Source organism: Adiantum capillus-veneris, chromosome 28 (genome assembly GCF_014529385.1).
Source record: "Adiantum capillus-veneris isolate H3 chromosome 28, ASM1452938v2, whole genome shotgun sequence".
NCBI classification, from domain to species: Eukaryota; Viridiplantae; Streptophyta; class Polypodiopsida; order Polypodiales; family Pteridaceae; genus Adiantum; species Adiantum capillus-veneris.
Window position 1 is genome coordinate 95,473,323 of NC_140958.1, and position 72,089 is coordinate 95,545,411.

The 72,089-nt window shown below is 43.8% G+C and overlaps 1 protein-coding gene across 4 annotated transcripts; it reads left to right on the forward strand.

The window, feature by feature from the left end:
• Positions 1 to 6,437: 6,437 nt before the first annotated feature.
• On the forward strand, positions 6,438 to 45,408 carry LOC147420919 (uracil phosphoribosyltransferase-like). 4 transcript variants are annotated; one of them, XM_086505156.1, is made up of 12 exons: positions 6,438 to 7,448; positions 7,536 to 7,614; positions 8,475 to 8,533; positions 8,669 to 8,746; positions 8,841 to 8,922; positions 9,003 to 9,051; positions 43,703 to 43,764; positions 43,923 to 43,990; positions 44,749 to 44,804; positions 44,899 to 44,938; positions 45,034 to 45,117; positions 45,259 to 45,408. In XM_086505156.1, exons 1-12 carry the CDS (start codon positions 7,323 to 7,325, stop codon positions 45,382 to 45,384), a joined length of 909 nt encoding a protein of 302 aa, XP_086361282.1. In that variant the 5' UTR covers positions 6,438 to 7,322; the 3' UTR covers positions 45,385 to 45,408. The 4 variants fall into 4 exon arrangements, with proteins under 4 accessions (XP_086361282.1, XP_086361283.1, XP_086361285.1 ...); XM_086505159.1 differs by having other exon boundaries at positions 6,445 to 7,448; positions 44,899 to 44,946; XM_086505157.1 differs by having other exon boundaries at positions 6,441 to 7,448; positions 45,034 to 45,408.
• The last annotated feature ends 26,681 nt before the right edge of the window (positions 45,409 to 72,089 follow it).

The following is a 72,089-nucleotide window of genomic DNA, read 5'->3' on the forward strand; positions in this document are numbered from 1 at the left end:
AACTTATGTGTTTACTTAGTGTATGCTTTGGCATTTCAAAACCTTAGTTGCTACTCCTCTTAGCCTTTGAAAATAGGCACTTAAGTATCTACACCCACGGCTCGAATTGGTTAAGTATAAAGAGTAGTGGAGTGAGTCTAACATAGCGAAGTTGCATTCAAATGCACTTAAGTATCTACACCCACGGCTCGAATTGGTTAATTATAGAGTAGTGGAGTGAGTCTAACATAGCGAAGTTGCCGAGGGATAGCTCCTTTTGGACTTCTTATGGCTCAATAATGGTAAAGCCGTAGGCAAGTCTAAAAAGACTCCATTATTAAGACCAAAGCTCCCGAGGTGTGCACCATATCCCACATAGTGGGCTCAACAAAACCGATAATAGATCCCAATCCCACTTACCCTAATATAATTAACAAAAAAACCATTAATAGGCTACTTAAGGACCTCTCTTCTTAAGCAAGAAAAGAGACACCAAATGCTCTGATACAAAAGTAATGTAAATGGCCTATGAACTTTGAAAAAACAAAATCTTATCTACTACTCATTCTCAATAACTATATACAAAGCTTAGATATTTACTCGGTCCTCCGTGGATGAGTTATGATGGAATCAATTGAAAATGGCATGCCAATTATTTTAAATCTACTATGGTCTATGATTCGATAGTGTGAATGGTAGTTATGTTGCACGAGCAACAGCAATAGTAGCTAGGTGCCCTAACAACAATAGCAATACCCTAGATAGCTATGTTGCCTCTACAATAATAGTGGCAGTTTTGGCTCTCCAACAAGAGCAATTGTAGTCTGCTTAGCCGATACTTGCTCGCCAATGCCCTAAAGAGCAAAAATATTAATGGTCCCTCTATCCTCACAACAATGGTATTAGTAGCCCACCACCTAATGCACGCCTTCCTAAAGTCAACGATGAAATAGATGTCTCTCTCTCTCTCTCTCTCTCCTTGAAGAAAATTGGATACTTACCTCTTATGGCTTGCACTAGCAATGTTGGCTTGCAGTCAACGACATCGATTGATGTTCCCCTCTTATGGCCACAAATTGACCCTCTCTCTTGAAAGTAAAATTATGCTAGGTTTGGGTTGAAAGCCTCCTTGCAGTCAAGTAAAACTCTTTTGAACGTTTTTGCTTGTGCTTTGTCACTTGTCATGGCTTATGCCAATGTCAAACCACCCACAATTGGCTAAGGTTCTCTTGTTTTGGTTCATGAAAGTGTAATCTTCTTATTATTACAATGGATAAGTATGAAAATAGAATTGATCTAACTATCCAATGTGCTTGTCGTGTTCAGTTCAGTGCATGTTGCCATGCTTGTTGTCATTAAATCTAATATCTAACCAACCCTAATGATTTTCCCATATTAAACTGATCATTTAATGTGGGATAATAAACGGGAACAAGGGTTAGAATATAGACATGTGCTTACGTATCTATCTCAACATGGGGCCAATGGTAAAGGGGCCCAAATGAGAGATGGTCTGTCAAAGAGAAAGGTTAACTAATGGAGCTTAAAAAACCTTAGGGTTATCTTCATTAAAGACCTCCAATGGTTAGTGTTAAAAGTCCTTTGACCTTAGGCAAAGCTAGGGCTGATCTTGAGGTGGGAACCATACCTAAACTTACCTTTGACCTTAGGCAAGCTGGGGTTGAGCTTAAGGTGGGAACCCGCCGACCTAAACTTACCTTTGACCTTAGGCAAGCTAGGGCTGAGCTTGAGGTGGGAACCCAATCTAAAGTTGCCTTTGACCTTAAACAAGCTAGGGCTGAGCTTGAGGTGGGAACTCCACCTAAGGTGCTTGTCATGCTTGATGACTAAGGTACTTGAGTACTTGTCATACTTAATGAGGAAGGTGCTTGAGAAGCTTCCCATGCATGGGGGGTAAGGTGCTTGAGTGAAAGAGAGACCCTACAAACTTAATGAGGAAGGTGCTTGAGAAGCTTCCTATGCATGAAAGTCCCAAAGTTAGGGGAATCTTTGACCTAATCTTCCACCCATCCAAAGGGCACCCCTTTTCTCAAAGGACACATGGGACACATGTCAGACTCTCCCTAAGCTTAACCACATGGTGTGCTTGAATGCTATTGGTTGGGCTAAAGAGGGGTCCAATGAGCTTCTAGTTCCATCCATCAAATATCTAGATATTTTCAAGCTCTCTCTCTCTCTCTCTCTCTCTCTCTCTCTCTCAAGGGTAAGGAGGACACTTGTCAAAAGACTACCCATGTACTTGACTGCATGCTGCATGGGATTGGCTAGGGGGAGAGGGGTCCAATGAGCTTGAAGCATGTGAAAAGCAACAACTCGCCCCAAGCAAGCAAGGGGGGTGCTAGGGGAATATACACCACACACACACTCATTTTGGGAACCATTGTCACTTGAAAAAAGTTGAGGAACTCCACCTCCTTCTCCAAGCTTGTGAGAAGTGAGAGCCTACAGCAACACTCTTGGCTATGGAATGCAAATCCAACCAAGAGCCATGCTTCAATGCTTAAGCTTGACATCTTCTCCATCTTCATTACTATGCTATTATGTATGCTAGCAAGAAGAGTAATGATAAGTGAGGAACTATTTCTTTCTCCTATGGAATGTTTCTTCTTCCTCTTCCCTATCCTCATTCCCCGCTAGCTCTCTCCACCTTCGAAGGTGTTTGAGGCCTTGGGACTGAGGCTTGGGATAGTTAATGCTTTCTACAAAGTTTATGTTATGCTTGTGATGCATGAAGCTTTCCATCTTCATTGCATCACCTAGGTCACAAGGAACACAAAGATTGTATTGTACCAAGTCTCTCTTGATGGGAGAAACTATAATACAAATGCCTATTGGAGGGGGGACTAGCTCCATATGAATCCGGTCCTCAACTATTGTCATGTTCTCTAAACTCTCTCTCTTGCAAAAGTATTGTTCATGCCAAGTTAACTAAGTACCATGTTTATGTTGCTACCATCAATCAAGTTCACCCGCTATGCTCACAAAGTAATCTCACAAAAGTGCTTCACCTAATTTCCTAATTCCGACCTTCCGCTTCAGACTCGACCTCACCACCGCCCGCTTGAGACTCGCGCTCCCTATCCAACCCGCCTGTCGCGCTTCCTTGAAATGATTGTGAGTGCAGTACTATAACACCCCCCCCCCCCCCCCCCCCCCCCCCCGCGTTGATAGGACAGCCCAAAGCCCCCCGCCTCGCCGAAAATTTGCCCCTGCCGTAGATCCCATGAGTGACACCCCGTGTCACTTATAAATGAGGCCTATCTAATACAGCTCTCTAGTCTGGTTACTTGGTGAGCCAAAGGTCCATTTAGGACTCTTTGAGCCCACAATTAACCACGTGGCAGCTATGTAAAAAAAGGAGCAGCGCTCACCACATTGCAAAGATTTGCTTTTTAATCGGTAGCCCCAACTCCTGCTCCCTGCCATCGCACAACAAAGCCGGCAACGCACCACCTGTTGATTGGAGTCCGTGTATCACCTACTACAATAGGCTGCAACTTACAGCATATCTCCGCACTTCCCTTGCCATGCGTGGAGGATAAGGGCTTGAAAGCTAAGCGGTGCAGGAGGCTGCAGTTTGCCGCCCCTCTTCTCTATAAAGGTGGTGGATGACTCGCGGGTGGTGGAAGCAGGCCTCCAAGGCCCTCAACTCCAAGAGCAATGGCAACTACATGGGCGTTTATTGTCCAACGTGTCCACCATAGTGGTGCCCGTAGCAGGATCTTTGACGGAATCTCCAAGGAAAAACTATGAGGATTTTTCCCGTTTGCCCATGCCCTCGCCACCATCTCCACGCTATTGAGTTGGGCCAACCACAATCCCGACACACTCGCTACCGCTATCTGATTCCATATGTCACCCTTCCCCTTCAAATACTCCCACACCATCTGCACACCATGTTGGGTTGCATCGACCTCAAGATGCCCATTATCATGTGCAATTAGGAAGCACAATACATAACATGGGTTAGTCAGCAAGGAGGCAAGAAGACATAATTGCTAACCAAAGTAGCTTACAATGCATGCACGTGCGCGCTCACACACACACACACACACACACACACACACACACACACAATGTAATACTGATCCGAGGACATAGCACATAAAGTTCCATCTGCGTGTTTTGTGTATGGTAGGGAGGACATGTATTCACAACACTACACGTTCCAATTGCCAAAGCATGACTCCAGTTCGACAACATGGCAAGGTCCGTTATCTGCATCCAATTTCACATGCGCATGCGTTTGCTTGGCGCAACACATAAACGCTACGGGGCAGGGCACGGCTTCCGTTTCTTATAATTTTTTGGAGAGACCACAGTGCCAACTCTCCACCATACTTTTGTATGGAACCTTTGTATGATGTACACTGCATACTTTGCACTTTTAAACGTATGTGACGTTTCAGTGCAAGATGATATGTTTAACTATTCACATTGCTTTTTTGTAGTTTGATTCACATATCGACTTGTAGATTGGACAATCGAAAAGCAGTAGTACAACATTGCAGGTCAGGAAAGCATCTCATTTATTGTTGCACTTTATTCATGCTTTATCTATTTGTTTGTTTTAGAATTTTTCGCATTACTTCCTTTGCTTCGATTTATTTGGATCTCGTTTTCAAAACTATACACTCAATGTGGATCAGCATCTACGTACGTTAGTTACACACGCGATTCTTTGTATACGGTTGCTAGCCAATGCATGTAATATATTACAGTAGTGAATGCATGTGGTGTATCACAATAGTGAATTCACCTTGTGCATCTTTCTTTAGCTTTAAATAATTGATACCATACTAGGTGTCTAACTAATTGATGCCATATTATATATGTCCTTGTTTCTCCCATACTAAGTGTCTCCTAAAATATTACGCTCCAAGCGTCAATAAGCTAGAGAGAAAATTACAACCAACTTGAAACTAGCTTGCCGTCCGTGTGCTAGGTCATGGTTTGAAAATTACTACATTGTATAAAGATTAGAGCATGCAATGTGACAACTTTGCTCACAATCTAGAAATGTCCCTCATGCGCGGTGGCATACCTCACATATATAGTGATAATCGGGGTCAACAGACAAATGAAAAAGACACTCCTGCTGCCCTCACTTCTATATTATTGTTGGGTGCTTTGCCATGAGAGGGGCAGCAACAAGACTTAGCAACATTGCATCTACAATCCATTATCAATTCAAGATACCAACCATGAATCAATAGTATGCCCTCTCTATTCATGAGACTGATGGGCGATAATTGGACATAAAAGAGACAGATATTATAATTATAGACGAGCTATCCATGTTAACCTAAACAACTTTTGACCTTATCGTAAGACAAAATGTCAACGTAACAAGCAGTACATCGACAAATCTCTTTAACAACAAATGTGTTCTCTTGTTTGGTAATATATCCAACTACCCCCAGTTTGTAGTCATGCATCGGAGCTTTGTAACACATGCCATATCACAAGTTCGATGCACTGGCTACATGTAACTTTGTACAAGATGTCATGCTCTATGACTTGCAACCAACGAACCCTAAATTGCTTCAGTTCTTGACCATTATTCGTGAAAGAGAACCAGTCACAAATGAGATCAATTGCACCATGGGTGCATGTATTATAGATGAATTGCGTGTGCAGGACTATTCGCAAATCAGACATCCAACACTATAACAACCTTGCCTTTAATAAGTTGTACAATCAAACTGACATTACAGAAGTTGAAATAAATACAAATGCGGATAATATAAATGTTTCCAATAGTGGCTCCTAGACCCTAAGTTTAACCAGTTAGATTCAATCGCAATTGGCGTACGCGGCATGATCACTTAAAACATCGACTTAACAATTTGTGCGACAGACGGTGCAACATGCATTGTCGATGCCGTAATACAGAACACAGAAGATGAATTAACATGTATCACTTTCCTATTTCATTATACGGGGAATAACTACAAAAGAAGAAAGGCAAAACACACTCGACATCCATCTTCAAAAATGAGAGTCAACGTACTGTGCTACCAACCATTCGATGAAAACTTTCTTTTTGAATACTTTTCGTTTGCAAGAATTTTCATGTAGCATGTATACTAGAAAAAACATTCATAAGTATAGACATAGTAGTACAATCTCACTTCAATATAACCTCGACTCTCACCATCCCTATAATCTCTAATAATTGATGCACTTAACTTTGTCTACTCCCATAAATATTATAGGATTTTTCAAATGTATATCCCTTTCACTCAGTGCCACCCTTGTCAAATTAGTCATGCTCTTGTTCCCTTCGGTGCTAGATGCTAAATGTCAATTTGCATATGCCCTATAATATTCTATAGATGTTATATAGCAAGGCCCACCAAGCGAGACTAGTTTGCCAGGAGTGGTGGCACTTAATATTGAGTTGGCCGTTGTAGCATGAGACTCCCTCCCAAACAGCTTTCAATACTCAAAAAAGGCAGGTCCGTGGTTCTGCGGCCTCTAGTGGAGCTTCGCCTTCATCACATCACATCACGCTCTCTCCTTCATCTTCTTCCTCATCGACCGAATACGTAAAGGTGTGGTGGACGTGCCTCAGCTGTGAAAGGTACACACACACACACGTTCCTCATTGACGGAATACGTAAAGGTGTGGTGGACGTGCCTCAGCCGTGAAACGTTAATGGCTTGAACTTCTTAGAGCTATGGTTACCATGATGCAGCTTAAGCGACATGCATAGTGTGTTCTTTCAGTTGTAGTGTTGACACCTCAGGCTTCGATTGTTCGATCAGGGGTTTGTTGTCAACAAGAAGCTGCTTGTTACCTGCTTTTGGCATATGCTTTGGTACAAGAAATTTTGAAGTTATCAAAAGGTTTTGAACATTGCAGCATGATTGTTGCAGAGCCATGCAGTGGTGATCACACAACATGAGTGGACTTTAGCTTTGTGCGTGTCCTCATGAGGAGTGATACAGGTTATAATATTGCTCTTGAAGCATTACTTATTTGAGCAAGGTAGCTTTAACTGTGGACAATCCTTTCCTTGTAACTACACAATTATTTGAAGAGCAATGAGGGGGCCAAAGCTTGGGCTGCTTTATGCATGTATTGCTATCTAAGATGAATCTGTGGCCAGCAAGGGAAACAGGCTCATTGTGTCTAGAGACCAGTATTTGTACATCAATATAATTCATCAGAGTTAAGGCCTACCTATATGTGTCATTTGACACCTTGAAGGAGCGTAAAGATCAAAACTTTCAACATTTGTTGTTGGAGTGTTGCTGGGCAGCTATCATAAAGTAGCATTTTGGTAAGCGATGCTCTGAGGCAGCGAGGAATCAGGATGCACTGCTTGAACTTTCCTGGTGAACAATCAGAGGCGGGTGACTTTGATGATGAAAGATTTTCATTGAGATGGGTACCCAGATTAGTACATGATGAGAGAAAAGTTGGAGAAGAACTTCTTCTGGTAAGTTTTTGTTCCGTTTAGGGCATATGAATAGAATTTGATTTCGTGTCCATAAGTTTTCTTAATCAAGTGTGGTTGTGGTGATAGGTGTTTGTGCCACCACATCCACTAGTCAAGCATTGGCTATCGGTCCTTCGAAACGAGCTGAGTCCGGTACCTATTTTCAGTATGTTTCCCCCTGTTAACAATGAACGTACATGGACAATGTACTTACATTGTGTTCCTAGCTAGATCTCAAGTTCTCTTTTGCTTGTCTGTTTTGAAAATTGTTTCTGGGTTCTGAACCTTGTGCTCAAAGGGGGGCATTTGTGTTTCTTATTTGATTGCAGAATTGTGTGTTTCCAAAACTATAGCCACTCTCTCTCTCTCTCTCTCTCTCTCTCTCTCTCTCTCTCTCTCTCTCTACCTCTACACACACACACACACACACACACACACACACACACACACACACACACACACACACAGATATATATAGATAACCATGACCAATACTTAGCTTGTCTCAAGATCACCTGTACAAAGGGTGAAAAACGGCACTCATTCCTTTATTTCGGGATGGAAGAAGACATCACCCAAAAGTTCGGGGCGCCCATACGCCTAACCAGTGGCCCATACAACCGGACGTTTAGAAACAAGGAAGGAGGGAGTTAGCAAAACTAACTGATGTTTTTCCACGTGTTGGCTACCTTGTTCATAATTGGGTGGAACGTGGCAGAACTTGAATTTTCTGGTGTTTGGGCATTTCTGGTCCTCATTCCAAGATTGAAATGTGTTCTTAAGATCACTCCACCGGTTTTCTTTTCATGACCGGTTTTCTAGCTTAGTTAAGATTTTGAGCTGATAACCTTTATGCTCCAGTAGTCTTTTGCTCAACACTAATATCATGTTATGATCATTGCCTTCAAAGTTGATGTATTTATACCTTGATATTATAATACAATGATCATCTCGGGATATCTTTCCATAAATGTTATGGGACCTTTAAAACTAATGCTATCTTATTTGTTGGTCTTTTTAATTTAGGAAGTGCCTTGGCTGAACTGGGGAGATTTCTTATTTATGAGGCTGCTCGGGACTGGCTGGTGAGGAGACTAACCTTGTGACTTTTAATACTGTGTAAGTAATATTCTTTGAATTTGTACTTCATTGCAATTTTCCAGTTTCTTTTGCTAATATCAAGAACCTGTCCAATTTGTGAATTGCTACCACATTGACAGCTGACAGTCAAAGGCGAAGTGCAAACACCTTGTGGGGTTGCAAATGTAGAGTTTATCGACCCTAGGGAGCCGATTAGGGTCAGCAGAACTTGTTTGGTTTGAAACTTTCTATCACTTTAGACTAAATTTGATGTGACTCATGTATTTGCTCTTGTTTTGGATGCAAATATAGGTCGTTCCTATCCTGCGTGCTGGACTTGTACTAGTGGAACATGCATCCTCTGTTTTACCGGCAACTCAAACATATCACATTGGTCGGCTTTCTATTTAGTGTTTGACGTTTAGATCGTGCAACTTTTCAGGATTGACTGAAGTGCTCTCTTGTCTGTTACAGGGTTTGTTCGTGATGAGGCCACACTTCAGCCAACGTTATACCTTAACAAGTCAGTTTTCCATTACATGGCTCTTATATATTTTGGAAAGCTTTGATGCAACAGGTTCTACGTCCTATAATTGAAGGCTACTGAGTATGCAAAGCTTTGGTCCAAGTGTGAAGTACTGAAGTTCTTAGTAATAAGTTTTTATGTGATGATAGAAAGCTGTGTGGAAATCATCGTTTTCAATCTTTTTAAGTGGAAAACAAGTTTTGAGTCATGAAATTTTCGGATACTGGCTGGATAATAAATTTGAGTGGACTGCCACCCGTTCCAATCATAGCCTTTTAGAGCTCTCAGGAGCTTCAGAGTGAGAAATGCTGGAAATCAATACCTAAAGAAAAATAGAAAGACCAGTCATGTATTCAAACTTCGTTGAACTAGCATTACCTTGATAAAGCTGAAACAGCCTGGCCGAATTTGACTGGTGGCAAAGTACTTCGGAGTCTTGAATCCTAGAGAACTTGAATCAAGAGACAAAAGGGCTTGCACAAGGAGGGGTAGAATAGAGTGTTTACCCTAACGTAGGTGGCGTAGTGGTATTTGTTTATGTACTTAATCGAAGATTCTCAGAGTGAATATGTGATCTCTTTTTCAAGTGAGTCTCGGATACAACCCTCCTGAGTTATAAAGTGGCCTGCAGGCCTTTCAGAGGCTCTAAAAGCCTTTACACAAAAAGCCATCAGCCCAAATAGGTGCACCAGGAGCACCTAACTTGATGCTTTTTTGTGCAAAAATAGGGCTAAAAAGTGCTCTCAGCTGTTGGCTACATATACTAACCTCACTTTTTTTGAAATCTCTCTGCAAGGTCTTCATGCTCATACACATTTTTCTGCCCTATGGCTACCATGTCACAAGTCATGAGTCTATCATGTTAGCATTATGTTAGCATTGCCATGCCAATAGTTTGCCATGTCATCACTTGGTGACCCCTCGACTCATGCGAGACGGAAAAGCATGAATAGACAACAAAACAAATTAGCCAACAAGTCTCATGCAGAGTGGATTGGCCTTAAAATCACATCATGCACAAATGCATACTACTATCCATCTTGTAACGGGAGGGCACCACGCGCCAACAGAAAAAGAACAGACTGAAGAGACTTTTATCACTTCAAAACAAGTAGACTGAGAGAGATGCACGATACACGAGACACGGAGTGGCAGAGTTCCTCCCTAAGAGAGCATTGGTACCAAACCCTGGTGCCCCTCGTGGTATTTCTTGATATTGCTTCAACCCAGCACAACGGCGGTGTCATGTATTTGCACCTTCATGCGGAAGCATGCCAAATACTGAGCCTTGCCATATATTTGAAGGCCCTTGGCCTTTGAAAAGAAGTACATGAAAATTATCAAGTTTAAAAGCTTTTGTTCTTCAAAATCTGATAGTGCGTGAAAAGCGGAAATACGCACCGTTGCCATTTCGTCAACTATAGCACAAAACACGGACCATCGTACAGTCTGTCGCGTGGCATGTCAGAGCGAAACGCGGAAAGGTTGTACAACTGCCGCCTTGGCATCAAAGGGTTATGCAGGCCGTCTTTTATTATTATGGGCCCCATCAAACGAGAACCATGGTCCATAATTCTTGGATAGTAGAGACTTGCTTGGACAAATAGTATTCTTGTAAAGGTGATGCCAGTCCAATTGTTTAGTGTTCACACTGGTCCCTCAAGGGTATCGGTTTGAAGAAAGACAATGTAAGATAGACATCTAGGAACCTCTGGTTGTAGTCTTCCATGGTTTGTGTGGCTTGAAACTACAAGTCAAATAGGGATGTCATGCGGCTCTAGGAAAAATTATTATTGAAAGCTTGCCAAGTCCTTGGAGCGTGCGGTTTGTTAGCTATAGAACTTTCAGTTATTATGAGTTTAAAGCGTTACGTGTACAAAGTAACATCTCGTAGCATTCTATGTTCTCAAACCTGCTCATGTGTTGGATTGGAGTGGCTCTCTTCCATGCAACAAATACTCCATCGTAGGGCAAGTCGGACCACCCTTGGTCACTTGTATGAGCAGATTGTTCTCAACATGGAGAGCCTTTCCTAGATCTCTCTCCTCTCTCTCATTCTCTGATGTCTTGTCTCTTTCTACCTAAGTAATCTGTCTTCTCCACAGGTGTGCCTTGTTCATGTATGTGGCATTGTAGGTGTTCTAGATCGGAGTCGAGGTGTCCACCGGATCACGAGCGAGTTCTTGTCTTCATTGCATCTTCCGTTGCCACCTTCGACATGGTATTAGAGCCCTAGGTGTCACGACCACCTTGGATGCTCGGATTTGGCTGCTTCAATGCCGTTTTGGACTTGATTGAGAGAGAAGCAGCTTGCTTGGGTAGATCTGGGTATGCGGAGGCTATAAACCCTCGTCTACGACTTCCTTGTCTTTACCCTTGATTACCCCGACCTCTCTTCATCGAGGGGAATTGGATGGAGGTTGCAGGATGTGTAGCAGTGCTGGATTGCTTTGATTTTCCCAGATTGAGTCATGTTGCCATACTTTCCCGCAATGGGATCAAGCATGCGATTGTTGGATCCAGAGGGGGAGCTATTCATTTTTAGCTTCTTCTTCAGAGAGAAGTGTTTGGACAGAAGTAGGATCTTCTTCAACACTTTTGGAGCAGGTTTCTATAACTGTGTTTCCATCGAGGAGATGGATTGGTCGTCTTTCTTGGAATTGTCGACGGAGCTACCTATGCGATGAGTAGCAGGTTGATGATTCAGTTGCACTTTTATACTAGATTGTGGATTGTGGATGACAAAGGGAGATCTCTTTCCTTCTTGATTTTTCATTGTCCATCTAAGGATGAAAGTTATAGGTCCGGCTTCAGTTGACTCTTGTTCATCCGGTATGCAACAGTTTATGTTAGGTGCAGCGGAATGAATGTTTGCGCTTTGCTCAAGATGAGTGCTCCGAACTGTGCTCAAGGTTCCTTTTGTTCTTATGGAAGGGAGAGCCTTTCGTTCTTAATGAGAGAATGCTATGATCACGAACAAAGTGAGTGGACACTGTGCGTGCAAGTGTATGAGACTGAGAGATAGAGAGAGAAGAGAGATACGACACCAGAGACGTTGTAAAACCCTTCTCCGAAGGCCCCACTCTCATCGGCGAGAGTGATCTACTTATGATTGCATAATCTGGTACAAATGGAATGCATGTGACTGATGCAAGTCTAAGCTATGTCGACGATGACGACGGTGATGACGAAGTCGACCTAAGGGCTAAAATCTGCAATCTTTCTACTGCTGTCCAAAAATGCTATGGGCTGAAATCTGCTGTTGGTCCAAAAACACTGATTTTTGGGGCTGTTTCTGAGGGTCTTTATCGCTGAAATTATGCCGGTTTAGAGCTGAAAATTGAGGTTCTTCAAGGCTGAAAACTGATGGTCTTTCCGGCTGATTCTGCTACCTCCTTATGGGCTGAATCTGCTACTCTTCTACTCCTGAAAATCGCTGAAATTCTGCATATGCTGGGATCCAAAAACGCTAGGGAAAGCTTGTCCAAAAACGCTAGCAGTTGGAGAAAACGCCAAGACTGTTGAACTTCCAAAACGCTAGGTCAAGCTGCGATATGCTGGTGGGGATGCTGATGCAAAACGCTAGGTACTGGGGCTTGCTGGCGATAGTGTGCTGGTGCAAAAACGCCAGGCAATGGCTGATGAAGAAACGCTAGGATGGGGGGATTTGCTGCTTGCAGGGAAGCCACCAAGGCTTGGTCTTGCTGAGAAGTTGCCTGTTGAGCTTGGCTCCTATTGCCTCTTCTGCCAAATAGTACTAGCTCTAGTTTGCTTATATACAAACTTACTCAATTTTCCCTACCTACTTTCCAACAAAAGTCACTTAAAAATAATAAGTGAAAAATGTCAAAAATAGGTAAAATAGGCTAAATGCATTGGAAAATTCCCCTGAAGGATTCTGATGGGAATGCTTATGATCATGCTGTGTGCAACCAGAGGATATGCATCTACACTAAGTGACTGGGCATGCACGGTCTACGAATCGACTCACAAAAAGTGTCAGATCACTTCTTATCTAGATTGACTGGACTGACTGAACCATGATCATGCTGTAGCTTGTTCATGGACATGTAGGGTTGGATGTGTCACGTGACATCCCCTCCTTTTCAAAGTGAGGTACTAGTACCGAACTGTATGGCGTCGAGGGAGATCGCCAATAGCATCCGTAGTCCTGGAAGGGACTCTTCGCCGGCCCACTCTGATGCGTGGGTCGTGCGATACTTGAACTTCATAAAGGTCTGCAACGCTTGCTTCTTTGGGCCGTGCCGAAAGCGACACAAAGTCTTCTGTTGCTCCTTCAATGCTTCAACTTCGTCGAGAGTCATGCTTCTTTCTTCTTCAAGAATCTCCATGGCTGAAAATTCCTGACACCATTTTCAACACAAAACCATGAACATACCTATTCCATGTAAAGTGATCGGAAAAAATCCTGTCGTCCTAATAGATTGTGCATGCAATGTAGATGAACAAAGAGACGGAGTGCCAAACCGTTCACCACACACACGCAAACAATGAGATCGAATCGAAGATTGGTTAGAAGAGTTACCATTCTTACAATTCTTACCGTTCTTACCGTTCTGAGGGTTCTGAGAAGTTTGCGAGGTACTTGTGGAAGTCTTGTTCTCCTTAGGCTTTCCCTTCTTGTGCTTCATCTCCTGTGCGAGAGCAATCGCTACCGCCTTGTTGAGATCGATTAGATCGAGCACCTCGACATCGTACTTGATATACTCATCCAATCCATAAAGGAATGCCTCTTTGCGTTCATCATCCGACTTGCGTAATTGGGTACCTAGCTGCAAAACACGATTAGAAAGGGACATAACCGGCATACCATTTTGCTTGAGAGCGCGCCGATCGTCCTTCAATCGTGTGAGGTACTGAGGTGGCATAAACAGCGCCTTGAGCTGGTCTTGGAAATCAGCCCAATTGAAGGAAAGGGGCGTGAATTCGTCGGCTTCCTCTAGGTGCGCGGTTAATTGTGCCTCTTGCCATGCGTGGTACCAATTAATGGCATCACCGACAAGGTACATGGCAAAGGAATGCCTCTTTGCGTTCATCATCCGACTTGCGTAATTGGGTACCTAGCTGCAAAACACGATTAGAAAAAGACATAACCGGCATACCATTTTGCTTGAGAGCGCGCCGATCGTCCTTCAATCGTGTGAGGTACTGAGGTGGCATAAACCGCGCCTTGAGCTTGTCTTGGAAATCAACCCAATTGAAGGAAAGGGGCGTGAATTCGTTGGCTTCCTCTAGGTGCGCGGTTAATTGTGCCTCTTGCCATGCGTGGTACCAATTAATGGCATCACCGACAAGGTACATGGCTGCTGTCAAAACTTTGCTATTTCCTGTCTTCTTAGTTGTCGCAAAATAAGCATTAAATTGATGCAACCAAGAATGAATAACTGTAGCATCCATCTTACCATCATACTTAGCGAAAGTCAACTTCTTTGTGACTGGATGGTTGGAATCCACATCGTGGCTTGCACCACACAAGGAACTCCCATGATCTTTGGTTGGTTCAGACTTCGAGGCAAGCACTTGTCGAACCAATTCTTAAGTGCGTAGTTCTCTTTGAGCCTCATGCTCGATCTCCAAGGCCACTCTTTGAGCTTCACGCTCGGCCTTTCTTTCTGCTTTTCTTTCGTTTCGTTCATCGCGCTTACGTTCTAAAGCAATGTGATTTGCTTCTTGTTGTGCCAACGCAATTCGATTCGCTTCTTGTTGTTGGGCCATCATGTTCATGCGAGTCTCTTCTTGTTTGGCCATCATGTCCATCATCTGCTTTACCATTGTCTCCATAGGGTTTGGTACACTTTGTGGCGTAGATGGCAAAGGGGGAGGGTCGGAAAAATCTCTTATTCTTCGTCGCCTCTCTATGCTCATCACCTGTATGCGAAGTATCCATTCCGCTTCGGGTGACGACCATGCACTATGATCTTTGGTTCTTAAGTTTACGAGGAACTTGGGTTCTTGAGGGTCTTGGGTTCTTGGGTGCTTGAGGTTCTTGAGGTTCTTGAGGGTCTTGAGATTCTTGAGGTTTTCTTTCGCTTGTAAACAGCGTTTGAGAAGGATCTTCTCTTCACATGAGTTCTACTCCTTTCTGCGGGCGCACCCCTTGGCGGCCTTGCGCTCACACCAAGATTGCTTTTTCCCACCTCACGTCGATTGGCCGGCCGCTAAGTGCACGGTCCGCTCTCAATGAGTGAAAAGAGACACAAGGGGAGGCTGGACAAGCCCTTCTTTCATGGGATTCTTGTCACTCTTCAAAAACACGATTAGGAATCGACATGCCCAATCGAACTTGGGTTTGTTCGACCTCAACAAGCAAAAAAAATTCTTGTGATTCTTGTGGTTCCGCGAGGAAACTGGGCATATCTCCGCGAAGTGCCCTAACAAGGCACCGAATGAACAGGATGAAGAAAGGCCAGAAAGTTCCAAAGCAGCTGAGGGACGTGGCAAAAAAGGTAGATAAAAAGCAGAACTGGTACCACATTGCGTGGGGCTTGAATTGAATCAAATGAATGAAAGTACAAACTTTGCCGCTTTTGGGGCAAAGTGAAGGATCGGGAAGCCCTCTTTTTCGTTGATGAACGAGACAAGGCCAACTTCTTTTCACTTGGAATTTGCGGCTCGATTTGGAATTACGCTCGATAGGCCGAGGCCACAGGCGGAGGTAGTTCGAGTGGCACTCGGACGGGATGTTGCCATTACACCGAGTAGTGGCAAACTTCGTTTGCAATGACAAGGGTGTTTAGGGCACGAGGAGTTCTACGTAATTGCCTTGGAGGTTGTGACGTTCTACTCGAAATTCCTTGGTACCACAAAAACAACGCCGTGGTTGACTACCAGGCCGAGAAAGCGACTTTGATAAATGAAGGGCTCAGAGATTGTCCTTGATAAACTTCAGTTTCTTTACTCACTTTTTTGGGAGAGTACTGAACGATGGATGAAGGTCGAATATGTTTTGACGTGAACAAAAGAACGCCAAGATTTTCTGTACACTCATGCCGATTGCTTTTCAAAGGGCCTGCCAGAGGAGTTACCACCCGCTTGTCCTATCTTGATCTGATACTTGGAATCACACCATTGAACCGGCCACCTTACAGTGTGAGCCGAGCCCAGAGATACACCTGTTCGGGACACATTGTCTCAACAGCACAAGTGCAGATGAACCCAGCCAAGATAGAGATTATTCGTGATTGGCCCGATTTGAAGAATGTCCATGAAGTTGAAAGCTTCTTGGGCTTATGATCTTCCTATCGACGGTTCATCAGAAAGTTTGCAGAGGTTGTTTACCCCTTTGCATTTGTCGACATTGAAAGGAGTCTTTTTCTCGTGGGGATCCACAGAAGTGACTGCCTTTCGGGAATTGAAACAGAATTTGACTACAGGACCAGTTTTTGACTTTGCCAGATTTGCAGAAGTCATTTGAAGTATATTGTGATACTTGTGGTCGTAGTCTGAATGTGGCCTTAATGCAAGAAGGCCAATGTCATTGCCTACGAGAGCCGATTGTTCTCAAGGCCGGAATTGACAGCATAGATTTATGAGAAAGAGCTTTTGGCGGTTATCCATGCTCTTACTCAGTGGCGGCATTACCTACTCGGACTGGATTTTACTGTCTTTACAGACCATCAGAGTTTACACTACTCTTGTCATAGAAGCAGCTATTGGAAAAGCAGATGCGGTGGGCAAACATCTTGTCACAGTTTACTCCCGGATTGTCCATGTGCAGGGACGGAAGAAATTGGTGGCAAATGCTATGTCCCAAAAGCCGTTGGTTCCGGCTATTTCCGCAATACATCATAAAAACTTCGAGGATATGGTAGGTCAGTATGCCACAGATACAGATTTTGTAGATGTATTCAGTTGAATATAGAAAGGGAGATAGTAGCGGACTATTCCATTTTGGATGGCTACCTGATGAAGAAAACCATGTTGTGTGTTACATAGCCGTTGAGGGAAAAGTGTCACGTGACACATCCAACCCCATGTGTCCGTGGACAAGCTACAGCATGATCAGGGTTCAGTCAGTCTAGTCAGTCTAGATTAGAAGTGATATGGCACTTTTGTGAGTGTACAGAATCCATCAGATTCCATCAGGGGAATTTTCCAGTGTATTTAGCCTATTTTACCTATTTTTGGTATTTTCACTTATTAATTTAAGTGACTTTCCAACAAAAGTAGGTAGGGCAATTTGGGTAAGAAAATATATAAGCAAACCAAAGCTAGCACTATTTGGTAGAAGAGGCAGCAGGAGCTCCACGCTCAACAGGCACCTTCTCAGCAAACCCCCCAAGAGACCTAGCATTTTTGGAGCAGAGCCATCACCTAGCGTTTTCATCACAGATCAGCCAGCGATTTGCTTTTGCAGATTCCGGCGACAGCAGAACCTCAGAGCAGCCTAGCGTTTTGCATTTTGCAGAGCAACTGGCGACAGCAGCAAAAATTCAGCCCTAGCGATTTTGGTTGCAGATCAGCCCCGGCGTTTTGCAACTTCACCGCGACGGAACAGCAAGGAACATCAGCGTTTTGAGTTTTCAGCAGTTAGCACCCGCAGATCAAGTCGCGAACCTCGCCGATCTCACCTTCCCGCAGTAGTTCCTCGCCGCACGGTCAATTTCCGCAAGGTTTACAGTTTCAGCCCGGAAAACGCAGATTTCAGCATCTGCTTTTTCAGCGCGTCGTCATCGCATCGTCGCATCGTCGCCGTCAACATCATCATTGACATAGAGTCAGAATTCAGCAGATAGAACATTTGCAGATTTCAGCCCATAGCGTTTTTGGACAGCAGTAGCAAGATTGCAGATTTCAGCCATTAGGTCGACTTCGCCATCACCGTCGTCATCGTCAACATAGCCTAGACTTGCATCAGTCTCATGCATTCCATTTGTACCAGATTGTGCAATCATAAGTAGACCACTCTCGCCGACGAGAGTGGGGCCTTCGGAGGAGGGTTTTAAAACGTCTCTCGTGTTGTATCTCTCTTCTCTCTATCTCTCAATCTCATACACTTGCACGCACAATGTCCATTCACTTTGTTTGTGATCATAGCACTTTCCATTAAGAATGGAAGGCTCTCCCTTTCATAAGAACTAAAAGGAACCTTGAGCACAGTTCGGAGCACTCATCTTGAGCAAAGCGCAAACAATCATTCCGTTGCATTGGTATCAGAGCTTTGGCAGCGTTTTGTATCACTCAAGGAAAGAACCACAAGAATCACAAGAATTTTTTTTGCTTGTTGCGGTCGCACGAACCCAAGTTCGCTTGGGCGTGTCGATTCTTAATCGTGTTTTTTGAAGAGTGATAGGAATCCCAAGAAAGAAGGGCTTGTCCAGCCTCCCCTTGTGTCTCTTTTCACTTATTGAGAGTGGACCGTGCACTTAGCGGCTGGCCAATCGATGTGAGGTGGGAAAAAGCAACCTTGGTGTGAGCGTAAGGCCGCCAAGGGGTGCGCCGACAAAAAGGAGTAGAACTCGGGTGAAGAGAAGATCCTTCTCAAACAAGGTTTGCAAGCGAAAGAAAACCGCAAGAACCTCAAGATCCTCAAGAACCCACAAGAACCCACGACTTCAGAATGGTTATCACTCGAAGCGGAATGGATACTTCGCTTGGAGGTGATGAGCATGAGAGAGGCGAAGAAGAATTTTCCCCACCAGGAGGTTTTTTCGACCCTCCCCCTTTTCCATCTACGACAAGGATTACACTAACTCATATGGAGGCTTTCGACAAGAGGATGATGGGTAGGAAGTTAGAAAGCGAAGAAAGAATAGCAGCCATAGAGCGCAAATACCAAGAAAGAATGGCAGCCATAGCGCGTAAGAGTGAGCAAGCACGCTTGGAAGCCAAAGCAAGAGAAACAAAATTTGATTGTGAGAACAAAGAAAGACTAGCAAGATTTGATCGCGAGAACAAAGCAAGAATGCAAGAGTTCTTGCGACTCTTTCCTCAAGTTCAGGCACATGCAAGAGAATCAGGAAAGGGAGACTCTCTCAGTCTCTTCTTCTCCAAGCATGACACACAGGATTTGCATGATTCTGAGAAGCATGATGAATTGAATGACAATGATTTGCATGATGATTTGATTGATAAGCATAATGAATTGAATGACAATGATTTGCATGACAAGCATGATGATTTGATTGACAATGATAAGCCTGATGATTTGGATGATAATGATGAGCATGATGATTTGCATGATCAAGATGTGATTTCTCACAAGCTGATGATTTGCATGATCAAGATGTGATTTTCACAAGCATGATGAGTTGCATGAAGAAGACGTGATTGTTCACAAGGATGATGACTTAGTTGATGCTTTTTCTAGCGAAGCTAACCTCGTTGCAGATTCGATCAATCATGAAGGATCGATCTTGGCTCTTGAGCCTAGGTCTAAAGAACCCCCTAAGGAAGAACCGATCTTGGCTCTCGAGCTTAGGTCCAAAGAACCCTCACAGGAAGTATTATGTGTTCGCATGATTGATACACACGCATTGTCCGAGTGTTTCATTCGTGATCGTTTCCTCTATTTTAGTCAACGTCTTTATGTGATCCCTTTTCTTAGGCATGACATATTGTATGTTGAGCAAGTTTCACTCATGAATGAGCACAAATATATGCGGATTTTTTATGAAAAGCTGAAAAGTATGCATTCATGGAAGTCACATTCCATGTCTCTTCCTTGACATGACACAGTACCCGAAAGAGCACATGAAAGTATGAGCACCAAGCATGGGCATTTCTGTTGTGAATTGCCACAATTGATTGATTTAGATCACCAAGACAAGATTCGATCTCATTGTTTGCGTGTATGTGGTGAATGGTTTGGCACTCCGTCTCTTTATTCATTTATGTTGCATGCAAAGTCTTTAGAGAAGACAATATTTTTTCCACTCACTTTACATGGAATGGGTATATTCATGTTTTTATGTTGGAAGTGGTTTCATGAATTTTCAGCCTCGGAGATTCTTGAAGAAGGTGGACCTACGTCCATAGAAGAAGTGGAAGCATTGAAGGAGACTCAGAAGACTTTGTGTCGCTTTCGGCGCGGCCCAAAGAAGCAATCGTTGCAGACCTTTATGAAGTTCAAGTACCGCATGACCCACACATTAGAGTGGGCCAGTGAAGAGTCCCTTCCAGGATTCCGGATGCTATTGGCGATCTCCCTCGATGCCATACAGTTCGGTACCAGTACCTCACTTTGAAAAGGAGGGGATGTCACGTGACACATCCAACCCTATGTGTCCGTGGACAAGCTACAGCATGATCAGGTTTCAGTCAGTCCAGTCAGTCTAGATTAGAAGTGATCTGGTACTTTTGTGAGTCTATTCGTAGACCGTGCATGCCCAGTCACTTAGTGTAGATGCATATCCTCTGGTTGCACACAACATGATCATCAGTATTCCCACCAGAATCCATCAGGGGAATTTTCCAGTGCATTTAGCCTATTTTACCTATTTTTGGCATTTTTCACTTATTAATTTAAGTGACTTTCGAACAAAAATAGGTAGGGCAATTTGGATAAGAAAATATATAAGCAAACCAAAGCTAGCACTATTTGGCAGAAGAGGTAGCAGGAGCTCCACGCTCAACAGACACCTTCTCAGCAGAACCCCCCCCAAGAGACCTAGCGTTTTTGGAGCAGAGTTATCACCTAGCGTTTTCATCACAGATCAGCCAGCGATTTCCTTTAGCAGATTCCGGCGACAGCAGAACCTCAGAGCAGCCTAGCGTTTTGCCTTTTGCAGAGCAACTGGCGATAGCAGCAGCCCTAGCGTTTTTGGTTGCAGATCAGTCCCGACGTTTTGCAGCTTTACCGCGACGGAACAGCAAGGAACATCAGCGTTTTCAGTTTTCAGCAATTAGCACCCGCAGATCAAGTCTTGAACCTCGTCGATCTCACCTTCCTGCAGCAGTTCCTCGCTGCACGGTCAGTTTCCGCAAGGTTTACAGTTTCAGCCCGGAAAACGCAGATTTCAGCATCTGCGTTTTCAGTGCGTCGTCGTCGCATTGTCGCCATCGACATCGTCATCGACATAGAGTAAGAATTCAGCAGATAGAACATTTGCAGATTTCAGCTCATAGCGTTGTTGGACAGCAGTAGTAAGATTGCAGATTTCAGCCATTAGGTCGACTTCGTCATCACCGTCGTCATCGTCAACATAGCATAGACTTGCATCAGTCTCATGCATTCCATTTGTACCAGATTGTGCAATCATAAGTAGACCACTCTCGCCGACGAGAGTGGGGCCTTCGGAGGAGGGTTTTAAAACGTCTCTGGTGCCGTATCTCTCTTCTCTCTATCTCTCAGTCTCATACACTTGCACACACAGTGTCGATTCACTTTGTTTGTGATCATAGCACTTCCCAGTAAGAACGGAAGGCTCTCCCTTTCATAAGAACTAAAAGGAACCTTGAGTACAGTTCGGAGCACTCATCTTGAGCAAACCGCAAACAATCATTCTGCTGCACCTAACAAAAAGGTTATGACCGAATGCCACTGTCCACCTTTTATGGGTCACCGTGGCATTGCTACCACCTTGAAAGGGGTAGAGCGATATTTCTTTTGGCCGAGACTCAAGAAGGATGTGGACGAGTTTGTGCTTGGTATGCCAGAAGGTCAAGTTTGATAGGCATAAAGCACAGGGATTGTTACAGCCTTTGCCCATACCCACCCGCCCATGGGAAAGTTTTGCAATGGATTTCATTTTTTATCTCCCGAGAACACAGAGTGATCACGATGGTATCTAGACTGTTATTGATAGATTTAGCAAGCAGGCTCATTACATTCCAGTGAAGAAAACAGTCAAGTCAGATCTCTTAGGGAGACTGTTTGTGGCCCAGATTTTCAGATTACATGGCATGCCCAAGACGATTGTCTCCGACAAGGGACCCATATTTATGAGTTTGTTTTGGAAGGCAATTTGGGAGAACATTGGCATGAGGTTGCAGTTCTCGTCATCTTTCCACCCGCAGACTGACGGGCAATCTGGGATTGCCAATTCAGTGGTTTTAGATTTATTGAAGTCTTATATCTCGGATCAAAAGACTCAATGGGAAAAGTATCTACCTTTGGTGAAATTTGTCTACAATAACACGATACACTCTTCGACGGGGAAGGTGCCATTTGAGATTATTGAAGGTGCTGTGAAGGTTCCACCCTTCCTAAGCACGAAAGATAAGATTTTTGAAGCGCGACTTAGACACGGCTTTTGCCAAGGTCCGCGAGGCTTTGCAGAAATCTCAGGAAAGACTGAAAAAGGCAACAGATCGCCGTCGTCGTGATTTCTGTCCGCCTGGGAAAATTGCAGGATGACGTGGCAGCCTGACGTGGCTAGCAGTACGGACATGCCCGCATTTCGCAGAAAAGATGCCACATGGCAGTATGTACGGATCTCCGCGTTTTACGGAAAGCAGAGATAGATTTTTGGCTACGCAATTCTGACTGAAGAATTTACGCTGGAGCTTTTTGAAAGTTGCTTTCTGTTATTAAAGCATAAGAGAAAGAACCTTTGCTTTATTTTTCAAAGCTTTTAATGCTTTTGATTTTCAGCTTTTGGGCTTTGCTTTTAGCATCCCTTTGTAACCTTTAAATACGCGGGTTGGCCTCTAACAACTCAAAGCATCTGGATGCAGAGTTTGAGTGTGAGCGCCTGCCCGCACTCTTGTACTTTGAACTCAGATTAATACAAAAAGGAATACGGAAAGGGGCGCGAGTCTTGGGGCCAATATCTCTAGGCACGGAACTCCGCCGGGCCAGTGTCGAATCAATTGTGAACTGTGAACTGTTTGAAGTGATTATTTGTGGTGTCGTGGTAGATTCTCGACTTGGAGTGTCCAAGTCTGTTAGGTCCGACATAGATCTGACATGCCCTATGGATAGACCCAAGGTACACAACTACGATTGCTACTGACACTGCCACTGCTGGTACACACCGGACCACTGACATGGTCTTCACATGGGTACCATCTCCAACATGCTATGAGAGCATAGATCTAGTGCTACTCTTGCCTAGATTTTAGATTTGGATTTGGATCTCGGATGAGAAACCTTGCCACTGCATGATCACAAGGCCTGTGAGAGGTTGCCTTGAGGAAACGATGTACCATAGAGATGATCTCCCAGCACTGCACGTTGCCCATGAAAAACGTTGGGACTGATTTGCTGAGCAAAAGCATTGGGCTGCCCTGCATCTGCTACAAGCCCCCTGGGGCACCCAAGGGAGGGAGCCCCCCTCTGGGCTCTACTTATATACTCTGAAGGGGTGCAGTCACGTGACACATCCAACCCTATGTGTCCGTGGACAAGCTAGAGCATGATCAGGGTTTAGTCAGTCTAGATTAGAAGTGTTTTGGCACTTTTGTGAGTCTGTTCGCAGACCGTGCATGACCAGTCACTTAGTGTAGATGCATATCCTCTGGTTGCACACAGCATGATCATAAGCATTCCCATCTGAATTCATTAGAATCCTTCAGGGGAATTTTCCAGTGCATTTAGCCTATTATTTTTCCTATTTTTGACATTTTTCACTTATTATTTTTAAGTGACTTTTGTTGGAAAGTGGGTAAGGCAAATTGAGTAAGTTTGTATATAAGCAAACCTAGACTAGTACTATTTGGCAGAAGAGGCAGTAGGAGCCAAGCTCAACAGGCAACTTCTCAAGCAAGACCATTGGTGGACTTTCCTCCAAGCAAAGACATCCCCACACTTGGCGTTTTCCATCTCAGCCTAGCGTTTTGGAGAATCAGCCGCAAAGACCACAGGCCTAGCGTTTTTGATCCTAGACTCACCGCAAGGACCCCTCAGTCCTGGCGTTAGTAAAAGCCCAGATCGCCCTCCCTTCTAGCAGCGTTTTTCAGCAAGGAAGCAGTTTCAGATTCAGTCTAAAGACCATCAGTTTTCAGCCTACAAGAAGTGCAGTTTTCAGCCATAAAGACCCGCAGGAAATCAGCGTTTTTGACAAGCTGAATCAGCGTTTTTCTGCCGCAGCAGAATTCAGCCATTAGCGTTTTTGGACAGCAGTAGAAGGACCTCCGATTTCAGCCCATTAGCGTTTTGGACAGCAGATAAAAGATTGCAGATTTCAGCCCTTAGGTCGGTCTCGCCATCCCCGTCGTCATCGCCGACATAGCCTAGACTTGCATCAGTCACATGCATTCGCATTGTACCAGTTTCTGCAATCAATAGTAGACCACTCTCACCGACGAGAGTGGGGCCTTCAAAGGAGGGTTTTACAACGTCTCTGGTGTCGTGTTTCTCTTTTCTCTCTATCTCTCAGTCTCATACACTTGCACGCACAATGTTCATTCGCTTTGTTTGTGTTCATTGCACTCTCTCATTAAGAACGGAAGGCTCTCCCTTCCATAAGAACAAAAGGAACCTTGAGTACAGTTCGGAGCACTCATCTTGAGCAAAGTTCAAACATTCATTCCGCTGCACCTAACAGGTGCTCATCGAACCCTATGTGCATGTGGATAAGCTATCTCAAATCTAGGGTTCAAGTCAGCTTAGGAAGTGTTCTGGCACCTTTGCGAGCCTGTGTGCAGGCCGTGCATGTCCAGGCACTTAGAGTAGTTGCATATCCTCTGGTTGTACACACAGCATGATCATCAACATGACTTCACTTCCGTTGCACCTTGCATTGGTATCAGAGCCTTGGCAGTGTTCTGTATCACTCAAGGAAAGAACCACAAGAATTTTTTTGCTTGTTGCGGTCGCACGTAACCCAAGTCCACTTGGGCGTGTCGATTCTAATCGTGTTTTTTAAGAGTGATAGGTAACCCAAGAAAGAAGGGCTTGTCCAGCCTCCCCTTGTTCCTCTTTTCTCTCATTGAAAGCGGACCGTGTATTTAGCGGCCGGCCAATCGACGTGAGGTGGGAAAAAGCAACTTTGGTGTGAGTGCAAGACCGCCAAGGGGTGCGCCTGCGGGGAAGAGTCGAGCTCGCGTAAGAGAAAAGCCTTCTCAAACACAGATTGCAAGCTAAAGAACTCAAGAACTCAAGAACCTCAAGAATCCAAGTTCCTCGGAAACTTAAGTACCCAAGATCTCAGTGTACAGTCATCACTTGAAGCGGAATGGATACTTTGCGTAAAGGTGATGAGCATGGAGGAGGTGACGAAGAATTTTTCCCGCAAGAGGATTTTCTGACCCTCCCTCTTTCCCATCTACGCCACGGGTTGTACCAAATCCTATGGAGGTTTTGGTCAAGTCGATGATGGACATGATGCTACAACAAGAGACGCAATGTGCCGCCTTGGATCGCGGCCGCGAAGAAAGAAAGTCAGCCTTGGAGCGTGTGCGTGAGCAAGCGCGCTTGGTGGCTGAAGAAAGAAGGGTAGCCTTGGAGCGTGAGCGTGAGCAAGCGCGCTTGGCGGCCGAAGAAAGAAAGGCAGCTATTGAGCTTGAGCGTGAGCAAGCACGCGAAGCCCAACACATAGCGGCCGAAGACAGATGAGTGGTCTTGGAATTAGAACGTGAGGTGCAGAGAGACCAACGCATGCAAGAGTTGGTCCTACAGGTGGTTCTCACCTCGAAATCCGAGCTACTCAAGGACGTAGGTGAATCATCAGGTAGCACAAGTCGAGAAGTGGATTCCAACAACCCCGTCACTAAGAAGTTGACGTTCATCAAGTACGATGGTAAGATGGGTGCTAATGTTATTCATTCTTGGTTGCATCAATTTAATGCTTATTTTGTGACAACTAAGAAAACAGGAAATAGCAAAGTATTGACGGCAACCATGTACCTTGCCAGTGATGCCATTAATTTGTATCAAGTGTGGCAAGAGGCATAGTTGGCCGCACACCTAGAGGAAGTCGAGGAAGGCGAGGCCCTTTTTTTCAATTGGGCCGACTTGCAAGACAAGGTCAAGGCGTGGTTCATGCCACCTCCGTACCTAGCGCGGTTAAAGGAAGATTGGTGCAATGTCAAGCAAAATGGTACCCCAGTCATGTCCTTTTCTAACCGTGTTTTGCAGCTTGGCACCCAATTACGCAAATCGGATGCGAAGCGCAAAGAGGCTTTTATTTTCGGGTTGGACGAGTATATCAGGTTCGATGTCGAAGTCCTCGATAAGAATGGTAAGAACGATAACTCTTCTAGCCAATCTTCCTCTAATCCTTCGAAAAAGAACTCTCAAAATGAATCTAAGGGTAAAGCTAAAACACTTGCTAAACCTAAGCTAACCCTGGATGAAAAAGCCGCACAAGGAATTATAGGAGGATACATAACGGCAGAAGAATAAGTCATTTATTCTAAGGAAGGTCGATGTTATCAATGATGTTATCAATGTCACGTTAAGGGTCATATAAAGAAGACATGTCCTAAGGATGAATCTAATGAATCCAAAGAATCCACATCCTCTGTTAATGCCATCAATGAGAACACTAGTGCGTCCCAAGTTTCTCATGATTGATGTGTCACGAGGACGTGGCAATTGCTAACCTTAGTTGTTGGTTTCTTCCAATGATTTTTGTTTTATTTTTGAGACCCTCTTTTTGAAGTTGCAAATGGTCGGACATTGTATGGCCAATGTGAACGGTAGTTTCACCCGCAGACGGGAAGTTGGTCGGCACTGGAATTCGTACAGTAAGAGGATGTCTAGGCTTAGAGCAAGATCATACAGGTCCCCCCCGTCGCACTTAGCAAGTTGGTGGATACTAGGAAGTGAACTCAATAAAGGCATAAAGTCAAGGTGGGATCACCAACAGAAAGTATCCGACAGTTGGGCCACATTGCACTTTTGGATGCGGTCCCAATGAGGATAGATGGTCAGAAGACCAGCGGGAGCCCAACGGAAGCATCTCCTAAAATTTAGGGAACTGCTATTTTGGGCCACGAAATGTGTTCGCGTCATTACCTTCGGTATGACCAAGGGAACATTTTAGTACTCTGCTGCAAAGTCAACTGATGCACAAGTTGAGAGATTTTTAAGCAGGAAGCCCAATGCGGGGAAATTGCATGTATGAGTGCCAAGTGGCACTTTGTGGTCAATTTACCAAGTCTGGGAGAACAGAACCCGTAACTGACTTTCTGGAGCAGTTTTGGAGGCTGTTAACTTGGATTTTCAGCCATTTCTCTCCATTTTTGAGCTTCCCATGACTTTGCCTAGGTCCAAGGAGCTCATTTTCAGCATTGGAAGGCATCAGATGCGTGTTTACAGGGCGGTTTTGCTGTGTTTTCAGCGATACGCAGGTTTTGGCAGCCATGGAAATCTTCCCCTTTTTGCATCTATTTGTTCATAGATGCATTACAGGTCAAGGGCAGCAGAGGGGGCGCTCGATTTATGCTGGGAGGATGCTTCATTGAGAGCCTGTCACAGGTTAAGAGCTATGGAGTGCTTTCTTTCCCTCTATGTACAGTATGGTGACGGGAGTGATGCCCCGCACGCTACATACTGCTCTCTCTTTCTCCCCTACGTGCAGTTATGTGATGCCCCACAAGAGGGCTACTCATTTGACTGATGTACAGTTGTGTGGGTTCATGCTTTTGTGCTGAGGCAAGAGCCTCCTCGAGCAGGAACAGGGGTAGCTAACTGCTGCTCCAAAGCAGGCACTGGTGAGGGTCATAACCTCACCGTACAGGTGCAAAATCAGCGCTGTGTATGCGCTGTAATTTGACTGTTTTTCAGCCATACGGACGCCAGGATCATTGGGAATCGTGCCCCACTGGCAAAGGACAGTTAGGGGACTGTTTGGGGCTGAAAACAGGGCAAAAACCAGTAAATACAGCGTGCTGAATTTACTGTTTTTGGACAGGAATCAGAGGGTATACGTCAGTGCAAGCGAGTTCCAGCAGAGGAATTGGTTTCGCGCAAGTTTTGGGGTTGTTATGCTGCCGAAATTTGGCCAAATCAAATGGTATCTAGGTGGATACACGTGAAGGATTCCCAGGACCTTACCTTGTATTTTACCCTCCTAAAGAATAAAGAAATACCGAAAGGGGCGCCAATTTTGGGGCCTACAGGTTGTCGGCGTCTGCTCGGAGCATTCTAGCTTCCGAGCCGTGTGTGTATTCAAGTGTTAACTCCCGTCGCAGGTTCTCTTTGCAAAGTGCTCTGTGTGTGTGTTTAAAGTAAAGAATTTCGGGTGAAAGCCAACGCCTATCGCCCTACGGGCCGGTTACATGGTTCCGTTGCCGGGATATCAATCACTTTTTCCTCAAAGAGTGAGCCTGGATTGTTCAGGGTAAAGACACACAGTGCAGGAATACGGGATTACACTATGGCCGACAAAGGGAATGGAATTATGGAAGAGGGTTCCTCTTCACAGGACAAACAGGAAATTCCGCATGTACGCCCTGCTAAAAAGTGGTCAAATTAGGGTTGATTTTTTGCTACGTTTTAGGGTTTGCAAGTATGAACCAAGATGAGATAGGGAGAGGTCTCACGGTGGTAGATTGGCCACTTGATCTTCTGCGGGAGTGATGTGGGTCTGCCAGGTGACATGCTGCTTGCCGATTCTCTGAGGTGATTGCTTGGATTCTATGACGCATTGGTAAATCATCTTGAAATTTGAGCTTGCTTGGTCGTGGGTGGTACGTCAGGTTGTGGAATTATGCTCGTTTGCAGAGGCAAGAGCCTTTTGCATACGTAAAAGTTAAGGGACAGGTTGCAAGATGCTATGGTGACGTTCAAGAACTATCCACCTATGGATGCAAAGTGGATGGAAGAGCATAAACTGTCAGAGTCACCAAATGTATTGCAGCTTTACCTTGAGGCCTTTGGGTTACAGTCTACGTATGCCCCAACCCAATGTTTGCAAAGGAGGGGTAATGATAGAGCTAGCACATCAAATGTACTCATGGATTCAGTGCAACATCAGTGTACAGTTTGACAAAAGTATGAAGGTCGCATTAAGTCATTTGTACATATGTTTTGACAGTCTTTCTTGCGGATACATGCGATGATAAAAGAGTGCTAACAACACAAGATCATCAGTGGCATGTATTTATGGTATGCAATCGAGGACGTTTGCGATTTCAAGAGGGGGGTATGTCACGAGGACGTGGCAATTGCTAACCTTAGTTGTTGGTTTCTTCCAATGATTTTTGTTTTATTTTTGAGACCCTCTTTTTGAAGTTGCAAATGGTCGGACATTGTATGGCCAATGTGAACGGTAGTTTCACCCGCAGACGGGAAGTTGGTCGGCACTGGAATTCGTACAGTAAGAGGATGTCTAGGCTTAGAGCAAGATCATACAGGTCCCCCCCGTCGCACTTAGCAAGTTGGTGGATACTAGGAAGTGAACTCAATAAAGGCATAAAGTCAAGGTGGGATCACCAACAGAAAGTATCCGACAGTTGGGCCACATTGCACTTTTGGATGCGGTCCCAATGAGGATAGATGGTCAGAAGACCAGCGGGAGCCCAACGGAAGCATCTCCTAAAATTTAGGGAACTGCTATTTTGGGCCACGAAATGTGTTCGCGTCATTACCCTGTATGACCAAGGGAACATTTTAGTACTCTGCTGCAAAGTCAACTGATGCACAAGTTGAGAGATTTTTAAGCAGGAAGCCCAATGCGGGGAAATTGCATGTATGAGTGCCAAGTGGCACTTTGTGGTCAATTTACCAAGTCTGGGAGAACAGAACCCGTAACTGACTTTCTGGAGCAGTTTTGGAGGCTGTTAACTTGGATTTTCAGCCATTTCTCTCTATTTTTGAGCTTCCCATGACTTTGCCTAGGTCCAAGGAGCTCATTTTCAGCATTGGAAGGCATCAGATGCGTGTTTACAGGGCGGTTTTGCTGCGTTTTCAGTGATACGCAGGTTTTGGCAGCCATGGAAATCTTCCCCTTTTTGCATCTATTTGTTCATAGATGCATTACAGGTCAAGGGCAGCAGAGGGGGCGCTCGATTTATGCTGGGAGGATGCTTCATTGAGAGCCTGTCACAGGTTAAGAGCTATGGAGTGCTTTCTTTCCCTCTATGTACAGTATGGTGACGGGAGTGATGCCCCGCACGCTATATACTGCTCTCTCTTTCTCCCCTACGTGCAGTTATGTGATGCCCCACAAGAGGGCTACTCATTTGACTGATGTACAGTTGTGTGGGTTCATGCTTTTGTGCTGAGGCAAGAGCCTCCTCGAGCAGGAACAGGGGTAGCTAACTGCTGCTCCAAAGCAGGCACTGGTGAGGGTCATAACCTCACCGTACAGGTGCAAAATCAGCGCTGTGTATGCGCTGTAATTTGACTGTTTTTCAGCCATACGGACGCCAGGATCATTGGGAATCGTGCCCCACTGGCAAAGGACAGTTAGGGGGCTGTTTGGGGCTGAAAACAGGGCAAAAACCAGTAAATACAGTGTGCTGAATTTACTGTTTTTGGACAGGAATCAGAGGGTATACGTCAGTGCAAGCGAGTTCCAGCAGGGGAATTGGTTTCGCGCAAGTTTTGGGGCTGTTATGCTGCCGAAATTTGGCCAAATCAAATGGTATCTAGGTGGATATACGTGAAGGATTCCCAGGACCTTACCTTGTATTTTACCCTCCTAAAGAATAAAGAAATACAGAAAGGGGCGCCAATTTTGGGGCCTACAGGTTGTCGGTGTCTGCTCGGAGCATTCTAGCTTCCGAGCCGTGTGTGTATTCAAGTGTTAACTCCCGTCGCAGGTTCTCTTTGCAAAGTGCTCTGTGTGTGTGTTTAAAGTAAAGAATTTCGGGTGAAAGCCAATGCCTACCGCCCTACGGGCCGGTTACATGATGAGTCTCTCATGAAGTGTTAGGGTCATGTGAATGGTCAACGCATTGTGATCTTGTTTGATTCTAGTAGTATGCATGATGTGATTGGTGACTCTCTTGTAGAAAGAGCCCGCTTGGAGGTTATCCATACATCTCCTCTCGAGGTGTCTGGCTTCGCTGTTAGGTGCAGCGGAATGAATGTTTGCGCTTTGCTCAAGATGAGTGCTTCGAACTGTGCTCAAGGTTCCTTTTGTTCTTATGGAAGGTAGAGCCTTCCGTTCTTAATGAGAGAGTGCTATGATCACAAACAAACTGAATGGACACTGTGCGTGCAAGTGTATGAGACTGAGAGATAGAGAGAGAAGAGAGATACGACACCAGAGACGTTGTAAAACCCTCCTTCGAAGGCCCCACTCTCGTCGGCGAGAGTGGTCTACTTATGATTGCACAAACTGGTACAATTGAATGCAAGTGATTGATGCAAGTCTAGGCTATGTCGACGATGACGACGGGGATGACGAAGTGATCAAAGGGCTGAAATTTGCAATCTTTCTACTGCTGTCCAAAAACGCTATGGGCTGAAATCTGCGACTAGTCCAAAAACGCTGATTTTGGGGCTGTTTTTTGTGGGTCTTTGACGCTGAAAATCTGCAGGTTTAGGGCTGAAAACAGGGGTTCTTAAGGCTGAAAACTGAGGTTCTTAGCGGGCTGAATCTGCTACTTCTGCTTCTCTTCTATTGCTGAAAATTGGCGAAGGCTGAAATCTGCAAATGCAGAGATCTTCAAAAACGCTAGGGCTGCTGATGTCAAAAACGCTAGCTTGTCTGCTGGTGCAAAAACGCTATGCAGAGGGACTTGCTGGCGATGGTGTGTCGATGCAAAACGCTAGGCTGGTGCAGTTTCCAAAACGCTTGGAAGGGGTCTGATGGCGATGGTCTTCTTGCTTGGAGAAAATCCACCAAGGGTCTTGTTGAGAAGTTGCCTGCTGAGCTTGGCTCCTGTTGCCTCTTCTGCCAAATAGTGCTAGCTCTAGTTTGCTTATATACAAACTTAGCAAAATTGCCCTACCTACTTTTGTTGCAAAGTCACTTAAATTAATAAGTGAAAAATGCCAAGGTAAAATAGACTAAATGCACTTGAAAATTCCCCTGATGAAATTTGATGGATTCTGGTGGGAATACTGATGATCATGCTGTGTGCAACCAGAGGATATGCATCTACACTAAGTGACTGCGCATGCACGGTCTACGAATAGACTCACAAAAGTGCCAGATCACTTCTAAATCTAGACTGACTGGACTGATTGAACCCTAATCATGTTGTAGCTTGTCCATGGACACATAGGGTTGGATGTGTCACGTGACGTTCGCTCTTGGTATGGACTCTCTCATTACATGAGAGTGCCTTGGTGTGTTATTCACTGTTCAGCAAGCGTCCGTCCGTCGAAAATTTGTCGTATCTCCTCTTTCAGGATGTGATATGATTTTGGGCATTAGATGGTTTCGTGAGCATAACCCTCTCATTGATTGGGTAGACAATATGCTAACTCTGAATGCCAAAAGTGACTCTCCCATTATCATTCGTGGTGAGGAAGTTGTTCATTCTTTACCTCTCATTTCTAACGTGCAGGCGAAACTTGAAAAGAAACAAGAGGAGACTCTCTCAGTTCTTTCTTCTCCAAAGCACGACACGCAATTTTTGCATGATAAAGATGTGATTGTTCACAAGGATGATGGTTTGCATGATGGTTTTTCTATTGAAGCTAACCTCATTGCAGATATGATCAGTCACGCAAGACTGATCTTGGCTCTCGAGTCGAGGTCCAAAGAAATCACTCAAAAAGTATTGTGTGAAACCGGCCCGGAGGGTGGTAGACATTGGCTTTCACCCGAAATTCTTTACTTTAGAGACACACACAGAGTACTTTGCAAAGGTAACGTGTAACGAGGATTAACACCTAAGTACACACGCGGCTCGGGAGCTAGAATGCTCCGAGCAGACGCCGACAACCTGTAGGCCCCAAAATTGGCGCCCCTTTCGGTATTTCTTTATTCTTTAACAGAGGGAATAAAACCTGTGTTCTCCTACAAGCTGCCCCGCACAATCTAGGCTAAGAAAAACATGTTCTAGCCCGATTTCGGCAGCATAACTGTACTAGGACGCTTCACAGTGAGTATCTCCACACAATAGGTGACTTTCCCGACGCAAACAGACACTTTGCAAAACCAGGCGGGAATCTGCAGCACGCTGAATTCTCTGTTTTTTGCCCCGAAAATGCGCCCGTTCACCTGTACAGCGGTCTCCTCGTGTCCTCGAACCTCCTAGGGGTATTAGGGTCTGTTTAGGGCCGAAACCCTAAACCTGCAAAAACACACAGCAGGCTGTAATTCCCTGTTTTGGGCTCCGTTTCGTGTGCCGGTCGCATCTGTAGCAAGACCTCGAGCTCCCGCACCTGTAGGGCTACTTGCCCTTTGAATCGGACGAGATTTCTGGCGTGAAACCTCTCCGCATTCAACCGTACCTGCGGGGGATTAGCCGATAGCTAATCCAGTACTTGTGCAAGAGGCTCTTGCCTCGGCAATCGCGCATGAAGCCACATAACTGTACATTGGTCAAATGAAAAGCCCACTAGTGGGGCATAACATACTGCTCGTAGGGGAGAGAGAGAGCAGTGCGTAGCGTGCATGGCATCACTCCTGGCACTGCACTGTACATAAGAGGGAAAGGAAGCACTCCATAGCTCTTAACGTGTGACAGACTGCAAAAGAGGCCTCCTTCTAGCTTAAAAATCAGCGCCCATTTTTCCCTTGTGAGGCAAGTGCACAGAAACGTGCCACTTGGCGCATTTACAAGCATTTTCCCGTTTCGGGTTCGTCGCTTAAGAATATCCTGACCGGTTGCCCAGTTGAATTCGCGGCAGAGTTGTAAAATGTTCCCCTAGTCATGCCGGAGGTAATGACGCGAACACATTTCTCGGCCCAAAATAGCAGTTCCCTAAATTTTAGGAGATGCTTCCGTTGGACTCCCACTGGTCTTCTGACCATCTATTCTCATTGGGACCGCATCCAAATTGCAATGTGGCCCAACTATCGGATACTTTCAGTTGATAGTCACACCTTGACTTTAGGCCTTCATTGAGTTCGCTTCCTAGTATCCACCAACTTGCTAAGTGCGACGGGGGGGACCTATATGATCTTGCTCTGAGCCTAGACATCCTCTTACCATACGAATTCCAGTGCCGACCACTACCCATCTGTGGGTGAAACTACCGTTCACATTGGCCATGCAATGTCCGACTGTTTGCTACTTCAAGAAGAGGGTCTCAAAAATAAAACGAAACCGCTTGGAAAGAAACCAACAACTAAAGTTAGCAGTTGCCACGTCCTCGTGACATAGTTAACATTTGCCACGTCCCCGTGACATACCCCCCTCTTGAAATCGCAAACGTCCTCGATTGCATACCATAAATACACGCCACTGATGATCTTGTGGTATCAACACTCTTTTATCATCGCATGTATCCGCAAGAATGGTCATAACATATAGATACAAATGACTTAATGAGGCCTTCATACTTTTGTCATTTCCATCTATTACACTGAATTCATATGTACATTTGATGTACTAGCTCTATCATTAGCCCTCCTTTGCACACGTTGGGTTGGGGCATAAGTAGGCTGTAACCCAAAGGCTTCAAGGTAAAGCTGCAATACATTTGGTGACTCTGGCAGTTCATGCTCTTTCATCCACTTTGCATCCATAGGCGGATAGTTCTTGAACTTCACCAAATAGCGTCTTGCAACTTGTCCTTTAACTTTTCTGTCCTTATGTGCCAAAACTTGCTCAGGTACGAGGATCTCATCAAGTTCCTCAACTTCTGGCTGATCCTCATCTGGCATATCTTGTGGCACATCACCCACGAAGGGTCTTAGAAGACTCACGTGAAACGCATTATGAATCTTTTACGCATTAGGCAATTTCAGTCTGTAAGCCACATCGCTGATCTTGTCAAGCACTTGAAAAGGCCCATAGTAATGCATGCTGAGCTTAGGAAACAGCCATTCCTTGCCCTTCATCTTCTTTAACCTTGCCTTTTCGAACCTTAACAGAACCCAATCACCAGGTGATAACAGCAATTCACGACGGTGACGATCAGCAGCCTTTTTCTGCTTTGCCTGAGTCTTCTCCAAGGCAACTTTAATCTTCTTATACATCTCATCCATGTTCTCAACATATCGATTTGCCTCAAAGATCTTGTCCTTTGTATGCAAAATGGGAGGAACCTTTTTGCCGCCTTCAATAATCTCAAAAGGTGCTTTGCCAGTAGACGAATGCACAGTGTTATTGTACGCATACTCAAGCATAGGCAAATACTGTTCCCACTTGCCCTTATTATCTGACTGTCCATCAGTTTGTGGATGAAACGAAGACGAGAACTTGAGCGTAGTGCCCATGTTCTCAAACAATCCTCTCCAGAACAAACTGGTCATGCGAGGATCACTATCACTGATAATCGATTGTGGCATACCATGGTACTTAAACACATTGTACATGAACAAGCGTGCCATCTGATCAGATTTTATCGTCTTCCTGACAGGGATAAAATGGGCCTGCTTGCTGAACCTACAGATAATGGTCCATATACCATCACTCCCTGTTGGCGTCCTTAGAAGATCAAAGATAAAGTCCATAGCAATGCTTTCCCATGGCCTATCCGGAATCGGCAGTGGTTGTAACAACCCTGGTGCCTTTTGCCTTTCAAGGTAGGCCAATAGAAGAATGTCTCTACCGCTTTAACTGTTGCATCAATGCCACGATGCCCTGCATACGATGGGACATGACTCTCTTCCATGACCTTATGTCGCAGTGGCCTAGTGACACAGTCTGCCATGCATCATCATAAAACCATCTCTGAGGAGGTAGTGCTCGTGATGTTGCCCCTCTTGTAACTGTTCAAAGATTCTTGCAAAATCTTCATCAACAGTATACTGTTCCTTCATGTCATCTAACTCATGATGATAAGGATTTGACACAGCTGAAATTTGTGGCTTTCTTGATAATGCATTAGCCACAACACTCTTCTTGCCTTCCACATGCATAATCTGGAAGTGGAACATGGAAAGAATGTTTGCCCATCGCATATGATTTTCGGATAACTTTGACTGTGTCAAGAAGTATCGCAAGGTCTGATGATCTGTTTGGACAACAAAATCAGCACCTAAGAGGTAGTGCTTCCAACTAGAAAGCGCATGAATCACGGCCAAGAGCTCTTTCTCATAGACTTGCATAGTCCTCTCTGGCCCTTGCAAAATTCGGCTTTCATAAGCTACTACCCGCTTGCATTAGCACTACGCTTCGATGCTACTGTCACACGCGTCACACTGGACCACAAATGACTTCCTGAGATCTGGCAAAACAATAACTGGATCTGAAATCAACTTTTCCTTTAAGAGACTAAAAGCTGAAATCTCTTTTTGGGTCCATCTGAAAGTGACCTCTTTCTTTTGCAAAGCGTGAAGAGGCAATGCTATCTCTGCAAAATTTCTGATAAACCTTCTATAGTAGGAACACAATCCCAAGAAGCTTTTGACATCGTGCACAGTCTTCAAGTCTGGCCATGTCTTGATAGCTTCGACCTTTGCGGGATCCATTCTAACACCATCCTTCGAGACTATGTGGCCAAGAAAGTGGATCTCTTCGAGGAAGAATTCACTTTTCTTAGGATTGACAAGTAACCTGTGACTGTGCAGCTCTTCGAACACAATGGTCAAGTGACGCCTATGCTCCTCTTCATTTTTCGAATACACTATCATGTCATTGAAGAACGTTCCAACAAACTGTTGATGCGAGCGGAAAATCCGGTCCATCATTTTGTTGAACGTGGCAGGAGCATTTGTTAGCCCAACCGCATCACTAGAAACTCAAAAAGACCAAATGTTGTTCTAAACGCAGTCTTGTGCACATCCTCTGGCCTTACACGAATCTGATGGTACCCACTCTTAAGGTCTATCCTGTTGAAAATTGCAGCACCCTCTAAACGATCGAGAATATCAGCAATTCTAGGAATAGGGAACCTATTCTTGATGGTATTCTTATTCAACGCACGGTAATCAATACACATGCGCCATGAGCCATCCTTCTTCTGCACTAGGAGCACTGGGGAGCAAAAGGGTGAAGAACTAGGCTGAATCAGCCCCTTCTCTAATAACTCCTCAACCTGGCCCATAATCTCTTTCTGTTGCGCCGCGCTAACCTTGTAGGGAGGTCTATTTGGTGGGCTACACCCTGGCACCAAATCTATCCGATGGTCCTCAGGTCTCTTTGGCTGCAATTGCAACGGTAATGAATCAGAAAAACAGTCACTAAACTTTTGCAAAAATGCTGACCTTTCTTTATCTAACATAGATAAATTTGACTGATCACTATCTGAGACATCACGTGCAAAAATCAAGTACACAGAAAGATGATTCTTTATTACAGAAGTGATAGCAGAAGCAGATACAATAGGGACTGACTCTCCTTTAAGCTTTACGTCCAAGATGTGAGTTTTGCCCCTATGCTGTACAATGATCTTTTTGTTGTAGGCATCCAAGACTCCATGCACTCGGAACATCCACGGGATCCCTAACAAGGCGTCACAACCTTCCAGCGGCATGATGTAAAACTCTTCAGTGTCCACATACGACTGAATATGGAGACGCAGTTTTCCAATGATGGGAGTAACACTCTCTGAGTGGCCAGGACATGCCAACCCTGCCTCTGCTGTGTACCCCATCTCTTCAGCTTTGATGCCCAGCTTCATAGCTAACTCTGGTGAGATAAAGTTGGCTTTGGCACCTGAATCAAACAAGATGAGTATCGTCTGATCCCTAACTTTACCCCATGCTCTGCATAACTCACTGGCATCTGTGTTGGGCCTATCACCCACTATGTCTGGCACTAAACCTGCTGTGGGTTTAGGCTTCTTGCCTTTCTGGTCTTCTTTATCCTCTGAGTCAGCTGGTCTTTTCCTTTGTGGACAATTGATAGAAAAGTGACCAGGCTGCTCGCATATAAAGCATTTGTTCTCAGCCATTAGGACCTTCTTTTCCTCAAGCGACTTGCGCACAAAAGGATTCCTTTTCTGTTTCTTTGCCTGCGTTCCAGAAGCCCCGGCTGAATCCTTGTCTTTGGTGGCCTTTTCTGACCCCTGTGACGCATCAGGAGCCGTTTTCACAAAGGGCTTCTTCGTTGAATTTTTCTTTTGCTGCCCTCCTTTGTCACTGCTCGGAAATCCACTATCCTCTCCTTTCAACAAGGCAAGACGAGTGTTCGCAACTTCCATAAGCTGAGTGAGGGTAGCCACTCTGTTCTTTGTACAGTAATCGCGAAGCCCTTTAGGCAGCCCACAACATTACTTCTCTATTTGCTCTGTCAATGGCACAAATCTGTAGGAGGTCACTGAGAGTAACGCTTTACAAAACCTCCTATTGTACTCTAGCAAGCTCTTGCACGAAGCTGAAGTAAGCTGGTGCTAATCTGTCATGACGTCGGCTTCAAATTCATTGACAGCCAAGCAGATGCAAACATTTGCTTGAAGTAAACCCAAGTGGCGGGTGCCTGTCCTTGCATTAACAATGTCGTCCACCATGTAAGCACATTGTCCTTTAAGAAAGTGGCAGCTTTCCTGACCTTCGAGGCCTCTGTAAAATTCCCTCCCGCATAAGCTGTATCAAACTGCTGGAGGAAAGTGAGGGCCTTTGTCTTATCCTCGAAACCACTGAAGGTATTGAACTTTACCGTTGCACCACCTTCTTTGTAAGCCTTCGGCTTCTCTAGTGCCCCCAAGTTGTCATACGGAATGGTCTGCAACATGGGCACTGTAGTAGGCATCATCGGCACATCTTGGCCATTCACATTTTGCGTCAGAGGTGCGATATCTGGCTGCTGTCCAGAAAAACCAGCCATGCCAAAATGACCCTGTGGCACCCCAAATTGGCCCTGGTTGCAGTGGAAACCTTGCTGCATGCCGATACTACCATACATCGGGTTTGGCATGATGCCTTGCATACCCCTGAACACTGTTCCTGGCATGTACGGCTAACTTCCAGGCGCATAACCAGCCATACTTTGGAACACCGATCCACCCCCGAAATACCCAGGATGTACCGTGGGTGGTGGAAAAACTGAGTGCATTGCCTGGTATCTAGCTCCTTGTCCATTCAAGATAGCATGCTGACTTTGAAAGGTGGCAGGTTGAACTAGCATAACCTGTGGAATAGGCGTTCTAGCCACCTGTTCAAGCACGGGAGGAACCTGCTTTGGAGCCCCCGACTCCGCAACATGTGAGTGTTCCCTTTCCTCCTGCGCCACATGAAGTACCTGGGCTTGAGCATCAACAAGCTCCGTACGCGGCGTAGGTTGCCTATTTTGCTGTTGCACTGGTGGCGCTTGCAAGAATTCCATAAACCTCGGATTCTGCACCAGCTGCGAAAAGACATTCACCACGGCAACTAACTGAGTCTTGAACGCGTCATCCTCAAGTTGCCCAGTCATAAAGCCCTGTACTACTGGAGGGACATTCACGTTGACAGGAGGTACAGACTGACGTGGCCGTGAGCTCTCGCCAATCTCAAAAACCATAGGAATCTCCTGCCTGTCCTTTGAAGAGGAACCCTCTTCCATATTTCCCTTCCCCTTGTCGGCCATAGTGTAATCCCCGCGTTCCTGCACTCTGTGTCTTTACCCAAAACAATCCAGGCTCACTCTTTAAGGGAAAAGTGATTGATGTCTCGGCGATGGAACCATGAAACCGGCCCGTAGGGCGATAGACGTTGGCTTTCACCCGAAATTCTTTACTCTAGACACACACAGAGTACTTTGCAAAGGTAACCTGTAACGAGGATTAACACCTAAGTACACACACAGCTCGGGAGCTAGAATGCTCCGAGCAGACGCCGACAACCTGTAGGTCCCAAAATTGGTGCCCCTTTCGGTATTTCTTTATTCTTTAATAGAGGGAATAAAACCTGTGTTCTCCTATAAGCTGCCCCGCACAATCTAGGCTAAGAAACACATGTTCTAGCCCGATTTCGGCAGCATAACTGTACTAGGACGCTTCACAGTGAGTATCCCCACACAATAGGTGACTTTCCCGACGCAAACGGACACTTTGCAAAACCTGGCGAGAATCTGCAGCACGCTGAATTCTCTGTTTTCTGCCCCGAAAATGCGCCCGTTCACTTGTACAGCGGTCCCCTCACGTCCCCGAACCTCTTGGGGGTATTAGGGTCCGTTTAGGGCCGAAACCCTAAACCTGCAAAAACACACAGCAGGCTGTAATTCCCTGTTTTGGGCTCCGTTTCGCGTGCCGGTCGCATCTGTAGCAAGACCTCGAGCTCCCGCACCTGTAGGGCTACTTGCCCTTTGAATCGGACGAGATTTCTGGCGTGAAACCTCTCCACATTCACCTGTACCTACGGGGGATTAGCCGCTAGCTAATCCAGTACCTATGCAAGAGGCTCTTGCCTCGGCAATCGCGGATAAACCCACATAACTGTACATTGGTCAAATGAAAAGCCCACTAGTGGGGCATAACATACTGCTCGTAGGGGAGAGAGAGAGCAGTGTGTAGCGTGCAGGGCATCACTCCTGGCACCGCACTGTACATAAGAGGGAAAAGAAGCACTCCATAGCTCTTAACCTGTGACAGACTGCAAAAGAGGCGCCTCCTCCCAGCTTAAAAATCATCGCCCATTTTTCCCTTGAGGCAAGTGCACAAAAACGTGCCACTTGGCGCATTTACAAGTCGGGTTCGCCGCTTAAGAATATTGTGGCCGGTTGCCCAGTTGACTTCGCGGCAGAGTTGTAAAATGTTCCTCTAGTTATTCCGGAGGTAATGACGCGAACACATTTCTCGGCCCAAAATAGCAGTTCCCTAAATTTTAGGAGATGCTTCCGTTGGGCTCCCACTTGTCTTCTGACCATCTATCCTCATTGGGACCGCATCCAAAAATGCAATGTGGCCCAACTATCGGATACTTTCAGTTGGTAGTCACACCTTGACTTTAGGCCTTCATTGAGTTCGCTTCCTAGTATCCACCAACTTGCTAAGTGCGACGTGGGGACCTATATGATCTTGCTCTGAGCCTAGACATCCTCTTACCATATGAATTCCAGTGCCGACCACTACCCATCTGTGGGTGAAACTACCATTCACATTGGCCATGCAATGTCCGACCGTTTGCTACTTCAAGAAGAGGGTCTCAAAAATAAAACAAAACCCCTTGGAAAGAAACCAACAACTAAAGTTAGTAGTTGCCACGTCCTCGTGACATAGTTAACAGTTGCCACGTCCACGTGACATTGTGTGTTTGCATGATTAGTCAGCACGCATTGTTCGAGTTTCTCATTTGTGATGGTTTCTTGTATTTTCGTCACTGTCTTTATGTGTTCCCTTTCCATAGGATGAGCATGGATGATGCGAATCACTCTCGAAAAGAAAAAAGCCTTAGAAAGAGCACGAGAAAGATTGTCCATCGTTGGTAGGTTTCGATCGAAGAGTCAAGATTCGAACTCACTTTGTCTGGTGAATGGTCAGTCACTCTGCCACTTTGTTCATCTGCATTACATGCAAAGTCATTTAGGAAGAATCATATTTTTCCAGTTACTCTACATGGAATGGGTATGATTATGATTTTATGTTGGAAATGGTTTCATGAATTTTCCTCCTGAGAGATTCTTGACGAACGTGGACCTACGATCATAGACGCAGTTGGAGCATTGAAGCCATCACAGATCACTTTGTGTTGCTTTCGACGCGGCCCAAAGAAGCAAGCATTCCACACCTTCATGAAGTTCAAGTATCGCACGATCCACGCATCAGAGTGGGCCGGCGAAGAGTTCTTTGCAGGATTCGAGGTGTTGTTGGCGCACTCCCTCGACGCCATGCAGCTCGGTACCAGTACCTCACTTTGAAAAGGAGGGGATGTGACGTGCACATCTAACCCTATGTGCATGTGGACAAGCTATCTCAGGTCTAGGGTTCAGGTCTGGTCTGCTTAGGAAGTGTTCTGGCACCTTTGTGAGCCTGTGCAGAGGCCGTGCATGTCCAGGCACTAAGAGTAGTTGCATATCCTCTGGTTGCACACAGCATGATCATCAACATGACATTCAGACTTTGTTGGAAAAGTGAGTAGGGCAAATTTGCTAAGTTACTATAAAAGAAACCTAGCGCTAGCACTTTCTGGCAGAAGAGGTAGAAGAAGTTCCAGTAACTTGTAGTGCACCTTCTCAGCAAAATCGGCAAGAGGCCCTAGCGTTTCCAGCCTACAGAAGCAGATAGCGTTTTTGCTACAGATCAGCCTGGCGTTTTCAGTTTGCAGATTCAGCCTAGCGTTTGCCGACCCCTAGCCTTGCAGATCTCACCTACCCAAAGTAGATCCTCGCCATACCGTCGAGTCAGCCAGCGTTTTCAGATTCAGCCCGCTGTCCACAGATTTCAGCATCTGCGTTTTCAGTGGCGTCGTCGTCGCCATCGCCGTCCTCGCTGACACAGTGTCATAGATCAGCAGGAAGTCAGCGTTTTTGCAGATTTCAGCAGTTCAGCCCTAGCGTTTTCAGATTTCAGCTCGTCCTCGTCGTCGTCATCATTGTCGTCGACTATCGTCGGCAAGTCCATTGCATCTAGACCATCGTACGAGATTTTGCAGTCTCAATATTGATGTGTGGTTGTCAGTTCCCGATTCTCTCTGAGAGGGGTGATATTCTTTCGGGCTATGTGACTGGTTTTAGGGTTAGGGTTTTTGCATTTAGGTTATTGGTCCAATGTGTTCCTTTGGCTTGTCCCAAACTCAACACTTCCTAGAGAGGTGGTCCATGCCAATCTCTACGTCAAAGCCAGAATCCTCTATGTGGTGTTTGCATATGTGAACCTTTGCATGATTCTAGGACATCTAAGTGACCTGCGAGTCTTGAACTAACTTGACCGAGTTTTGCAGGAACTGATCGATGGGCGTAAAACCTAGAAGATGAGAAAGAAACAGAAAGAATTTCATTAGTGCTTGCCATGGAGCCCAACTTATTAAAGGGAAGAAACTAACGTCCTAGCAACTTATAAACTTATGTGTGAGGGGCGTATCTCATAAAAAAGGCCGCCCTAGGAATTAAAAAGCTGACGTGGTAGACTTCTGGAAATTATGTTGATTGTACGGACAACTTCTGCAATTTGCATTGACACGTGGTAGGACTGTACGGATTTCCGCGAATTCCGCTTACTTGCTTTTTGACAGATTTGGGTGAGCTTTAGAGGCAACGGATGGACACTATCACCACTATTATTATTACTTAGCACCTCCGCTGGGAGAATTAGGTCCAAAACTCTTCAAGGATGATGGAGCCACGGTTAGGTTTTCAATCACCATCTCTGTGGCTAAGATCCCTTCTCAGTTGCTGGCCACAATACTGAGCTTTTAACACTTTTCCGAGCTCTTTGTGACAATACCTATATTATACCACTTGGCTTGCATGACAGCAGTCGCAAAGCTCATGGATCTTATCATCTTTGAACTCTGATGCTTTCCTTTTCCTATAATGATATTAATAACTGAGCAATCCAAGCTAGCCCTATGAAATCTTGCATTCAGACAAAGTGCAGAACATACTTAGCACGCTCAGGTCAGGTGTTGCTGCACCTTACTTTTATCAACTGTCAATGATGGCAAGAAAAGATGTATATACATGCGCACATACTCTTAAGCGTGCTCATGTGGCACACACATAAAGGGGTAATTTTTTTTCTATGGAGATGGTGTCCTAAGAGGCAAAGTAAATTATGATCTTCGGAAGTTGCATGAGGATGTTTGATTCAAATATTAAATATGTTGCGCCTATTCATATAATGACACGTTTTGCGTCATGCATTGAACGTCATGGCAATTTGGAGCTTGCTAAGTATGAGGTATGGTTGACTTTGACATGGTTTTAGGTTGCCAGATAAATTTCCTGACGGTGTGCGAGTTCTTGTGGCAGACCCCATGTTGGCTACAGGTAATCTGCCTCACTAATTATTCTTTTTGTTCTCTGTTTAGATGACATGTTTGCAATTTTTCATCAAGTCTGGAATTAAAATTTCAAGCGGTTGTTTTGCCACAATAAACAGGGTTGATAGTAATTTGCTATAACTTTTTCCTTGTCTAAATGAGCAGGTGTGACGCTTATAGCAACAATTGACTTACTGAAACAGCGGAATGTGGATCACAGGCTGATACGCGTGGTGAGTTATCTACCTTCAGATTTGTTCATTCATGTATTTAACATGGCTGATTGATGGGCATATTTGTTGTCTCCTTCACAATATGCTTTCATGAGAATCCCCATCACGAAGGAGGACTCGGATGTAAATTTGTAGGTAGTGTTGGATAAGCCTAACCCTCTTTTCTTGGTAAATGCAAGTAGTTTTACATGGCAAATCCTTCGTACGAAGGTAGAATCCATTTTAAATGAGAAATTCATTGTAAGAAGGTAGAATTTGGAAGGGACTGCAGTTCTGCAGTCTGCATGAGGCAATAGCGCATGAGGAGAGAGTAGAGTCCTCTCTGCAGATGCAATGGGGGAGGCTTGCTTGGCGTAGACATGTCTGCCTCCTGTTGCCCTGCTTTCGGCCCTCATGCTTTTCATTCATCCGGCTTTGCACATGCAAAACTCGTTGCCCTCCTGCTGCCCAGGGTGACGAGGAGATGGAGGAGGTGGGCGCAGGAGGAGAGCAGACGCTGGGTAGGGAAAAGACGAAGGGTTTTTGGAGGGGGATCCTCTTAGAGGAGCCATTAGGGGTATGCATGTATGCAATTTGAGTGTCTGACGTTCAGGAGTCATTAGGTTCTTGTGAGAGAATCAAGAGGGTCCTGTTGTTACTTGTAGCGTACGCCTTGCAGTGATTGTCTTTTTCATTGCGAAGGGGTATCTCCCGAGTTTCCTTCAGCAGTCTCTGCCTGTAAGTTGTAGTGATGTTGATATAATATCACTGTGTTTCAGGTTTCTGCAGCTGTTGCTCCTCCGGCTCTTGATCGTTTGAGTAGACGATTTCCTGGGTAAAATCTTCAATGATTAAAGAAAGAAACAAGAAATCTCTCTTTGTTTGCTCTGCCATGCTATCTGAGTCAAATGTGGTACCCACCTTTGCAGGCTTAGGATCTATACTGGAGCGGTGGACGATGCAATCAATGTAAGGGGGTAAGAAACTTGGTATTTTGCATTCAATTCAAAGCCCGGCATTGTATTGAGCTTGCGGCTAACGAACCTTTGTGGCATGATGGGTAGGGATATTGTTCCCGGTATAGGCGATGCTGGGGACCGCAGCTATGGGACGTAGTGCTGTGTTCACAAAGCAGCAAGTTTGTTCTGGTAGCATCTGGCCATGGGCTTCTGAGGTTTCTTTTTTTTGTCTAGAGGATATAAGTGATTGCAAGATTAAATGTATACTCTTGATGTAATGATGTAATTATCAAAATACGTCTTGATGGCGCTTACCATTGTGCTTTGTAGGGATTTGTTGAATTTTGTCATCAGAACACACTTAGCGAAAGCACCTACTTGATGTTCACTGCAATGGATACATGTGTATATGGTTACATGTTAAGAAAAATGAGTGAAGTAAAAATAGCCTTCTGAAGAGGGTCATTTGAATTTTGGGAACCACGTGTTGCGAATTTTTGTTAGTAGCAGTGGCTTCCTAGGCTTGGGCTCATCACTGCAATGGATACATGTGTATGGTTACATGTCAAGTAAGAAAAATGAGCTTGCCATCAGAACACTCAGCGAAAACTCATTTTGGCTTTAGAAGATGTTAATATATGATTTCACCTCTCTCTCTCTCTCTCTCTCTCTCTCTCTCTCCCCTTTGAGGCCCTACAACATCACAATTGTAGTTTAAGAGTGAAGACCAATATGAATATGTACGATTCCATTAGCGAATAGAAGATTTTTGGTCTACATAATTGAACCATGGAATTCTTTGGAGGAGTTGTGGACCATTGGATAAAACTCGTTGATTAGTGCCGCATAGCAAGCTAATGATGGCAAAACCTTTTTTCTTACTATTTCTTGTAAAAGGGGAATTAACTAATCATTACCTTGTGTAGGAAGGTCATGTGAGAGAGAGCGAGGCAAGATGTTTGTTTTCCTATTTAAATAGATAGGGACATTCAGTAATGGGTCACTCTTTTCTTTATAAAAGCCAAACACTTGAAATGTTAGTCTCATTCTATAGCTAATTAATTCTAATTAACCTATCTAAAAGTGCATACATAGTCAGGTGATAACTCTCTCATGGGAACATGCATGGTTGAGATCCCTTGGAATAGTAGCTTTGAGTTGTATATGAAGTTGTAGTGAGGAGCCTCCCAAATAGGATGGCCATTGTTAATGTATCCTTTTGGTGAATCGCCAAAGTTCTTTTGACGAATCGATGAAGCCAGCGTGATGTTAGTACTTGACTAAGCCATGTCGCATAGGAATATGCCAATGGATACAAAGCTCTTCATAACGAATACATAGTGCTATTTGGAGAAAGATCCTAGTGTATGTGGTTGTAAACGATGATGTGAATCTTCTTGACCACAATCTCCTATAACACACTTGTTTTGATGTTGAGTTGAATTTTAGTTGTGATTATTTGATAGGAATTCAACCTTTTAGCAGAGGGAAATTCTCATTGTATTACTAGTGCTAGCAGATTTTGAAAGCATACATAGTTACTAATAATTACGTAGGTTATCTAGTTGATGACAAGGAAGTTGTGTATCTCATATGTAGTCGATGATCCCGCTTTATCATGGAGTTATCCTAGGAATACCTACACACAATACGCAATGATTGAGTGCATTACTTGCGATGTTTATATCTATCCCATAGTGACTAAGTTGTATCCAAGAAATATGTACAAGAATATAGTAGTTCACTTAAAGTATCCTCAAACACGAGACAAAAGAAAATTGAGGGCCAAATTTCATAAGGCTGATCCTTCCTCAAAAGGCTTTTCAATTCTCGTGTTCTTGGAGCTCTTTATAACAAAGAGAACCTTGAGTACACACAAGACAGTGGAGGCTAAGATCTCCATGACCCAAGCAACTTAGTGGCCTTTTTTATCATCAAATTTCATTCTCCTCTTCTTTAAAGCATCAAGGAAAAGAAGTGGAATCCATAGAACTTTTGCCTCCCATTCCCACCCATTAGAAAAAACGATGTGGAACCTATAGGAGTTTTGCCTCCCATTCCCGCCCATTATAAGCAGTATTTTTTTGTTTCGAGTCTCGTAACATCCTTGTGAGATCTTTGGAGAATTTTCTATGCAGTTATAAAGTGGCATCATCTCTTGGCACTTCCTTAGCCATGAGTGCACTTCCTTACATGTCTCATTACCCTTTGACATGTGCTTTCTTGTGCACTCTGTCTCGTACAAAGTAAAGCCTAAAATACATCAAAATTGTCAAAAAATTATATTTTGATATCTTATGAATGTATACCTCTTTAAATTAGATACCTCATTATTTAAAATCCTAATAATCTTCTCTTTAATTTTGGTTATAAGCATGCTAATTTGAATATGTATGGGGAAATGATGCTTGGTTATGCACTAGAAAAAATAGTTTATGTTAAAAGGTGAGTTTATGATATAACAACTTATAAACTCAAGTTGCCCGAGCATTGGCATATACATAATGTGTTTTGTGTGATTCTACTTTATGAATTTAAGGATACACCTCCACCGGATTGCATTGAAGGGCCCTCTAGAGCTTGATGAACAAGTTGAGATCCTACAACTAGAGGCTATCCTTAAACATGAAGACAATATTCTAAGTGAAGTGGAGTACATAGATATTTTATTAAGGTTAGAAATTATCCGCTTGAAAATGTTGGGGAAGCGTAGCTATGGTGGGTGGGGGCGGAGGAGAATCACCATGGTTGGAGGGAGAGCGTGCAGATAAAGGACAACGAGAGAGAAAGAGGCACTTCAATGAGCAAGATAATATACTATTTTCATTATTGAAAAGCTCTTACACATATAGAGAATGTAGGCTTATAATATCCACTATTTTTTCATGCAAACTCCCACTATAAAAAGAGGTGTGTGACTATTTGTCGACGAGTGGTTTCCCCCAAACTAGACCACTTTAACTAGGGTTTGAAACCCAACAATCCCTCCCTCAAGCTCAAACCACTAACAGTAGGCACTTGAGACCATGGAAGAGTTCAACCACCTGAAACAATGAGTAGAAGCCCCCCCTGCTTCCCGCCTCCCCCTTGACAACAACATTAGGGTGTATGTACTTCCCTCGGGACAGGGAACAACAAGAACTCAACCAAAGAGGTCATGGGAGGTCTTACCACTTTTTCATATGGTAGTGTATATGTAGCAGGCTACAATGTCACTTTCACACAACACACAATGAGTACAGTTGGTCTGGTCTGGTCCACACTGGACAGACTCTCTGGGCTGGGCAGTGACACATGGCGGGCTACGGACGGTGGTCTAGTGGACATCGTGGCCAGGTCATCACCACCACTCACTTTGGAGATTGGCTTAGGTGGCTGACATTTATGAGCCATTGGTGGATCATCATCTTCTTCATATATGGTCTAGCGTCGTCGTGGAGTATCGAGTCTATACACACAGCATGTCTTCACAATCCCTGCACATCTGAGCCTCAACACCCCATTGTACCTGTGAGTCCTGGGCTGGAGTTGAGTGTGCTGCCACGCCAGAGTCTGTATCAGTTCTTTGAAATAGTCGAGTCATATGTTCTGGTGTGCTGTTCTGTCTCTATGAGCTCAGTTGTTGTCTATTGTTTCTTTGTTTTCAATCTGTTTTGAGTGAGATTGTCACGCACATTGCACTGAGGAGCACCCACTGTAGAAAGCATGACACACTATCCGCGCTACAAGTGCTCTCATTTTTGGCGATCACGGTGGGACCTCAACTGAAGTCTCTCTCTCTATTGAGGTACAAATCAAGAAGCTAGCTGGTTTTTACCTAGCTTCGCCTTCTTTGCCTTTTGCTGTGCAGGCTGCTGGTCTGGTCCTCTCTCGCCCCGGTCCAATTGATCTGGTCCTCTCTTGCCCTGGTCCAACCAGCTCTTGTCTTGGTCTAGGCCTTCCTCGTCCCTGGTCTAGTCCTTCCTCGTCCCTGGTCTAGTCTCTCCTTGTCCCTGGTCCAGCCAGGTGGTCTAGTCACTCGCCCTGGTCTAGTAGAGTCTAGACCTGTGTTCAGCCAGGGTAAGGTCTTCTTGCCCAAAGCTTGGTTGGGTTTGTGGTCGTTGCATGACACATACAAGGCGGTCATTAGAGCGTCAAAGCGCACAACTGAGTCCTCTGAAGTACGACAACAGAAGACGACCCTTGGTACCTAGTAGAAGTTCACCAACCTCATCGCCCATACCTCCACATACGGCATCATCCATTCCTCCATCCAGCTCCACTTCTTCCAGGTCACCTTCGCAAGTAAAGCTCTCTCATATTTTGTTACAGCAGTCTATTGAGCAACTGGCTCCTGAGCAAGAGGCCATGGAGGCGTTGACCAGTGTTTTGACCAAGGTAAACATCAAGTTCCCTACTTTCAAGGGACTTTCCTCAGAAGATGCAGACGACCATGTAAGGAGATTTGTATCTCTCTGTAGAGGTCGTGGTCTTAATAGAGAAGATGCTTATTTGGTGCTGTTTCCATTAACATTGGATGGCTTAGTAGACAAGTGGTACAGTCAGTTTGCAGAGAACCATTTTGCAACACGGACAACTTTACGATAATAGTTATGTACGGCTACATGCCAGGTGACTACCAGGAAAAGGTTTTGGATGAGTTGGCCAACATGGTGCTCCAGCCAGAGGAGACTTTTGCTAAACTCATGACTAAAACCAAGTCTCTCGTTGCCAAGCTTCCTCAGCAGCCAGGGGAATTTATGGTTAAGAAGTGGGTGGAGAAGACTCTTCCCAAAACTTCCCAGCAAAAACTCTGAGAGAGTCTCCTACCTGACGCCACTCTGGAGGAGTTTGTCATGGGTGCTACTAGGATTGAGGAAGCTAGGAAGCTGTTCACCAACTCCAATCAGGTAGAAACCCCCTCAGTGTTTTCGAAAAGTCCTTCTAATCCGTTAACTTCTTTACACAGGGAACTGGAAGCCCTAAAGTTATAGCGAGCTCTTCAAGAGGAGAGGTCCTTCTCTCTTCGACAGGGGAAGCCTCCACATCTCGAGGCATTGGAATAGATAAAGCGCGAGCTAGAAGAGCTCAAGTATCAGCAGGAGACTAAGGCTATGGTTTGGTGGAGCTCATGCCGCTCTCCAGGGCACCCTTCACAGGAATGCCCCCTTCGGGTTTACTGCCACTTCTGTGAAAAGTCTGGACATGAGGACAAGGAATGCTACTACCTAAAGGGATTGCGACAAATACAACAAAGTGTTGGTCCTACTCTTCAACAAGGGCCAGTACCTGGATTCAATATGGTTTCTCCCTGTGGTGGCCATCCACACCATATGCCACCTTTGCTGACAGCCCCTCCTATGCAATGTATGGAGAGCACTTTTTCCTCTCAGAGCTTTTATCATACCCATGCTCCCTCATCACCTCAAAAGCTTCTATGCCTCCACCTCCAACTCCATGCACCAGGAGCAAGGACCACCTCACCCTTCGACTCACCCTTTGAATCGGCCCATTTTGTGCTACAGATGTGGTGAATATGGGAATTACCAAAGCAAATGCCCCTTGCCAGAAGGGTCCCCTCCTTGCCGTCATTGCCTTGAAACAAAGGATCACTACAGTAAAGATTGCCCTAAACTTTGTGCATCCACAACTGCGAACCCAAGTCAAAGCCAAAATGAGTTTACCTTTCCCAAGCTCAATTCGATAGCAGTGAGCCCCACTCCTCAACCACCCCCTTCCGCCCATGTGGTTACCACTCAAGAGAAGTTGCAATTGGTAGAGGAGCCAGCGGGCATCCTCACTCGAGCCCAGAGAGCCGCTCTTGGTCTTAGCATTCTAGCAAGTTCAACTCCTCCACACATTCTCACACCAGTGGATACCCTGCCTTCAGTTGTTAACAAGAATCCAAATCTTTGCTCTCCGATATTGATGAAGCTTTCTTGAAAGCAGTTTCTCATCCACTGAAGATCAAGGTACTAGAGAAACCACTACTTAGAACAGGAAAAGCTTATAGCAGCAGAGACAATCTTGAAGAACACCTTCCAACAAGTGTCCCTCTATGACATGCTATGCGAGTTTTAGAAGTGACACCCTTGATGTTATTCAGTCACTTTACCCCGGAGAAAGTCCTAATGGTGGGCACCTCCCAATGCGACCATCAGAGTCCTATGTGATATCCAATCCCGCTGCTCCCCTCACTGATTATAGAAGCCCTTGCTTGACAATGTCCGTCTTGGGGCAGCAATTTTCAGGAGTAATTGTGGATGGTGGATATGGCACCAATATGATGCCCGAGTTTACTATGATGGATTTAGGCCTGCAGCCTACTCAACCTGCCCCCTTCACAGTAACATTGGCCGACCAGAGGACAGTATACCCTGTGGGCATAGTGGAAAAGGTGCCTTTGCAGGTACAAGATTTCACTTTTAGTTTGGCTTTTGTTGTAATTCGTCTTCCACAGGTGGAGGGCAGATTTCCCTTGCTCATCGGTAGACCATGGCTGTGACACACTAAAGCACTTCATGATTGGGGAAATGATGCCATGTGGATACATACTCCTGGCTCTTCGATGCAACCCATTCACCTAGAAGGAGGCATGGATCCCGTCACGCAACATAGTTCTTTGTCCCTAGCAACCAGCCTTGAATTGGAACAGTCTACTCCACCTGACGAGTCGGACGAGGATCTGTTGGAGTGGTTGGATGCTATCAAATCTACGCCCTGTTATGGAGTCTCTATTCACTCTTTGCCTGAAGGTACACCCTCTTCCAATGTTTTCACAGTCACTAACCCTAATGAGCCACCCGAGCCAGCTCAAAGGTTGAAGGTCACAGAGAATACTCTTGATACGCCCTTGGTGGAGCCTTTGAATTTGGTGAGCCTATGAAGAATCATAGAAGCGAACATAAATCCCCTCCATAGGAGTTCACCCCCCTTCACCATCAGCCCCAGTGTCTGCTTGTCCGACTAGAACAAAGCTCTCCTCTGTGTCTAGCGAACTCCCTTCGCAGAGCTTCCTCAAGACAGGATACAACCAAAGCTCTCCTCTGTGTCTAGCGAACTCCCTTCGCAGAGCTTCCTCAAGACAGGATTCAAGACTGATAAATTCCATGCTCATGCTCATGATATCTCTCTCTCTGCTCTATGTCATTCCATCCTCACTCCTACTCACCCCCTCCCTTGCCCTCGCCCCTGCCCTCCCCCTACTCACCCCTATCCACCCACCTACTCGCCCCTACCCACCCCCTCCCTTTGCCCTCGCCCCTACCGACCACCTACTCGCCCCTACCCACCCCCTCCCTCGACCTCGCCCATGCCTTCCCCCTACTTGCCCCTACCCAACCTCCTCTTGCCCTCGCCCCTACCCACCCCCTAGTCGCCCCTACTCACCCCCTCTCTTGCCCTTGCCCCGGCCCACCCCCTACTCGCCCCTACCACCCCCTCTCTTGCCTCGCCCCTACCCAACCCCTACTCGCCCCTACCCACCCCTCCCTGCCCTCGCCCCTATCTAGCCCTCCCCACCCCTCCGAGCCATGGGACCTGGTTGCATCCTGTTGTAGTAATTTTTTTTTGTTCTGCCATCACGATGGAGCTTAACCTTACTTGCAGTATTACTCGAGCTTTTAGTCATTCATCTTTTCGAGCAACTTCATCTGTAAGCGTGGACCAGGTCATTTTCCTCTCACTATGGCTATAAAGGATAAAGATGCACTGGATCCAAACCGAGCATATCTCTTTGCTATGGAGCCTCAGTCTATTTTGCCAATTGGGATTCTTGGACTATGCAATCATACTGGGTTCCTGTCTATTCTAAGGCTTAAAGCGTTAGCAAGCAGTGCAGTGTTTTTAACTCCACTTTTTAGGTATGTAAGGTCATAGTTGGGCCTAGCACTTGTTTCAAGAAAGACGATGCGGCACCTAGTGGTTTTCTTTCAAGTTTTTTTAGTATTTCCTCTCACCGAGACGGTGAGCGGTCTTGTGGCAGGCAACCTGTAGCAGGCTACAGTGTCACTTTCATAGGACACACAATTAGTACAGTTGGTATGGTCTGGTCCACACTAGACAAACTCTTTGGGTTGGGCAATGACACGTGGCGGGAAAAGGACAATGCTCTAGTGGACATCGTGACCAGGTCACCACCACCACTCAGTTTGGAGATTGGATTACGTGGCTAACATTTATGAGCCGTTGGTGGATCATCATCTTCTTCATATATGGTCCAACATCATCGTGGAGAGTATTGAGTCTATACACACAGATGTCTTCACCATCCCTGCACATCTGAGCCTCGACACCCCATTGTACCTGTGAGTCCTGGGCTGGAGCTGAGTGTGCTGCTGCGCTAGAGTTTGTATCAATTCTTTGAGATAGTCGAGTCATTTGTTGTGGTCTGCTGTTGTGTCTTTGTGAGCTCGGTTGTTGTCTATTGTTCCTTTGTTTTCAGTTTGTTTTGAGTGAGATTGTCATGCACATTGCACTAAGGAGCACCCACTGTAGAGAGTACGGCATACTATCGGTGCTATAATATAACCCATGTAATAGAAATGGCCTATAAACTTTGAGAATAGCGGAATTAAGAGAATTAGAGTGAGCATTTTTGTGAGGTTACTTTGAGAACATGGAGCGTGAACATTATTGATGGTAGAAACATAAACATAGTACTTAATTAACTTGGCATGAACAATACTTTTGCAAGAGAGAGAGTATTAGAGAACATGACAATAGTTGAGGACCAGATCTACTTGGAGCCGGTCCCCCCTCCAAAAGGCGTTTGTATTATAGATTCTCCCATCAAGAGAGACTTGTTACAATAGAATCTTTGTGTTCCTTGTGACCTTGGTGATGCTATGAAGATGGAAATCTTCATGTATCACGAGCTTCACATAAACTTTGCAAAAAAGCATTAACTATCCCAAGCCTCAATCCCAAGGCCTCAAACACCTTCGAAGGTGGAGAGAGCTATTGGGGAATGAGGGTAGGGAAAAGGAAGAAGAACCATCCATAGGAGAAAGAAATAGTTCCTCACTTATCATCACTCTTCTTGCTTAGTATAGCATAATAGCATAGTAATGAAGATGAATAAGATGGCAAGCCTAAGCATTGAAGCATGGCTCTTGGTTGGATTTGCATTCCATAGCCAAGAGTGTTGGCGTAGGCTCTCCACTTCTCAACAAGCTTAGAAAAGGAGATGGAGCACTTGCATTTTGCACTCCACACAATGAGAGAATGTGTATGTGTGTGTGGGAGAGTATACCCCCCCTCTCATGCTTGGTCCACCTCTCTCTCTCTCTCTCTCTCTCTCTCTCTCTCGTATTATTTTATTTTTCATTTGGACATGTGTCCTCTTTTTCCTCTTTGAGAGAAAGAACTTAATTATTTATTTTTATGTATCTAAATTCTCATTGGACCCCTTTAAAACCTAACCAATAGCATTCAAGCACATCATGAGGGCCACATGTGGAGGATCATTTGAACACGTGTCTTTTATGCTTATTAATTCATTTGGTTGAATTGAATACTTCAAGGATTTAATCAATCAAGAAGCATGTATCTTTTATGCTTCTTAAGTCATTGGTTTTGAATTGAATACTTCACTCCGTAGTCAATCAAGCATGGAGTGTTCATGCCTCTTGAGAATTTATCTTTGAATTTAACATTTCAAAAACCTTAGTCATTTAAGCATAAAAATCACCTCAAGCTTTGGGCAAGGTTCCCACAACCACTTTAAGCGTCTTAGCAACTCATGCTTGGGTATGATTCCCACCTCGAGGTTAGCCCTAGCTTGCGTAAGGTCAAATGACTTTTTAGCACTAACTTTTGGAGGTCTTTAATGAAGCTGACCCTAAGGTCTTTTAAGCTCCATTAGATGCACATTGCTCTTTGATAGACTACCTCCATTTGGACCCCTTTTGAGATGGAACCATCTCTCCTCTTGGTCCCTTGTTGAGATAAATCTAGAAGCACTTATTGCACATTGCTCTTTGGTAGACCGTCTCCTTTTGGACCCCTATTGAGATGCAACCATTTCTCCTGGTCCCCTATTGAGATAGGTCTCGAAGCACATATATATATACTAACTCTTGTTCCCCTTTTATCTTCCCATATTAAGTGATCAATTTAATAGAAAATCATTTGGTAAAGTTAGATATTATATTTTATGACAACCCGTGCAATTGGGACATGACAATCACTGACAACTCACAAACTAAAACAAGGCTTTAACAGAAATGGATGATAGTGTTGACCACAGACAAAACTAGAAGGAATCTATGAAAAGGGACATATAAAAACAATTTTTTTGAAAAGATGTGTTGATATATAGAGTTCTCAAAACAAAACATTTGCACAATTATTGTGCGTCTTCCAAAAAATTGGCGACCCATGGATCTTCTTACTGCATCCGATTTCTTCGCCACTTTGTATACAGGCTCTTAAGCCTCTCTCATGCTTGGAAGACTGCCAAGATCACCACCATTTTGATCTTCTTCACTACCTAGGAAACTATGCAAGAGCATTTTGATATGCCCAAACCTGCCACTTGTTTCTTAGTGCACCGCCTAGGGTCTATGAAGCCCGCCACAAAAAAAGATAGCAACTTGGATAGCTGTCCTAGCAATGCCTGATGGTCTGATATCACTGTTGGGGAAGTCTAGCTATGGTGGGTGGTGACAGAGAATCACCATAGTTGGAGAGTGAGGGTGCAGAGAAAGGACAATGATAGAGAAAGAGAGAACTTCAATGAGCAAGAGAACACACTATTTTCATTATTGAAAAGCTCTTACATCTATAGAGAGTGTAGGCTAATAATAGCCACTCTTTTTCCATGCAAACTCCCACTATAAAGAGTGGTGTGTGACTATTTTTTGACAGAGTGGTTTCCCATGGGCTAGATCACTTTAAATAGGGCCTGAAATCCAACAAAAAAGGTTAAATGGATGCAAGAACCCTAGTTAAAACTTCCTCTGCACACAATTTATTCTAAGTGATTCATATGTACACACTAGATTATTTCCAATTTTCTTGGCTTGTTTGTGGTTCTCTACTTGTTTATTTTTTGTGCATGTTTTGTACTATGCGTATTACATACCTGTATCCCTCAAGCATAGATGAATGGTAGCCGGTGGAGTGTGTCATAGATATTTCGGATGTCTGGCCTGGATCCATTGGTGAAGAGCTTTACAAAGGGAGAACTCACGGGTCTCTGACAGAAAAAAAGATATTTTTTAATGATCATTTTTATGTTCCACCAAAATCCATGAATGAATGAGGAACTATCTACAAGCTTGTCCTACCTGGATTTAGAAATGGAGAGTGGCCACTACCAAGCTCAACAATAAGTGAAAGCTATATGTGGAATATCTTTTATGAGATCCAAAAATGTTTAAAGGCCAACATTGCAAGCAAATAGAGAAAGTTTCATTTTTTTATGCCCATCATTGTATTTGTGGATTTTCTTGCAAAGGTAGATGTGAAAGTGTCTAGAACAATGATGTCAATTAAGTGCTTGGATAGTGAAGATGTATTAGAATTTGTGGATAAAGGTTGGGCTCAAAAAATAGTGGACGGAGTCCTTTGTAAATTGCAATTGGGCTCCATTACTTGTAAATACATGATCCATACCAAAAACTTCATTATATCAAATTTTTAATAGTGGGTGGCATCATGTGGGCAGTGACTTGATCCCTTAGGTTAAAACATGGATCATTTTAATAAGAATGCCATTCAGGACATTGTTGTATGGATGAATAGTGAACCCCGGCAATGTTGAAGATAAGAACCAAGTGCACATTACACCAAGAGAGGCAGAACTTACACAATGAGGAGATAGATTTGCCTTATTATGTCTTGCAGGTCCCAAGGAGAATTGATAAGAAATTTTTATACCAAAAAATGTCAAAAGGGAAAGTGCATCTTCTTTCAAGCTAAAGCCTACTCCCTACTAACCTACCAACATTGTTGGAAAATTGTATCAATTGTAGCAGATTAACATGTTGTAAAAAAAATAATTATATTGATGATAATTATTGGTTTGGTGTAAATGTCTCATCTTGTTGGTTTCAATTTTGATTTGATGCCACTGTCATGCCCTCAATATTGTATGATTTTTGTATGTTTAAAGCAATGATGTGTAGTCTTGTCTTCCAATTGCTTCACAACACTATAAATAGCTCAACCTAGTTCAAAAAACAGAGAGAAAATCCTATGAACAGGAGAAGGTCGAGGAAAAAGAGAAGGTAGAGGTAGACTGAGCCAGTTTTCATTATCTCCACTTAATTGAAAGAAGAGCTCAATCACAAAGTCTTTAGTAGCCTCTTGCATACATTCCAAGACACCTCTTGTTCACTCATATCAATCTTAAAGTGCTCTGCTATTTACCTATAGAGATTTTGAAAAGGTAGCCTAGGAATTGCAATTGTAAGGGCCTTTTGTGCTCTCCTTTTCTTTTCAGGTGGGGGCTTCATATCAACTCCCGTTTTGGTTGGTTGCTTTAAGGATGCAGAACCTTTATCTCCCTTTGAGCTCACACCTATATCTCCCTTTTTGCTCTCACCTTTATCTCCTAGTTTGATATCTTTTGCTTTAATATCCTTCGGTGTTACTTTGACATCTTCTATATGGACCTTCCTTGTAGTTTTGTTTGGTCCTTTCCATAACTATAGATTACACTTAAAAAAAGAAAGAAAATATGGAAAAACACCATATTAAAAGTTTCAAAATTAACTAGTGTCTCCTTTGCGCGAAAATAGAGTATTCAGATTATTTTATTTTCACACAAGGAGGAGACAAGTTAATACAAAAATCGTGTCTCCCTTGCGTGAAAATGGTCTAGTCAGAGGCTTATTCGGTAACTCTATTTTCGTGCAAGGTGGACACAAGTTATGTATAAAAAAAGGATGTTCTCCCCTTGCGTGAAAATAGACTAGTCGAAAGCTTGTCTAGCTGCTCTATTTTCACGCAAGGGAGACACAAGTTTAAAAGACTTTGCAAAGAAATATGTACAAAGGATTTGCGAGAAAAATGAAGACGTGTCTTCCTTGTTGGAGGCTAACCCGACTAATCAAATTTCATGTAAGGGAGACATATCTCGATCTTACAAGTCCATAAACTTATCAAGAGATCTAGATATTGAATAGTAGTTACTTTCAATGTAGCATCTGAAGCTTTGAAGAAGATATTGAATAAGAGATAATCCCAATGTAAAAAATTTGCTTCAAATCAAGCTTCTAAAGCAGATAGAAGTGAATTTGTTGTTGAGGATTGTGTACTATCCTAGAAAAGTAGAAAAAATGGTGCAGAGAGGAAGAAGGAGTTTCTTAAAGGAAATCTCAAAAAAAAGGTAGAAAATGTTGTTTGGGTGCAAACTCTTATGTATGCAGTAGTGCACAATTATTTATGCAAAATTTAATTTGACACAAATTACGACGCATGGATTTGACCGTTGTGCACAAATATCAAGGTTCATAATTGACATACTATATATAGCTCAAAATTCTTATAAATACCATTTTTTCTCAATCTTTTCTATTTTGCCAAATTTTTTGAGTGAGATTCACAACCCAAAATGATGCTTAGAAAGTATACATGTGTGTTTTTTTCCTCATTTTTCTTTTTCAAGTCTTTTTTTTTCAATTTCTCCAAAGATGTGTCCTCCCTACGCGATTTCCTAAGGGTAGAACGAGCTCGACTGGAGGACACATGAGAGTACCAAATTTGGATTGAGTTTTTTGACATGTATCGTTCTTGCATGATTCTTTAATGTTGGTCAATCCTAAGGGCCTTCTAAAATTACATAAGGAGGACACATGTTATAGTATAAAGTTTTGTTGGAGTATTTGACATATAATATGCTTGAGCAAATTCTTTGTTTTTAGATGCTCCTCCGGCCCTTCTAAAATTGCGTAAGGAGGAAACATGTTAGGGTACAAAATTATGATCAATTTTTTTGACATGTGCCCTCCTTGCACAAATTCTTTGTTCTCGGATGCTTCTCTGGGCCTTCTAAAATTGCCTAAGGAGGACACATGTTGGAGACACGTTTCCTCCTTGTAGACATATAGACATGTTAACATAAAATTAACATGTAGTGATTTATGGTTGAAATATGGTGTGATGTATATGGTTTACTGCCTTCCTCTTTTTGCAGGAAAGGTGCCTAGAGGGAAGGGTTTGGAAGGTATGGACATTGAAGAGGTTGAAGAGACAAGTGATCATAGGTTTAAAAATGAAACTCTAAACTTTTAGAAGGTTTTGAACGACCTTACAAAGGAGCACAAGGTAGGCAAATTTGTACACTTTAATGAGATTCTTAAAGCAAGTAATTTAACATAAAGCACAGGTTCCAAGAAGTTGGCACTAATCCAAGATAATTTGAAGAAGGTTCATAACACTTGTGAGTGGCATGAGAAGTATGGTCGTAATCTTATGATTGAAGAAATTGCAATTTTGCTCTTTCTAATTCTAATTCCAATGGAGGAAGGAGAGTCTAAGCCCTTTGAAATCGCAGCAGTTGTGAATGACATAGATGTTGAAGAAACACCTAAAGATTTTAGAGAAGAAATGGAGAAGCTCCAAAGCAAATAAATTTTGAATGTGGTGCAATACAAGGCAAGGAACATCATCACCAAGGTAGAGGAGTCCATTCATCTTCCAAAGGAAGAGCTTGATCCCTAGCTGTGCACAACAACCATGCCCACCTAGTAAATTTTGTTCAAAGCTATGAAGAGCAAGGGCTTCTCACGTGTTGGGGTATAAAGCCCAATGTGGTCGCCCAGGTAAGTGGGCGGGCCGCCAGGTATGTACACATATTCTTTTGTAAAAACCTAATAAGAACTCACTATGCTCTACACATTACAGTAGAGCGAGTTCACCATATCGTCGTGCTCTTCTTCTCGCACTCTCTCTCGCGTTGCACTTCCGCTCGTACTCCTTCAACTGGTATCGGAGCTCAGATCGAGGCTCGGGGCAGCACTGCAGGAGGCTAGAGTCACCAGCTCAGATTGGAGTGAAATTCGACAGGCAAAGACACGGCCCCAAATCTCGTTAACAGAATTTCATTCTGAGGTCATCTCGGCCACCGTTCGGCTTCGACAAAGGTCTGCGCAGGCCATTTTCGACTACGTGGTCTCGACGGGTGCAGATCCGACTCTGCAAATTTGGGGTTTTCAGCCTACGACTGTAGGTGTTGAGGATATCGACACTCCCAGAGTGTTGATTTGTGGCTGTCTACACATCGAAGGACGGCTCACAGTTCTTGGAGGTGTGTCACATACGACACGGGCGCATCTACACACAGACTGTAGGCGACATCCACTAGTTCATCAGGTAGCTTGTGTTTGCTGCTTGATATTCTAGATTTCATCCTGACATTGCAGGTACTTCCACATGGGATGTATTGTCAGAGATGATGTATGTCTGTTGAGGGTTTGCTGGCTGTGAGTCACGCAGCAAACAACCGCCGCAGCGGTTACATCATACAGTGGGAAATTTGTGGATGTATGACTTTGTGGGAAGTCTATGTACTGTCAGATTTACTGCAGCCTTTGTTGAGGGTCGAGTGAGGTTTTATTGAGCTGGGGGATTCTCGAATGTTGAGATCCTTTCGGTGATACAGGTCTTGGAGCGATCCCTCGAGCACCCTTAGATAGGCAGCTAGGATGTATTGACTGTGAGTTAGACATTTGGGATTGCATCTTTGCTTTACTGCCGTTGAGGCATTGTCGCAGTCTATGCTTACAGGACAGTGACAGGACAGTCAGAGACAGTACAGGTGCAGGACAGTTTACCCACAGCTTACAGTGTTAGAGAGACAGTGTTTTTGAGCTGTTTTTTGGTCTGTTTTTTGAGTACACCAGAGCCATTTTACAAAGGAGACTCTGTCAAAATTTATGCAGAATCTGAAGCTTTCTTGGTTCATTTGACAGGTTGATATTGGTTCAGAGGTCAGTTTACAGGGGAAACTCTGCCGAATTTTTCCCAGAAAAGTAAACTACTGTGAAGCGTACCTATGGCTGGATCACGGGACACTGCTCTTTACAATATCAAGAAGCTGGATGGAACCAATTTCCCATTGTAGAAGAAGCAGATTTGGCACGTGTTGGTACAAAAGAAGCAGATAAAACCTATAAAGCTCAAGGGGATAAAACCAGAAGATATGGACGAAGATGAATGGAGCGAAATGGATGAATTGGCACTTTCTACCATTATGCTGACTTTGGCAAAAAGCGTTTACTTCAATGTAGCAGACGAGATGTCGGCTTATCAAGCATGGTTAAAGCTGAGTGATCTTTATGAGAAGCAGAGTGCAGCTTCACAGGTATACTGGCTTAAGAAGCTTGTTGACTTGAAGATGAAAGAAGGGACACCTATGTCCAATCATCTGAATGAATTCAACACAATCTATAGTCAGTTGTCAGCTCAAGGTGTCAAGTTTGATGAACCTGTTAGAGCTATGTTCCTGTTGATCACATTGCCGGAAAGTTGGGACACTTTCCGCACAGCTTTGAGTAATTCTGCACCTCCAGATGGTTTGAACATAGCAGGTGTAGAAGGAAGTCTGTTTACTGAAGAAACCAATAGAAAGACAATGGACAAAGGCAAAGGAATAGCCTTAGTTGTCAGCGGAAGGACCAAAGAAAAGTACAAAGGTGGAAAGAGGAATCAGCCTCGTAGCAAGTCCCGTAGCGCTAAAGGCAAGAGTGACATAGAATGCTACCATTGTGGCAAGAAGGGTCACATGAAAAGAGACTGCAGAGAATGGAAAGCAGAAAAAGGCAAAGAGAAAGCTGAAGACCATGGTGAGAAGAACAAGTCCTAAGTGAAGATTCAAGAAATAAATGTGACAAACACTGTTGCAGAGGATGACAGTCTAGTGTCAGGAGACATCTACTTCTTGCAGAATACAATGGACTCAGCTCTTCTTACAGCATCTGATGGAAATGCATTGAGTGACTGGATTATAGACTCAGGGGCATCACTTCATGTGTCTCCAAACAAGGAGTGGTTTACCTCTTATGTGACCACTAAAGATCATGTTCGGCTAGGCAATGGGCAAACATGTGAGATCTTAGGTGTTGGAGATGTACAATTGAAGTTTTAGAATGGCTCTTCTTTCACGCTGAAGAATGTGAGACATGTTCCCGCAATTACAAAGAGCTTGATCAGCACAGGTTTACTTGATGATGCTGGCTACGTCACCACTTTTGGACAGAACATGTGGAAGATATCCAAGGGTTCTATGATAGTAGCACATGGAGTAAAGTCTGGAGGACTTTACATGATTTATGTATCAAATGTCTCTAAAAATGTAATCAATGTAACCGAGCAGCCGAACGTTTCTTTGTGGCATAGCCGGTTAGGACATATGTCCAAGAAGGGAATGGAAATCTTGTCTCGTTCTGGTTATTTGCCTGGCTTTTCATTTAATGATTTTGAATTCTGTGAACATTGTCTGTATGGTAAGCAAACACAGCAGCCACATAAGCATAGAAGTAGTAGAAGAGATACACAGTTGGCACTTGTTCATAGTGATTTGTGTGGACCTATGCCTAACCTATCTCTAGGGGGAGCTTCTTACTTTATGACATTTATAGATGATTACTCGAGGAAAGTATGGGTTTACTTTCTCAAGCACAAGGATGAAGCGTTTAGTGTTTTCAAAACGTTTGTGACACTTGTGGAGAATCAGAGTGGCAAGAAGCTTAAATGCTTACGCACTGACAATGGTGGAGAGTATGTTTCAAAGGCCTTTCAGGACTTTTGTGAGTCAAAAGGTATAAAACGTGAACTTACTGCTCCTTACAATCCTCCTCAAAATGGTGTTGCTGAGAGGATGAATAGGACCATACAAGAGAAGGTTAGAAGTATGTTGTCTAATGCACAACTGCCAAATGGGTTTTGGGCTGAAGTTGTATCAACAACTGTTCATCTTGTAAATAGATCTCCTAGCAAGGTTTTGCAGAAGGATTCAGTGCCAGAGATGGTATGGTCAGGCAAAATGCCCTCATACAAGCATCTCAGAGTCTTTGGCTGTGAGGCATATACTCACGTTCCAAAGGAATTTAGGAACAAACTTGAGCCAAAGAGTAGAAAGTGCATCTTTCTAGGCTATGGTAATTCTGGTGAGATGGGGTACAGACTTTGGGATCCCGAATCCAGAAAGGTTGTCCGTAGCAATGATGTTCACTTTAATGAATCCAAATATCATTCTAAACCAGAGAGGGTTGAGGAGATTAGAAGAGTTGTCTTCCAAGAAGATGGACCTGCACGTGCAAGACAAAATGTCAGGGCTCAAGAGGAGCAAGGGCAGGATAGAGTGGAACCACAGGTTGTGGCTGAGCCTGAGCCACCTATTGTGCGTAGATCTGGACGTGTCACGTGACCTCCTGATAGGTTTGTTCCATCTATGAACTATGTCATGTTGTCTGATTGCAATGAGCCTTCATGTTACAAGGAAGCAGTGCAAATGAAGGACTTCTGCAATTGGCAATTGGCCATGCAGTCAAAGATGACAGCTCTGCATAAAAACCAGACATGGAAGCTAGTTAAATTACCACGAGGCAAAAAGGCTCTACCTTGTAAATGGGTTTACATGTATAAGATCACCGCTCATAATAGTCAGCCAAAGTACAAAGCAAGGCTTGTTGCCAAGGGCTTTAAGCAAGAACAAGGCATTGACTTTGATGAAGTCTTCTCTCCGGTGGTCAAGATGACTACATTGAGATGCTTTCTTGCATTGGTTGCCATATTAGATTTGGTGTTGCACCAAATGGATGTCAAGACAGAGTTCTTGCATGGTGATTTAGATGTGGAAATTTACATGCAGCAGCCAGAAGGGTTTGTTGAGAAAGGCAAGGAAGATTGGGTATGCCAGCTGTTAAAGAGTCTTTATGGCTTAAAACAATCACCGAGGGCATGGTACCATAAATTCCACAAGTTTATGCTTTCTCAAGGCTACAAACGTAGTGAGTTCGATCACTGTCTATATACAAAGAAGGCTAAGGATGGTAGTTGGCTGATCCTTATTTTGTATGTGGATGACATGTTGATTGCTGGCAAGCACTTGGAAGAAATTTCAGCTTTGAAGTCAAAGATGGAAAAATTGTTTGACATGAAAGACATGGGTGAGGCAAGTCATATACTTGGTATGCGCATTGAGAGAGACAGATCAAAGAAGTTGATTTGGTTATCTCAAACATAGTATCTTGACAAGGTTTTGTAACGTTTCAATATGGAGAAGGGAAAGGCACTGAGTGTTCCATTGCCACCATATGTGAAACTTAGCAAACAAGATTGTCCTGTGTCTGAGGAAGAACAGGCTGAAATGGATAAGATTCCATATGCGTCTGCAGTGGGTAGTTTGATGTATGCAATGATTGCTACTCGCCCAGACATTGCATTTGCAGTGGGAGTAGTAAGTCGATACATGTCAAACCCAGGCAAGAAACATTGGGAGGTAGTGAAAGGAATATTGAGATACCTGAAAGCTACAAAAAGTATGCGTATATGCTATGGGAGCCTGGAGCTAAGTGTAAAGGGTTTTACAGACTCAGATTATGCAGGTGACTTAGACAACCGAAGGTCTACGTCAGGGTATGTCTTTACATTGGCTGGTGGAGCAGTATCATGGCGTTCTAGATTACAAGATTGTGTTACTCAGTCTACTACAGAGGCTGAATATGTTGCAGCATCAGAGGCATGCAAAGAATCAATTTGGCTTAATCGACTAGTAACAGATTTGGGAATCAAAGAAGAGATGCCTGTGTTATATTGTGATAGTCAAAGTGCTATACAATTGGCTCGCAATCCAGTTTATCACTCAAAGACAAAGCATGTGGATGTGAAGTATCATTTCATCAGGGAAATGCTCGAGGATAAGCAACTTCAGCTTGTCAAAGTTCACACCATAGAAAATCCTGCTGATCTACTTACAAAGGACTTCCCTCAGAGAGCTTTGCGCATTTTAGCAAGCAGTTAGGTGTAGGGTAGTACATCACTTCTCTACATCTCTTGTATATTAGCTTGTATAGTAGCTTCTCTCACACTTAAAGTACCACATTGGACTTTAAGTGGGAGGTTGTTGGGGTATAAAGCCCAATGTGGTCGCCCAGGTAAGTGGGCGGGCCGCCAGGTATGTACACATATTCTTTTGTAAAAACCTAATAAGAACTCACTATGCTCTACACATTACAGTAGAGCGAGTTCACCATATCGTCGTGCTCTTCTTCTCGCACTCTCTCTCGCGTCGCACTTCCGCTCGTACTCCTTCACCACGTAGGAGGAGTTCCAACAAATTTAGAAACGATTGAAGATTGAGCCCATTGCCAAAGAAGTTCCAAGATAAAGCAAAGAGAATAAAACAAGCTTTTTCATTGATCTCTAGAGAGAGGACCTTTTTGAAGATGATGAAAACCCTAAGGTAAAATAGTATTTTGCAAGCACATAATTTAGGTTAGTGAAACTTTTGTTTCCTTTAACTGATTTGAGTTTTTTTTTTGCATACATTGATATTGTGGATCTTGATAGGTTTCTATAGAGAGGGAAGGGATCCATGCATTTAGATCTTAAGAGGGATTAGAGTTTGAGCCATTATATTGGGAAGCTCAATAAGGAGACAATAGCTATCTACACCATAGGAAGCATTTCCCAATCACCCACTCTCTCCATACTTGCAATACTGGCTATGCCAAGGATGGTAGGTTCACATCCAATATGACCTAGAGTGGAAAAAATCGTACTCCTTGAAAAGAAAGAAGCCATTAGAGTCCTTGGATTTGCTCCAAGATTTATGGGTTCAACAAGTGTATACTTTGGTACTATGGCTAGTTATGTCCTTGCTTCTTTTGATGACATAGGCAATCAGTTTGCAGGGTTACAAGAAGTAGGAGTATTTGAAGTGGAGGGGGAAAAATGAGAGCATGATGTTGGTTCAAGTATCCACATTTGTTTCTTATATTATTCCCCATTTACTACTTGCCTCTCTATAGTGGAAAGCCATTGTAAAAACTTTTCACTTGCAAATAACCTACTATATCCTTTCTTTTTTTGTATACTCCTTTGTAGAGCTGTAGCAATATCACAAATTTCTAATAACTTTTTAGCTTCTTGTGATCTGGTTCTATGCCATACTTGTTTGTAAAATCACTTGAATACTTCAAGAAAGCTTTAGCTTTTTGAGCTCCTCCACCATGTCTAGTATGTTTGAAAAACTTGGTTCTTGGCTCATAGTGGAACTTCTCCATACTTTGACTAGACCAGATTGACAAGCTTCTATATTTATTTACAAACCAGGGAGTGTGATTGTAGATAATATGTTGCACAAAACAGATAATTCCTTTAGCAACTTATGCAAGCAAGTAATGAAGCAAATTAGTAGGATCAAAATAAACAATTATTATTATGTATGTGTGAAGTGATTTGAGATCTAAGCATTTGTCATAGTTTTTTAAATCCGTTCAACTCTTTCCCAATGACTTTTATCACATTAAAAGAACACTACATCCAAGGCTTCCCACATTTTTGCCTTCTCATTTTTTGCTCTTCCATCAACTCCATGGTCCTTTACTGCATTGTGCAGAGCCTTCCATTGCTTGTATTGGACTTTAGGTGAGCCCTTACCCAATTTTCCATGGAGTCCTAAGAATGTCGTGGCCTTCACTCCACCAATAGAAGCATGTTCTCAAGTCAAAGAACATATTGTTGAGAGAGTTAAACTTGAGGTCTTTCTTCTTACCAAGATATATGTCATTGATGTGGAAAGGCTCTCAAACCATTTCCATGACCCTAAAATTAATTTTGAGCATGAACTGTTGAACAACTGATGGATTTGGTAGGAAGGAGCCCTTCACTCTAGATTGCTTTAGGTTTTTATTGATGATCTTGAACAACTTCAAGTAACCTATCCTATTGATTCAAACTTTTTCCATAGTGCCTTGAACTTCATCCTTGTCCAAGGTAGAACTATGCAAAAATCCATTGATGCATTTCTTCCTAACAAACCTAAATCTTCTTTCATCCAATAGGCAGAAACATGTGAAATCAGTTCACAAAATGATGGTGATCACCTCTCATGTTTTCTTGTGAACAGTTTGGCAGAACTAAGGACTTGAGGTAAACACAAACAAAGACCATAACACCCAAAGAGACCAACTTACAAGACAAAGATAAAAATTTAAAAAATAGATCATTTTTACCTCACTATGATTCTTCTGTTTCAACCTCCACCTCCTCAATATTCTTCAACTTCCTTTGTTTTTGTTTAAGCCTAAGGTCTATCCTCTTTCTTCTAATTGTATACAACAACGATTGGAGATTCTTTACCTTCTACATCCTTTCTTGAAGCTGATGATTAAGAGAATCCTTAAACTGTAGTAATAAATGGTTTTCCAACTTCAAAATGTCCCTCTCTGTGACAAGGTTTTGTGTGTAGCCTAATAGCCCTTTCATACCATCTCTTACAAATCTCATCAATGAAGAGAAATTGGGAAATGGTGGGTACATTTAGTGATGGGGTATATGGGATACAATCTACCATCTGTCTATAGGTCAATGTGCTTCTTTCCCTTTGATCTCAATGCTTCCATGGTAGAAGGAGGAGTCTTACAAAGCCTATTTCTTTTTTTGAGAGGGGAATATTCATCTTTCAACTCAACATGGAGATGATAGATACCTCTCTTAGCAAGATTCATGGTCAAAACTTGGACATGGGGAAGATGATGGGATGGATATGGTGTAGAGAAAGGCGTAGAAAAATGACAAAATGAGTAGGGGAAAATTTGAATTTGGAACAAAAGAGAAAAATGGTGCATTGGGAGGGACAAATTTTTATAAAAGGACACATTCCCAAGAGATTTGAAAATGACACTACATGTGTGGCCTTGAAAAGTGACATCCCGTGCACCCAGTAAAAAGGTAGAGTTTTTCGTCCAATTTTGGGTTTTGAATTTCTTGTTCACATTTTCAAAAATGAAAAGTATTCTCTCATAACCATTCCTTACAAGGCAAATTTGAGACCTCAAACTTCCCCTAATGTAGTAGTTGAATCACGCGTTAAAAATAGTAAACCTCCACCAACAAGAGAGTCTTTCCATGTTCTATTTGATAATTGAGTTCATACATTTTTTCTTGTAACCAAGTTTGCCTTCTTTGTAGACCATCAAGCCCTTCTCTATTTAGTCAAAACACCTTGCATCATAGGTTGAATCATTTGCTAGTTCATCATCCTTCTTGAATTTCATTTTCAATTGCAATGAAGAAGGGAAAAAGCAAAAGAGGGCTGATCACTCATCAAGAATCATCTTGGGAGAGGAGGCTACTGGACTCATTGATAATTTCCTTGATGCCTTTGTGCTCCAACTTAAATGGGTTCGTGAATGGAGCAACCATGTGGTCACTTTCCTTACATTGGCTAAAACACCTTCCTCTTATACTTACACCACTCTGTTGCTTCACAGGTCTAGGGCATACATGCACGGCTAGTGTGTCTCTGAGATGGACACCCATTGTCTAGGTTGCTCCTGCTCCGTCCGGCCACCCGAGTTCGGGGCCGACCGAGTTCGTGGCCACCCATAGTCTAGGTTGCTCCTGGTCCATCTGACCGCCCGAGTTCGAGGCCGGCCACCCACCTTTGTCCAGACGCCTTCATATATTCCATATATCATTTTCTATTGGGTCGTGGGGGATTTTATCAGGCCTTGCCCTACCTCCCCTTGGGCACCTATTTATAGGGCCAAGGGGTACCCACTTCCACATCTCATCACACAGAGATCATCTTCTGTGATGATGTATTGATAGGGTCTTCTACTCATGGTAGTCATGGGGGGACTGATCGCCCCCTCTTCCACCATACTTGAATTTGTGTTCCTCTCTCTCTCTCTCTCTCTCTCTCTCTCTCTCTCTCTCTCTCTCTCTCATGCTTCCGCACATGCACACTCTCACATGGTATCAGTCGCCAGCCTTGAGAGCGCTATATCTGCGCATTAGGTACTCCTCCCAAGAAGCTAGTGCTAGCACTTCTACCACTTTTCATTGCAAAACTTATAAATTTTAGTCTAGCGTCTTTCAACACAACAACGTTTTTGCAGAACCACACAAGAGTTTCAGCTTCTGCCATCTATGATCAGCTTTCCCCTCTTGGCGGCTCCTCCCTGCAGAAAAACGCACCACCTAGCTTCAAATTAGCCCTGCGTTTTTCAAGGCTAGATCTGCATTTTTTTGCCAGCCTTGTATTTTTGCCTTGCTGCTGCATTTTCAGCAAAACGTTGAGCATTGGCATCAAAGGAAGTCTCCAGATCTTGCCTACGACACACGGCCTTGCATCCGGTGGATTGCCGATCGAATTCCTCTTCATATATACAAATTTTAGCCATTAAACACCTGTTGTTTTCTTTATTTTCAGTCCACTAGGGGTTGTGACATTGATTCCCCACCCTTCCTACACCCTCTGCACTGCTTCGGACCTTGCTGAAAGCGTGCGAGCACGCTAAAAATCACTGGAGAACAAACATTTCCATCACCTCGCAGTTGCATTTTTGGGTGGACAATAGCCACATGGCTTGTGTTTTTCACAGAGGATGAAGTTACCTCTTGCCAGGACACCATCCGTTATGATCAAAATTGATTCTATACGCTGCTACATGAAAAATTGACGCGAACAGAGAGTTGTCCCGACACGACTACATGTAGAGAAGGCAAGGCGAGGGCAAAAATTGCATCAGAAACCATCAAGGAGCCACAACGAGCTAAAACCTGAAAATTTATATACTTAGAGTGAAATTTTTTAAGTTTGTACATGAGTTTTAGTTATATACAAGTCTTCAAAAAACTCAGTAACGGGCACTTACAGTTACCCTGATAGTTGGCGCTACACAGTGACTTGCCCTGCATGTACATGTGCTTGTAAAAGGAAGCTAAAAACCCCACAAAAAGAAAGGACACACACACACACACTTTTGACATCGGGTGCCATGTCCATATGTACAAATTTACAAAAAGCGGGGTTCTCAAAATGTACGCAACACCGTCATGAGAATGGATGGAAGCATGTCAATGCATGAACCTGCAACCGAATGTGGCCAGGTGGCTATGACTATGTAAAAATCCAAGAAGGACAGATATAGCAATCCAACCATAAACGCCCTCTGAATCAAGGAAAGCTAGACTAAACAATATATACTGTAGAAGCTACCGTAAACTGTAGCAGTCATCGATAGACAGCACGGATCTCCACTGGATGGTGTCCTGTCAGTATGTAGGGTAATCCAGGATGAGAGGAAATCCAGACTCAACTGTTTGCGATGTGAAGGGATTCGGTGTGGTTCTCAATGTGAATGAGTTGGAAGTGGCCTAGTGCCCAGGTCGGGGAAAAGTCTGTTGTAAGGTTATCAAAGGCAAGTGTAAGAAACTCTGAAGGTAGCAATCCAAATGATCATGAGTGCTAGAAGAGAAATTGCACTACCATCCAAGCCAAGCTCTAGGTGACGGATGTAGTCACGGGATGCCTGATCTCCTGCATCTCACTGGTAAACTCTCCAAGAGAGTCCAAAGCACTGAAGCCCACTCCAATCTATAGATCCAAGCAATGAATTTGTCCAAGAAGAGATCCAAGATCCTCTCCCTAAGTCCATGTAGATGCTCCTGTGTAAGCAAGTGATATGATGTGTCGAGGTCAAGTGGTAAGTGTCTGTCCACGCAAGATAATGGTGTCTTCTCTGGGAATGTTGGAATCCCATATGCCATGAGCATGGCTATATCTCGTTTGAACTAGTCTAACTAGTGCATAGGTGTGTCCATAGCAAACCACAAGTCACCACCCCCTTTGGAGTGCGCAATCGCCGAATGATGGTTAGAATGAATATTCCCACCACCATGAGATGTATCACTAACATTAAGCCAAGACAAAACATCCATTGTATCCATGTCTTCATGGTTGCTACCCCAACTTTCCAAGTTACAATCCTCTTCAACATCCACACATGCATGTGAGGTTTTCCTAAGCTTTTTTACCCTTGACAATGCATGGCACACATTCACTTGCATCTCCTCATCCATCTCAACTTGCGGATCATCAAATCCTCAATCAAGACTATCATCACAATTCACATCACTCAAACCAACCTCTTGCTCACAATGAAAATCATAACTAGCAGGGAACTCAATGCCACCAGTAGCACGATCAGTCACGAAAGACCGATCTTGAATCCCAAATTGAGGTCCAAAGAATCCAGTTAGGAATTTTTTTTTGCTTCGCATGATTCGTCAATACGCATTGTTCGAGTTTCTCATTTGTGACGGTCTCTTGTACTTTCATCACCATCTTTATGTGTTCCCTTTTCATAGGCATGCCATATTGTACAATGCACATGATTCACTCATGGATGAACACGGATGTTTGCAGATCACTCTAGAAAAGATAAAGAGTTTGCATTCAAGGAGTTCACAATGTTTCACGATTGCCTGTTTTGTTAGTCGGTTTCTATCTAATCAAATGGAAGACAAGCAAGAGAGTATGAAATTTCCTTCAAAGAAATTGAATTTTATCCCAAATGGGTTCACATGCCCACAAGTCATCTCGATACCATGTCAACTCATATGAATAAGGAGACAAAATGTCACCCATAATCTCAAAATGCATGTCATTTTCACCATAAGCAAGAGAATTGATAAGCATGTGATTCAAATACATAGAAGTATGAAAGAGCTCATCTTCACAAGCATTTGTATAGGAAACCAAATCAGCCGTGTCATGGCTCTCTTTGTCATGCATGCACTCCAAGGTTTTTTCTTTCACAATATTGCTTGCATGTATCTCCTCATCAATATCTACATCATCAAGAGAGAAAACCTCATTTTCTATGCCTGACTCAACCTCATCATCACTGCTACAATCATCACTAGTGATAGAGGAGCTCTTGTGTGAAACCCATGACAAAGAAGAAGAGTGATTGAAGGGAATATTGAAGTTTTGGAGATGGAAAATGATGGAGATATTCTTGTTATACCTCATGTGAATATGGTTGATGTTACCTTGCTTGATCCTCTTGTTAAGGAGCCTAAGGTATGCATGGAAGATAGCTTACCTATCAAGCATAGTGTGGTTACATTGGATGGATGCTTAATGAAGAGTGGGGAGAATGATATAGATATGAAAATGGATGAGGTAAAAATTAAAGGCCTTTTGGATGAGATGG

Coding starts and splice junctions, on each gene's coding strand:
- LOC147420919 (XM_086505156.1), top strand. CDS start 7,323: ATGCACTGCTTGAACTTTCCTGGTGAACAATCAGAGGCGGGTGACTTT. Junction 8,534..8,668: donor AGGCTGCTCGGGACTGGCTG/GTGAGGAGACTA, acceptor CCACATTGACAG/CTGACAGTCAAAGGCGAAGT. Junction 8,747..8,840: donor ACCCTAGGGAGCCGATTAGG/GTCAGCAGAACT, acceptor ATGCAAATATAG/GTCGTTCCTATCCTGCGTGC.